Genomic DNA, 69,050 nt, shown 5'->3' on the forward strand with positions numbered 1-69,050 from the left:
CATGGGACAGCACAAGGACAGGGGAATGTGGCTGGAAGGAATGGGATGGAGGCTCCATTCTGCCCTGAGCTATCTGCTCATCGCCACTGTGCCCTGCCAGGATGGTGGGCTGCCTCCCCCCTGAGGGGAGAGAGTGTTAGTGTGCTCAGGAGGATGGAGGGGACAGCTGCACAGAGTTCCTGGGGGGACACAGAGCACTAGGGCCCAGGATTTCTGGTGACATATGTTTTGGACACAACTGCTTTCTGATAACTCTGGGCACCTTTTCTCCAGCCTTGCTGTCTCCCTTCACTTCCCTTTTCAAGGAGATGTGCCTGACGACCCTGTAGTTTGCAATGTCCCTAAGCTGGTGGCTGGCTAATCTGCCTGGGTTAGCACCAAGCCCGCCTCGGGAATTCCCTTCACAGATGCTGTGGGGTTTATTAGCCCATGTGCTTTTGTGCCAGAGTATGACTGCAAAAGCTGCTTGCAGAAACAGGCTGGAGCTGTTTGCAAACCTTCCAGGCTGGGTCTTTGCCTTAATCTCTGTGATTAGCTCAAATGGAAAGGAACAGCTGGGCAGCTGGCAAGCTAGGGAAATGGGACAAACATATGAGAGATCCAAAGCTTCCCAGAAATTGTGGTGTTGAGTTTAGAGCCGAGGGACTGTAAGGACAGCTCTTTATGGGGCATCCTCAGAGTGGGAGATGGGAGCAGGTAGTATGTTTGCCCAGCAGATGCTCTGGCAGACATGGATGTGCAGGAGAGCCCTGGCTGAGCGGTGAGGTGTGAAGAAGGTGTGGGTGATACATTTTGCCCTTGTTTCTTGTTTGTCTGGGCTTCTACTTAAATGGATTGGTGTTTAAGGCTGGAGGAGACCACTGGACTGCCCAGTCTTAGCCCTGTAGAGTGCAGACCTCAGACAACTGTGCGATTGCTCTGGGGCAGGAGGAGTTGCTGCCCGCACGGAGACCTACAAGGGATGCTGCTGATTCCCCAGTGGACTTAGTGTGGGCCCGGGCTGCAGGTCTGCCAGCTGCATCTTTCTTCACCCACCTCTTTTTGGGCAGCTTGGGGCCAGCAGACTGGGGTGTCTCGTAGTCCAGGGACGGAGGTGAGGGTGGATGAACTCGGCACAGTGTTTTAGGGAGGTCATTAAAGGGAGATTTGGGGGTACAGTGTCAGATAGGCTGCACCCACCCCAGGAAAGCTCTTCTAATGTCCTGCGTCACAACATTTAGTATATATAAAATGCCTATTCCAGCAAACCACGATGAGCACAGGCACTGGCCAAATCTCAGGACAGCGGGGATTTCCAGAAGATTTAGAAGAAAATGTTATGCCAGTGTTTGACAGGGGTACAGGGGTGATTAGAAAGATGGTGTGTGTGTCTGTGGAGACTCTTAATCCCTAGCACTTCCCCATGCTGGAGGACGTCTCTGGAAATTAGAAGTTTTTAAATAAGAGGGAGTTTTTTCTGGAAGTCTGTATGCGACCCAGGAGATCCCAAGGCAGATAACATCAAGTGGGAAGGGAGAACGACTTGACCTCCAATAGCTTCTTGGATGTTTGGAGCGCTACCCTTATCTTTGAAGTGCTCTAGCCAAAGTGGCTGTGTGTGATGTCAGCTGGACACTCACTACACTCAGGCTCATTAGCCCAGAGAGATGTTTAATCTTTTAATTCCCTGAGCAATTGCAAATTTCAACAGGTTCCAGGAAGATATATTATCCCAGGCAGAGAGGCCAACATCTTGAGAACAGGAGGTGAAAAGACACTTGAGAAGCTGTGAGGAGACGGGCTCAGTGTGATGGGGATGACGGCAGGACACGGCGTCCCCTGAACAGAGTTTACTTGGATGAGAAGCTAGAGACACCCAGAGGTTCAAGGTTGGCCATCCCTCTGTTCCAGCCTCCCCTTTTTGAGAGCAAAGTGTTTTGTGTGCTTTCAGCTGTAACCGTGTGACCTTGCCTTTGCATTTGGGCTCCAAACCCTCTCCTCAAAACTGTTTAGACCAATCTTTGTGTGTGCTGGTGCTGCCCCGGTGCAGCATGAGCCAGCTGATGGGGTCTCACAACCTCCCTGCATCAGCAGGGCCATCACAAATAGGGGGTCTTGCACCCCATGTGGTTTCAGGGTATCCTGCCAGACTCTGGTGGGGCTCTGCTGAGGCTTGTACCTTCATTCCCTGCTCCTGAGTGCTGTCACCCCTCTGGCAGGGGCAGACGAGGGGCTGGCAGGGCCTTACTATTTTGAAGAGAAAATACAGATACTGCTCCAGAGGAAATCCCTCTTTATCAAAAAAGCATGTGATGCCCCTTCCAGGGTGCTGGAGGCATGAGACAAATAGAGTGGGCATCTGTGTGTGCTTTGAAGCCCCTCATCTGCAGCTCTGAACAGCACTGCCAGCATCATGAATAACTATGCCCTATGTCCATGTCCACCCAGAAAGCAGCAGCAAACACTCTGAACTCTTCTCCTTGCCTCTCCTGCTCTGGATTTTAGCTCCAACACTGAGTTTCCACCTCTGCCTCCAAAGTTTTGGCTGCCGGATCACAAAGGGATGCTACACTGTGTGGCGAGGAGGGAAGACACTTTGGTTTTCCAAGATATTAGTGCAAAGGTCCTTTCCCTGGGCATCTGGTGTGTAGCTCAGAGGGCAGCTGGGCTGTGGCCTTGCAGACCCACAGTGGTCCTGCTCCCAGAGGTGGGAGCACAAGGTGAATTCAGAGAGAGCAGAAAGGAACACCTACGTAGCTTTTGGGACTGAAATGGCACACAATCCTCTGCTGATAGTTTGTACATCTTCCCACTCTCCCTCCAGCAAGGCTGTTGTTTTGCAATGCTGGCAACTCTCACAGAGACCTTCGGCACTGGAGCAGAGCCCTGCACAGATGGGAATTAAGGCCATGGCCCTTGTGATCTTTCTTGGGAGTGCAAAATTCCCTGATTACAACCGCAGTCAGTTACCGCTGGGATACACGGGGCACGATCTAGTCTGAATCTCATCTGGACAGCCTCGAGCTCCTCCAGACTTCTGCAATATGTAGGGTCTTCTCTGTGTCCAAGGCATTGGGACAGAACCCATTGGAGGAGTCAGGAAAAGGACCCCTGTTCCTAAGATGAGGAGTTGGGCCTCCGAAGTGCACTCAGTGTGGGACACAATGGCTGTGTACAGAGACATCCATCAGCTGGCTACCAGAGATAGATCTGCTTGGAATGCACAGGGATGCACAGGGATGTCCCTCTGTCCAGGGACATGCCACAACAGCTCTGGCTGTGTTAAGACCACCTCACTGTCTCCCTCTCCCTCTGCAAAGTGGAAAGGGCCCCGTGTGTCACATAGAACTGGTCTCTGACAGGAGTCAGAAGAGAGGGGCACCCACCAGTGTACAGGGAAAACAGTGTCTGAAGCCAGGACTCTGCTTGAGATTCCACAGCTGGCTGGCCAACATCTGAGCTCTGGGGTTTGCTGGGTGGCTGCAGGCGGTGTGTGATGGGCCTGGAGCAGTGTGAGGGGCTGAAAATTCCCTTTGGGGATATGGATCAGGCAAGCAGGTGTTTACAACAAGAGAAGAACTGCAGAGACAGAAGCTGAGAAACCTCCTGACAGTGTCTGCCCGCCAAGGCTCTGGAGACACATCACAAGAATGGAGACAGGACTCACCAGTCCATCAGAACAGAGCAACTCTGGGCTGTAGGAATAGGCCAAGGCAGATTTCTCTTTGACCTTTCCAGTTTAGAGAGGAAAGATTTGGACTCCTCACTGTTTTTCGGTTAAGATCCTTTTTCCAGGGCAATTTGATTTTTTGGAGTGAGAAGTAGCTCATGATTTGGGAGCACAGGGGGACTATGGACATTTGTGTCACGTTTATCCTGTTCTCTGACCTAATGGCACCCCCTGAGGAGCTGGGGCTGTCTAGGTCTTTGGAAATGCTCTGCAGTCTCCACAAATGCCTTCAGTTCTCCACCCTTGGGAAGGCCTGGGGTCCCTCCTGCCCACTGTAGGATTTCCTTGTGATATATTGGGTGAAGGTTCTACCTGAGACTTCTTCTGTGGTGAGTTCCTCATGGTAACTGGATGTTGTACCTGTGGGAGAGCTCATCATCACAGTTCCTTTGGGGAGCAAACTGTTGGCCATGGCCAACCAGAGTGATAGTGAACTGCTTACTGCTCTCTGACCTGGCCCTGCAGCTTTGAGTTGGTGAATGTGCCTGATGACTATTGTCAGGGGACAAATCCGGTGGGACACTATGTGTTTGGGTGCCTGTGAAGGCTGCACACCAGTCTCCTACCCCATTAGAGACATCTATTAAAGCTTTCCCAGTGCCATAAAGAGAAGTTCTAGCTTGGATATGAGTTATGTCATAGAATCACAGCATGGTTGGGTTTGGAAGGGGACCTTAAAGATCACCTCGTTCCAACCCCCTTACCATGGGCAGGGACACCATCCACTAGACCAGATTGGTCAGAGCTCCATCCAACTTGGCCTTGAACACTTCCAGGGATGGGGCATCCACAATTTCTCTGGATAGTTCTATTCCAGTGCCTCACCACCCTCTTCCTAATATCTAATTTAAACCTACTCTCTATCAGTTTGAAGCCATTCCCCCTTGTCCTGTCACTACATGCTCTTGTAAATTGTCTCTCTCCATCTTCCTTGTAGGCTCCCTTAAGGTACTGAAAGGCTGCAATTCTTTGGAGTCTTCTCTTTTTCAGGTTGAACAATTCAAATTCACTCAACTTTTTCTCATAAGAGAGGTGCTCCTTCCCTCTGATCATTTTGGTGGCCTGGACTTGCTCCAACAGGTCAGTGTCCTTCCTGTGCTGAGGACCCCAGAGCTGGATGCAGTGCTCTGGGGGTCTCACCAGAGCAGAGCACAGGGGCAGAATCCCCTCCCTCACCTGCTGCCCACCCTGCTTTGGATGCAGCCCAGGACAGGACTGACTTTCTGGGCTGTGAGTGCTCATGGCCAGGTCATGTCCAGCCTCTCAACCACCAGCACCCCAAGTCCTTCTCAGCAGGGCTGCTCTTGATCTGTTCATTCCCCAGCCTGAACTGATGCCAGGGGTTGCACCGACAAGGTACAACACCTTGTACTTGCTCTTGCTAAACCTCATGAGATTCCCATGGACCCACGCCTTCAGCTTGTCCAGGTCCCTCTGGATGGCATCCCATCCTTCAGGTGTGTCCCTCCTCATCCTTTTTTCAAAGCCTTAGCCCTTTCTTTTCCTGGAAGGCTGCCTCCAAAACCGGAGGATGTCAGCGGTGGCCCACTGAGGTTTGTGTGCACAAGGGTACATCAGCTCAATGTCCTGTTTGTGATTCCCTGGCTCTTGTGGCAGACGTATTTTGTAAGTACAGGTTATTTTGGATGATGAAATTATTGATACTGAACATACTGATGGACAGCAGGGCTCTCTGGGTTGTGCTTACAGAAGAGGAATGGACCCGATCGATCATGTTGATTACAGATCCTGGCCTGCAGTTGGACGAGTTGAATACAACCTTTGTTCCCATCCTTCATGTCTATCAAATCTCCCAGCCTATTGTATCTTGGCCTCAGTGGCAGAAGGAGGTTGGCTCTTGCAGTTGGTGCTTTCTCTGATCCCACCTGAGGCTTCTATAGCATTATAGGCAGAGTTAGAGGGAGCTGGCTCTAACCAGGGAATAGAAAGGTGTTCATGTGCGATACAGCAGATGTACTGGCTTTGGCTGGGATAGAGTCCTTTTTGGCACCCAGTGTGGTGCTCAAAGGGTTTGAGATAATGACAGATTTGACTGGAGTGTGCTGGACTGAATTTATATCTGTTATTGCTGTTCAGCTGCCAAGGGACAGGCTCCTGTGCTTGCCATGGGGGTTGATTCCCTACCTGTATATTAGAGTCTACGGCTTATTAGTGGCTGCTTTTTGCTTTCTTTACTTGCTGCAGCGCTGTGCTGCTTATCACCTTCCTCTGCTGTGCCTGGGAACATTCTGATAAGATCCATGGTGATAGGCCTGGGCTGGCAGCTGCTGTTCCTGCGTAGCTGTACTGGGCAGGCTGGAACTCCAATGTGAACTCCAGTCAAGGGGACTGTGACTTGTGGATGAGTCCCTGGAGGGGGGACGTGCTGCCCCCCAAGGTGTCTGTAGCTGTGGGTATGTCCATGTCACAGCAGGTGCTCAGTGAAGCACCTGTGGCCGTGGAAAAGGCCATGATTGAACAACTCAAAGTGTCTGGGGCCATGAATAAGTCCACACCACAATACGCTTTCCCTGAAGGGGTTGTGGCTCATGGGTAAGCCTGCAGCAGACCATGGTCAAGGGGAGGAGTTCACAGCAGTGTTAAACCCTAAGAGACCAGGGTTGGAAATTGCTGTGCATAAACCTTTACACTGTGATAAGCTGGGATCTGAGTTGCATGTTATAGAAATTACTGTAGCAGGAAACACCTGACCCGGTGGAGGATGAGCCTCACAAGAAGCAGTGCAAGTGCAGCAGTGACCCAACCCGAGCTGGCTTTGGTGCCCAGTAACTCCACCCAACACACCACCTATCTTGTCCCAGTGACCACCATAACAGATGGAGCTAAAGTCATGGACTAAATGAACTCAATGGACATTTTTGTGGACATCTTACCATCCTCTGTAAAGGGACTAACACCTCTTCATAAATCACAGAATGGGAATGGGAGGAAGGCAATAGTTAATGAGGAGATATTGGGTGGTATGGGATTGGAGCATGACAAAGATGGTATTAAATAAGGGGTAGAGATAGTATTGTTTTTCACTGGGAAAGAGTGAATTTTCTTCGTAGTAGCTCGTATGGTGCTGCGTTGTATGTTTGTGACCAAACCAGTGTTGAATAAAATAGGGATGTTTTTGTTATTGCTGAACAGTGTTTGCACAGTTTCAGTGCCTTTCTTGTAAGCTGGGGGTGCATGAGAAGCTGGGAGAGGACACAGCTGTTGGGGACAGCTGACTCCAACAGACCAAAGGAATATCCCGTACCAATGGTGAGCTCAGCAATAAAAGATGAGAGAAAGAAGGAGGAAGGGGGTACATTTGGAGTTAAAGTGTTTATCTTTCCAAGTAGCCACTAGAAAAGCTTTCCTGGAATAGTAAACACATGTTTCGACCCGCCCCAGGAAAAGGGGAGAGGGGGGGTAACTCAGGTTTTTATCAGTAATTCCCTTGGGGTGGATTAGAGTGAAACAACACTGAATAATCGGTGTCTGAAAACATATACTGGCAAGGTTTATTTTAACAATTCTGTATCAACAGGCATGCTAGGATTTCTGTGCTGTTATATAACAATGTGGCATAGAGATAGAAAATGCATAGGGGACAATTTTGCATCAACAGGTATGCTAGAATTTTAGGTGCTGTCATATAACAATGTGACATAGAGATAACCTGGGGGGGGGGTGGGGAGAAAATGCATAGGGGAGAGAAAGGCAGGATAAGAGTAAGGGAGAGAAAAGCTGAGAGGGGACAGATGTCTATAGTCACTGCCCACGGGGTCCAGCGATGAAACTTGGTGGTTGCAGCTTCCATGTCTGTCAGTTGAAGTGCTGGCCTTGATCTGCCGGGGGTGAAGGAGGGAAGCCCCCACACTCCAAGAAGTTATGAGTTATTATATCCATGGTCAGTGTCACGGGCCATGCCTCGAGCCTCCAGCCTCTCCCTGGGCCCTGCGCAAGAGTTGCTGTGTCTGGCCCGGTTCCCACCCTTTTCCCGGCTGCCAGAGGGGGGGATGGGCTCCTATGGGCCATCAGAGGTACAATGCAACAGTCAAAAGCCTGCAAGCTCAGCTCTTGCCTTTTCAGGGCTTCACACCTTCAGCACTGGAGGGAGGGAGGGGCCAGATTGCTCATCAGAGGTATAATGCAAGTCAAAAGCCTGCAAAAGTCTCCTAGAATGCATAAATCATCAAACACTTCAGTCTCTGACAACACCTACCTCCTGATGGGAAGTAGTGATTTAATTCCTTATGTTGCTTTTCTTCTGCATGCAGCTTTTGCTTTACCTATTAAATTGTCTTTTGTCTCAAGCCATCAGTTTTCTGACTTTTATCTTTCTGATTCTCTCCCCCATTCCACCTGGTGGGGATTGAGTGACCTGCAGGTTTAGCTGCTTACTGGGGTTAACCCAGACCAACATATCAGCCTATTTTTAAGTTAAGACTGTGCTACCCCAGGGTGATGGGTGGGTGAGGCCACTTCTGTGAGTTCATAAAATCATAGAATGGTTTGGGTTGGAAGAGGACCTTGAAGACCATCTTATTCCAAGAGATGGCAGCTGCCAAGGGCAGGGATACCTTCCACTAGATGGGGCTCAGAGTCCCATCCAACCTGGCCTTGAACACTTCCAGGTGTGGGGCACCCACAGCTTCTCTGGGCAACCTGTTCCAGTGCCTCACTACCCTCATAGTAAAGATTTTTTTCCTAATGTCTAATCTAAACCTGATCTCTTTCCATTTTGAACCATTCCCCCTTGTCCCCAGTTGTTGCTTAGATGTGTCCTGCCCAACTCAGCACTGAGCCTGAGTCTAACAGTGGGAAGGGATGGGAGTAGGCAGAAGAGTATTTATGTCTGGAAACCTGTGTGAAGATTTGGAACTGACCTCATCTCCCTACTGAGTGGAGAGAGAAAGCCAAAGGGCACGGGATAGACCTCATCTTCCGGAGCTGTGCCCTGAGGGGCTCCGGTGGCTGTGGTGTTTGCCTAAGGGATCTGCTGCCCAGAGGGAGGTAGCTATAGACAATCAAGACAGCAGCATAGAATTATCCAATCACAGAAGGATTTGGGTTGGAAGGGACCTTAAGGATAATCTCATTCCAACCCCGATTCCAGGGGCAGGGACATCTTTCATTAGAGCAGGTTGCTCAAAGCCCCATCCATCCTGGCTGGATGAACACTTCCAGAGATGGGGCATCCGCAGCCTCTCTGGTCAACCTATTCAGAGGAAGCTCTCTCTGCCTATTGAGTAATGCCAACAATACCAGCTGGTCTCACAAACCTCTCTCTTGCCTCTGTAACCTTGCCTTGGGGCACCATGTGGGATTTGCAGCTGTCACAGAGACCTTCAGACTTGGGGCAGAGTCCTGCACAAATGGAAGTTTGGGCTTCAGCCCTCATATTATTCTTGGTAGAGAATTTCCCCTTTGTGATGGTGACCACAGCCAGTCACTTCTGGAGGACAGGGAACTGGGCTTGTGCTCAGTCTCATTTTGGCAGCCCTGAGCTCTTCCAGATCTCTGCAGAGTGCATGATCTGCTCTGCTGCCAAGGCACTGGGATGCAGCACATCAGTGGGTGCAATGGTATGCCTTCCCTTCCTCTCGACACCAGAGCCAGGCACCCTCAAAGACAGTCTTTCAAACTGTCTGGGTGACTTCTCCAAAGCTGCCATTGCAGGGTCTGCGAGGCCTTGACAGGTTGATGCTGCCAGGAGGTGTCCCAGCTTCTGGCCCTGTAGGTGTTCCGTTGCTGTAAATAGCCTGTTCCCCATTCCCCAAGGGAATTTCCAGCCCCTTGCACTGCTCCCAGCCCATCATCCATCGCCTGCAGCCACCCACTGAACCACAGAGCTCATACACTGGCCGGCCAGCTATGGCATCTTGAGTATTGTCTGATCTCCAGACAGTGTTTTTTCTCATGTTTAGGCATGTGCCCCTTGCATCTTCTTGGACACACCCATTTGATAATGGCCAGGTCAAGTGTCTAGTCTTGACTCCTCAGGACCTTGGTGTGTCTGGGTCAATCCCTGCTCTGTGTGTGCCTGGGAGGAGGTTTCCCTGCGCTGTGCAGGTCTCCTTGGTGGTGCAGGGTGTCCCTTCCGCACTAATCCTGTTTGCCTGGTGCCAAAATGAGCCCCAGGTCACTCCTCATGTCTTCAAGCTCTGGGCTCATGGTGGAGCCAGCTGTTGTGGGATTTTGACAGCTCTGTTGCTCTGCCCTGCTGCTGTTCATAGACAGCTACAATTAAGTTTGGAGTATGTAACTTTTTCTTATCTTTTAACTATATCTGGGCAGGATGAGAACTGTCCACTGCATAGCTGAGCTCCCAGAGCCCCTCACATTTTTTTCCTCTCTCTTCCAGCAGCTGTTTCCTTTCCATGCAGGCTGCTGGGAACAGCTTGGCCAACTTCTATTCAGGTGCCCTGCTGGCACCAGTGCTCCCTGATGCCAAGTCCAGATGCTTATGGCCCATGAAGCTGGCAAGGCAACACAGTGGCCCTCTGCTTTGCATTGATGCCCAGCACCTCCTACCCCTGTGGGACTTCATCTCCTTTCTCTTTGCTTTCTCTCTGCCTTTTCTACTGCTGCCTGGGCATTTGGCAGCTGCTTCCCTGCCTGGGGTGGCTGGCTGAGCTACCACGAGGAGCAGAGCCCTTCTCTGGTGTTTTCCAGTCTTGTCTGAAGCATAACCAGTTTCTAGTTTATGTCTTGCTGTAATGTCTTCTGCAAACCCTCCAGAGTCTTCTGGATGTTTTGCTTCATTTCCCTTTGGCCGTCTTTAATTTCTCAGTCTCCACACACACACACACACACACCCTCCTACCCCCCCGATGAACTCTCTGAATGTGTCAGCTGCTCTTTGCTCTAGAGGCTGGATTGGGCTGTCCAGCCTGTGGAGCTGAGCTCATGTCAGAAGCGTGAGGCAGGGAGGGCTGCGGGGTGCCTGCAGTGGGGCTCTGCCTGGTGTCAAGCACAAAGCCCGACATCCCAAGATAGAGAAGGAGCAGTTTCCTCTCCAACGACACTCAGCCAGCGTTTTCCCCCAGCAGCTTCTCAAGTCTCTCTGAATCCACACACCAGAACGGTGCCTTCGCATGAAGCGCAGGCATGTGTGCATCCCATCCTGGACAATGCCTGCCAGCCCACCCATCTCCCACCGCCCAGAGCTCCACCTCGGCTGGCACACATATCGTGCTGTGCCTTTGGGGCTGCCTTGCTTTGCTGTGAGAGGATTTATCACGTGTTGCATCTCCACTTTCAGTGAAGGCTGGGTCGGCAACAACAGCTTCCACTGAGTTTTATGTTGCCATATGAGGACACAGGAGATTTCTGGATGGAGTATTGATGTGCTTCTCATTGGAAGATGGAGGATGGAACCTGTGGTTGGTGGAAGGGCTGAGGACTACTGAGAGGGGCACAGTATTTGGAGGGTTGCACAAACAAAGCTGAACTGCACTTCCTTGCAGGGTTTTCCGCTGTCTGCCAAGAGCAGGAGCATCTTGCCATAACTCCCTTCCCACCATGATCCTTGGCCACCTCAAGGAGGTCTCCATGGAGCGAGAGGCTCTGAGCCATCACCCCTATATTTTCTGGTGACACCGTGACAAATCTGCACACTCACAACAGCCCGAGTCCAAAGGATCGCGTGTGTTGGGTAATGCCTGGACCAGGGTGGCTGAGAGCTGAGTGATGCTGACCAAGTACTTTCCATGGGGGGACTACACACCTTGATTTTGGGTCTGAGCAAGCACTGTGGGCAGCACTGTGCATCATGCAGAGGCTGCTGTAGGAACAGGGTATCATTCCATGGTGCAGGATCTGCTCAGGTCCCTCTCAGCCCGGTCACTAAGCCCCTGAATATTTCTGGCAGCATCCTGCCCCAAACCTGAGCCACTCTGCAAGCATGCTAGCAACCAAAAGGTTAACTCCTTGCACCCACACCCAGCTGGGAAACCAAATTTCCGTTTGGGGCAATGAAGTGGGTGTGGGACAAACTTCTTCCGCCTGAAGACCCTCTCCATGCTCAGCTAGATTCAGCACCCATGCACTCCCGCGGAGCTGCTTCCTTGTCCTTCCCAGCATGTTGTGCTCATCCTGCTCTTCCTCTCTGCCTCGCCGGACGTTGGGGACAGTGCAGCAGCCAGCAGGCAGCCTGCCCGGCTCGTGTGCCGCCAGCTTCCAGCAATTCTTTCCCGCGTCCCAAGGACTGTGTCGCTATACAACATTTCTATACAGTGTGCCTGGCAGGCAGCCTGCTCCCCTTCCCAGCCTGCTCCCCTTCCCAACCACGGGGATTTTCCATGTAAGTACCTCTGGGTCCTGGGAATCGGGGCCTCTGGAGGAAGGAATTTGCTGGTCAGCGGGTTGAGCTGAGCTGTGTGACCCTATTCCTGTTAGCACTGACTTTAACTTGGAGGCGGCATCCAGAAGAATTCGGAAATTCCCAGTCCCCCTGGTTGGCTCCCCTTGCTGCCTTCAGTTCAAGGAACCTCTGCTCTCAGCCCCCTGAGAGCAGATCCTGCTGTCTGGTTAAGCGGAACAGAGTTGGGGGCTTCTGCAGGTCTGATGGGCAGCCCAGATCTGGATGAGCAGAGGACTGAGTGCTCAGGGGAGAAGATCTCCTGGCATTATGGGATGGGATGCTAGGACAGGGTGAAAACCTAGAAACCAGGGAAGTAATCCATGGATGAATTCAGGGCTGTGGAGCTCTGGTGCTCAGGTGCAGAGTGCAAACATGGGAAGCATTTGGGATGGCAGCTTGAGCAAGTGGCTACAAGCTGCCACAGTGTTTTCACTGCCTGAGAAAGGACCACAAGCAAGGCAGTTCAGTGACCTTTACCATAGTCCCAATATTTATGTGCACTCTATGTTAGGGGACACCATAGCTTCTAGGATACCCTCCTCTGTACCTGCGGTGTGGAGGTGCCTCCACCACAGGAATGCAAAGGGCTGGAGCTGGACTGTCTGATTATGGGGGGAACTGGAGGCATCATTGTACAAAGCCCTGTTGCGATGGCTCTGTACAGTGCCAGACACAGACCTTGTGGTCAGAAAGGGGTTCTCTGTAGCTGAGACAATTCAGAGAGGCAAGCTACCTCATTATATGTCGTTATATGCACCTCCCTGTTTACACCTCTCCCTGTTTCCATCTCCATCCTGCACCTCTGAGCTACGGGAAAAGGCTGGTGGCTGCAGGAGCCCAAGCTGGTGAGAAATGGGCTTGTGTGGGTGTGTGCAAGAAGTTGTGCCTGGCCAGAGCAGCTGCTGGAAGTTGCTGGTGTTTGAGAACCCTAAAAAGCCTTGCCTCTACCCCTACCCTGGCACCTCCTCCTTATCCCAAAAGTTCGGTCTGTTTTGTAACCCCTCTGCAAACAGGGATGCTCACTCCTCTCTCATTGCCAGAAGATCCTTGCTTTCTCCCTGGGCCAGGGGAACAGGTGACAGAGAAAGGCACGAGGAAAAGAAAGAGTGAAGTGGGATGCTCTGAGGGAAGGGAGGCAGGAGGGGAGACGGGGCATTGACCCCCAGGATGATTTCCATGGGGCCCTGCTGCTCAGACATGCATCTGCAGTGGCCAAATACCCCTTTCCCTCTTGGGACCTCTCCAACCACCTTCCTTGGAAGGACTGGAGCGAGAGTCCTCTCATCCAGACGCTTTCTTTGAGGTATGAGTCACAGCAAGGGGGCCCCTGGTGGTCTAGTGGTTAGGATGCGGCGCTCTCACCGCCGCGGCCGGGGTTCGATTCCCAGTCAGGGAATCCCTCCGGGCAGATGGAGCTCGTCAGCCCTGTGAGGCCATCCATCTAAGAGAAGGTCACTCTAAACAAACCTACGTCCTGAGGACCTCGCTGCCACCGTCTGAGCTCGCTCGGCCCCGGCAGTTGAACCTCAGGATTAAAGGGTGGGCTCAGTTCAGCGCACACTGTGTCTCACCTAAAAAATCCACTGCGCAGGCCCGAAGGGTAAAGACCTTTCCCAAATCTTCGTTCGCGAAGACTGGCCATGAAAGTCACAGCAACCAGGGACTTGCCAAAGACTGATGCCTGTGAAGGGAAACGCGTGCCCTGACCCTGCTTAGCAGCTCAGACTGTGTTTGGGGCTGGCCTCTGCCCGGAGGATGCTGCTGCTGTGGTATCTTGAAAACACTCAGAGAGCCAGGGGCTTTCCAGGAGCCTGCTGCTGTGGCAAGGACATGGATTGGGCAAGGAGGGGATCTGAGTTCTATGCTGGGACCACATAGCTCTCCTGGGCTCCACTGGGAGCGGAGGGAGTCCTGGGGTGGACTGGTCTGAGTTGGGGACAACCTGTGACATGTCATCCCTCCTTCCATCCACATCATCTGTCTTGCTGGTCTGAGTTGGGGACAACCTGTGACTTGTCATCCCTCCTTCCATCCACATCATCTGTCTTGATACCACATAGGCTCTGGGAAAGACTTGGCCAGGGTGGATGGCTATGGGATTAGAACTCCCCCAGCTCTCCAGCAAAAAGACAGTGCTCCAGCTGTGCTGAGAGTGGGGGTCATCCAGGTGCTCAGCACCTGGGCACTGCTCTCTGGAGAATTTGCACAAGAGCTGGAAAGGCACTAAGTACCAGCAAGGCTCTCCTTTTCCTGCCCTGTCCTGATGTCCCCAATGCTTTGGTGTTGGGGCAATGGGTGACAACATGCAGAATGCTTCTAGGGACCCATTCCTTGTGCTTCCAGATGCCCTGGAGAGATGCACCAACAGGTAACCTGCTGCTCCTCATGTCCCACACCTGCTGCATGCTCTGGGGTCTGCTGCCTGAGTCCACACCAACCCTTGTGTTGCACAAGTGTGTGGGGAGCTGCCTTCCCCTATCTGGGTGCTGTGCAGATGGGTAGCCCCAGGATGGGAGCTCCCTTTCTTTTCTGCATGAGCGATGGGGGAAGTCCCAGGAGTGCAGCTCTGGATCCCACACTGCCCCAGGCTCCCAGCTGGTTCTGAAGGAAGGCAGCCTGCTGGTCTCCTTGCCCAAGAGAGGGTTGCAGGACATTTGTTGGTGAGCCCCCCTGCCACAACTCCATTACTGCCCCCTCCCTGATGAAGGGAGCAGAAGTGTGGGCACCTTGTCACATCTCTGCTTCCTACAGCATCCAGCACTTCGGTCTCCTCCTGGGTTACTTATTGCCCTTGATGACTGTTTCTGAGGGTCATTTTCAGGAACTGGTGGAAAGTCCTGGGGCTGCAACTCAGCTCACAGGCAGTGGTGCCTGGGAAGGGGCATGGCTCCCACCATTATTGGGTAGACCCCATTAGGGCTGCACATCCCACTGAGGCTCCCAGGACACACCTGACATGAGTGATGGGATCTGAGTTGCTGAGGACCTGATGGCCAAGGTGGGCAAAGAGGGACTGCTAGCAGTGGGTGGTGAAGCTGGGGAGGGGATGGCAAAGGGGACTTCTTCCTGGCAGCAGTTGCCCAGTGGGGTATTATGTTGGGTCCTAGCTCTTCTCAGAGGGGCTCTGGAGCAGGATGAGAGGCAGTGGCACCTGATGCACCAAAGGAAAATCCAATTGAATAGCAGGGAAGATGGTTTCAACTTGAGAACATTTCAAGAAGTGGAATAGGTTTCCCAAAGCAGTTGTGAAACCTCCATTGTGAAAATGTGGAGGTGTCTGTCCATCCTCCATCCATTCCCCAGAGCAGGATTGCTGTCCCACTGGGTTGCTCAGGACTTGCTCCAGTCACATGGCTGTCTCCTTGGGTGGCCTTTGCCACCACAGGTGTTCCCTGCAAGGTCCTGTTCAGCTCTCTGGGTCCACTTCTGCATAGCCTCCATCTATCCAGCTATACCCAACCTGTTCAGCTGCACAGGGTCATGCCATTCTGTCCATGGTACTTCATATTCTGTCTGCATTACACCTCAGAAAGTTCTTGCCAGCTCATTCCTCAAGCTGGTTGTGGTCCCCACAATTTGATATCAGCACCAAAGTAAGGTAGGCTGTGCTGTTTTCCACAGTTTCCTTGCAGTCTGATCCTTGCACATCTCAGCACTGCAGCTGTGTTCAGGTGTTTGGAGAAGTCCCTGAGGCATCTGGACAAGGATGGGGGCTCAGGGGTCTGTGATGTGTGGTTACCCTGAGCCACTTCTCACCTGTTCATGTCAGTGGTTTGGCTTGGGTGCAAAATACTAAGTGGGGGAGGAAAACAGGTTGATTCCTTGGTTTCTTTAATGGCTTGGCCACCTGCCAGGGTCCCTGTCCTGGAACAAACAGGCAAGCAGCAACATGCGACCCTCTGAGAGCAGGTAGTGCCAGGTTGCAAGACTGTGTAGGAAACTGGAGCCCACAAACTCATCTGACTGTGATGGAAGCTGTATCTCCAGTGTGTCCCCCACCTGGCACCCCCATGCTGTGATGGGCAGCTGGGAACAAGACAGGACGTGTCTGTAAAGGGGGGCTTGCAGCTTACAGGAATCCCCCACCCCCTACTTCTCCATCACCCAGCCCTCGGCTGCCTGGTGGGCTGCCTGCCAGGCTGGCCGAAATTGAAAGCAAAGCTCCAGAGATAAATAGGAGCAGCCTCTGCACGAGGCAGCAGTGTGTGTCCTGCTCCCCAGCCTTGCCCTGCTCAGCACCCGTGGCACCACCATGGCTCTCCGCCTCCTCCTGCCACTGCTGATGCTGGCTGCCACCCTCCTCTTTGCCCAGGCTCAAGGTGAGGGGCACAGAGACCTCCTGCCTGCTCCTATGGGATGGGGCAGGGAGTGTGGGTGCTCAGTGGGGTCTGCACAGGGTGCTGGGTGGTGCAGGGGGGTATTTGCAGTGTGTTTGGGTGTGGGGCTTGCAGTTGTGTGTAGGGATGTGTGTGTGTGTGTGCGTGTGTGCACGTGCATGTGGCTGATGGGGCAGCAGCACCTCGAGCTGAAAAGTGCAGGTGGGAGAACGAGGTTCAGTTTCTTTTCAAGGAGATCATCTCTGCCTCAGTTTCCCCTCCACCACCCTCTGATATGGTGTCTCATACTCCTGGGGCAGGGTTTAACCTGCAACTAAACACTGGGGTGGAGACATCCCAGGGTAGCCTCGGCCCAGGTGAGACCTCTCTACCTGCTGCCCAGCATCTCTCCCACCAAGCAAGCCCTTTATTGTAAGCCATCTCTGCTGTGCTGAAGGTACCTTGTCTTGTTCATAGTCAAAAAACCTACATCCCCTCCCTTGCTCACAGGACTTGAAAGCTCAGCTTCAGACTGCTGCCTGAAGAACAGCCAGAGAGCCGTTCCCATTCACGTGGCGACATCCTACAGAGTCCAGGGACCCGAGTCAGGATGTTTGCTGCGTGCTGTCGTGTAAGTACCCTGTGGCACTCAGGACCACCCAAAGCAGTTTGGCTCCAGACAAACCCTCCCTCTCCATGTCCTCCCACTGCTCACCCCCAAGCAAACCTTTCTACTGCACTGCAGGTTCACCACCAAGAGAGGCAAGAAAATCTGCTCCTCTCCCGACGACCCTGCTGTCCAGAAGGTGATGAAGTACGTGGACAAGAAGAATGACAAGGACAAGAAGAATGACAAGGACAAGAAGAAGGAACAGTCCCAGCGTTCTGGGGGCAGACCCAAGCGGCGGAGGCGGCAGCAGGTCTAAGTCAGGCCTGAAGAGGTAGGTGAGGGGAGAACAGAAGGGTGATGGGTTGAGGGCACTGCATGCCATCCCAGATCCTTCTGCATGACAGGGTGGGTGTTCAGCTCCTTATGCCAAGCCTGAGAGCTGCCAGAACCATAGCTGGAGTGTGGAGGCAGTTAAGGCACGGCTCTCTCCTGGTCTGTGCTTGCCTTGAAATCAACTTTGTTTCTGGAGCAGCTGGGACAAGGCAGTACTTGGGGACGGGCAAGGCATGCCACACAAGGGAATGGCCCCCAGCTGGGATGGGTGCTGTCTTTGAGACCCCCACCATCTCACTACCTCTTGCTTGCCTTCCTTAGGACAGATGCCTTCCCACTGATGACTGACCCACAGCCCGGCAATGGACATCCACAGACCACCCACCCACCTGCTGGCCCCGGGGCGAGAACGGGGCTGGCTGAGGGGGCTGCCCTCTGCCCCACAGCCTCCTTTGTGCTGCTGTGCCTGACACAGATATTCCCCAGTGGGACCCTCTGCACCGTCTGGGTGCTCTCAGCAAAGGGGGCACCCAGGTCCTTGCTTGCCCCATGGCCACACAGGTGGGGACTGGGACTCCGGTGGGAGCTGAGCCATGGCCTCGAGGGGAAAGTGGACAGCATTCCCACTGGAGGGCATTTCTTTAGCCTGGCAGGATGGCAGCTTTTCCTATGACTTTTTTGGGGGATTTTAGACACTTTTATTTATATTTGAAAACTGTGCTTTCATTCAGTCTTCCTGGAAGGCTTTCCTTCTGGCTCCTTGTGCTTCACAGAGTATCCTTTACGCTTCAGGCTGGCTTTTCTGGAAGACTGCTCTTACTTTTCTACCAAAAAAATGATAGGTGATTTTTATTTCCCTCTCACTTGTTTGCTTCTTTTCGGCTTACAGGGCTGTGGGGTGCCAGGCAGGTCCCAAGTCCCATGGTCCTTCTTGAGCTGCTTGCTGGGAACTTCCTTACAGGGCAATTAACAGGGGCTGAGATGGAAAGTTTGGGGGTGACAGTGTGACTCTCTGTCTGGGCTGTTCTAGTTTTTCCCTTCAGCTTTTATGATGCTCAGTTGCAGTGTAGTTCGGATAACGATAGCTACATTTTGTCCCTTTGGTCTTTTATTTTCTTTTTTTATGTGCAAAATTTCCATGAAATCAGAACAAATTGTTCATTTTAGTGGAATTATACCCTTTTAGCTCCCCTGGTTACAAAATTGCAACGGAATCGGAACAAATTGTTCATTTTAGTGGAACTTTACCCTTTTATCTCCCCTGCCATTGTGTGTGTCAGGGATTCAGTCACTATTAAGCCGAATGCTTAGTTTTCTGGGGGGGGGAAAAAGCCAGAAACTCTCAAATACTTTCTTACTAAATCTGAAAAACCCACATGGTGAAAGTGCACGCGAGGCTGTGAAAGTGGGGGAATAGGCGACTTCATAAAATTTATTGTAGACACCCTGCAGCTGTTTGAGAGAGGCTCTAACCCAAACCTTTAGTGAGAGAAGTCACTACCCAGAGGACAGTATTAGGTGAGACTGAAAGTAGAGGGGGGAAATGGCATCTCCCCGTGCTTAAGAAATCTGCCCCCAGCATGCCAAGAAGGAGCAAGTTGAACAGCTGTACCATAGCGGTGCTATTTGCTTGCAGAGACTTCAGACGTGGACTTTGGTCAGTAAAGGTCTATTAAGTCATATAAATGCAATAATAGGATTTGCAGAGCTTAACAGTATCAGCAAGGGCTGTGTGTTCGCTGGAGTAAAGCTTGTAGCTGAGTGTTTCTATCAAGCACGTTTATCTGGCTTGATTGCTTTATTAAGCAGGCATTTAGGTCTATTGTTTTAAGGCTGTATAAAGTAACTGTGAAGTCCAAGACACCAGCCCTGAGTACAGGACGGGTGCCGAGCTGTCTCCGTGCTGCCCTCTCCTCCACGTGGGAGCACGCAGCCGTCTGCCAGACCGGATTTTGGACAGGATGTGTGGCAATAAAATATATTCTTTATAACCAAACTCACTCGTTCCAGCTGTCATGATGGGCTTTGGTGGGTGGGCAGGGCTGCATGGTGGGGTGCTCTCCTCATCCCACACACCCTCATCGCTCAGATCTGGGCTTTTGCAGCCCACCTGTGCAATGCATCTCTGGGGTGCACGGGCTGGGAGCTGCTGGCACAGTGGAGAGGAGCTATGCAACTCCCTTCCCTTGCAGCTGTGTTGCCCAGCAAGCTGAAGACATCCTGGTTGCTCATCTGTCCTCGTAGAGGAGTTCTGAGGTGCCAGAAAACATGGGGCAAAACACAATTTCTTACACAACATCTTTGCTCATGGCCTGTCCCTCCAACTCCAACCCATCCCCGACTTGCACAACTTGTTCAAAGTAGGAGCTTTGTGCTGCCTTATGCTGTGGGAAAACAGCAATAAACCAAGTAATTAATGAGGCTGTGCTCTGGCCTGGGCTTTGCGCACTGGAGGCAGCCCTGTGTGTGTGCCGGGGACACGCTGTATCCAGCCCTGTGAGGCTGGCCCTGCCTCCTGACAGACTCCTTGCGCTGGTTCTGATGTCAGGGGATTGTGAAATGCTTGCGAAAACCCCCTAGAAAAGAGGTCCAGCTGAATACGTCTGCAATCACAAACAGATAAGCATGAGCAGACAGCAGGAGTGAGCCAGTGTGTGTGAAATGTGTCCTGGTGTTTGGTGGTTGTGCATATGTACAGAGCATGTGCGGTTTTTTGCCCTTTAAATACTAGGTCGGCACTAGGCTAAAACAGGTTAAAAAGACATGCCTGTGGTGATGCTTAAATTTACCCTAAAATTTACCCTAAGAGCAGGGTTTGTGGAAGAGTGCCAGAGTTTGTCCCATGCTCAAGAACAAAAAGCTGCTCAGGAAGGCACGTGTGAGCATGGACACAGATGCACAAATGCAAACAAACCCCTGCGTGCCTCTTCCTGTACACTCACAAGTGTTTGCACATTCCTTCCAGCTTTACTGCCAAATGCTGCTTTCAAGGAAAATAAGTGGCAGGGTTATTGGGAGCCTCTTGCTCGTGAGGTGGATAGTCGCAGTGCTGCCACGGGGAGATGGCATCAGGGAAACATCTATGAGGAGATTCCCTGTGAGAGGCAATCAGATCGGATTTGGAGCATTCAACAGGGACCAAAATTCCTTCTCCCCGAAGGAGCTGAATTCACGGACCCTAGCTGGGACAAATGATGTGAAGAAGGTGGTCTAAGACGATGCTGCAGTGAAGCAGCAGAAAAGGATTCACACAGTCATATCCCTGGGCAGGGCAAACCTGCTGCTTTGCCTCAGGTGCAAAGACAAGGGAGAGTGGACGCAATGTGTCCTGGGGCAGTGGGTGGGCAAGGGCTGTAAAAGCCCACCTAGAAATAAACCAGCCAGCAGGGAAGGAAAGAAAGTTGCAATGATGTCAAGTATTGTAAAAAGCTGGGAAAGTTTGGCCACCCTGGAGCAGAAAGGTTTCAGTGACAGCAGACAGAAAACAGGGTGTAGCCTAGAAAGTCTTGACCCCAGGCCAAATGATTAAGTCAAGTCATTAGCTGGCACAGACGATGCTCCGGGGGAGTTGTGCCGGCAGCGACGCGCGCTGGGCTGGGACGCCAGGCTGAGCTCCAGCAAGGCTCATCTGAAGACAGGCACACCAGCTCTGTCCCTCTGTCCCATGCCCTTTCCCAGAAGCAGGAGCAGACTATGCTGCAGCCCCCCGTGGGGGTCAAGGGCTGGTTTTGGGACCACATGGTGCTAGAGGGGCTCTAGTTTCCAAGAGAAGCTTCAATATGTTTTTTTGGTGCCCTCTCCACCAGCATTTACCTCCTAGGGCCTGCCATGGTCTTGAGAGAAGAGAGGAGGTGGGAAAGTGGGATTCTCACTCTTCCTGCCCCAAGGTATTTCCTAGTCCTGGCCATCCCTTGGCACACATCCTGTCTTAGAGGGAACAGCCCAGAGCTTCCTCTTAACCCTTTCATCACTGACATGTAGCTCCCAAGTGCCCTCCTTCCCCCATCCTCTGTGTTGCTGTCTGAGGAACCTTGGCTTCGGGGTGTGTCATACTGCCAGTCTTCCTTCCACCTCCCCAGATCCCAAAGTCCCTCTGCCTTCCTCCCATCCTGCTGGGCATTGCAGACCTGCTCCTTGGCTGCAGCTCTCCAAGGTGCTGTGTAAGAGCATCTGAGGATGTGCTGTGCTGGGGCCAATGTGAGCTGTGACTCAGGGCTGCAACAAAACAAGAACCCCACAGCCTCCCCTGCCCAAAGGAGCAGTGAGAGCAAGTTTTGTTCTATCCCGTGCACTTGTAGATCTTTCCCCAAGTGAATTTGGTGTGCAGCCCCACTGGGCATCCTTCCTGCCAAGCCACACAGGAGATGGCAAGGAAATTGCTGGTGGGCTGCTTTCTCTACAGGTCTTCAAGCTGTTCCCCAGCTATCCCCTCCTGAAATCTCTGGAGAGGTTGGAAATCAGGCAGCATAATGGCAGGGAGTCAGGGCTGGGGGCATACCACATGGTCACTGCCATCTTGGTGTGTTCACAGCATCCCTGGGGACATTTGCAGGAAGCACCAGGCTGAGACACTGTGCAGCTGAGGTGATGCTGAGGGACGCGTGTGTTGCAGGGGTCCTGGGGGAAGGTTGTTTGCCTGGGAGTGTCGAGGAAGACACAGCTGAAGGGTCTTGGTTCTGCTGCTCATCACTCCTGGTGACCTCAGCATCAATGACACTGAAAACAATGAGTGTCAGGGACAGAGCAGGAATTGGCACCATCTGATTCCTTCAGAGCCAGATCCTCAGGTTCATCTTTGCTCCCTCTGGGCAAAGGTATGACATGCTCTTTTTTCCCCCTTAACTCTATTTAAATCGGATTGACTGGGTTCGCTCAGCTAGAGGAGATCTACTGGGTCCTGGAGCCCCACAGGCTGGCTGAGGCCCTAATCCCAGTGGTCCACTGGGACGGGGAATGCGATGGGAGCCATGTGTGAGACTGCCTTGAGCCAGGCGTTGCAAGGGAAGTGGAAGCAGCTGCAATGTCTGCCCAGTATTTCCCAATCAGGTGAATGTAGCCAGGCCAGATCCTACCCCAGGGACTGGCTGTGCCTGGAATTTGCTGAAATTCCCCCTTTCCTCTTTCCAGCTCTGTAGCTTGGAGGTGGAAAGCAGACCACCAGCAGACATGCTGGGGAGCAGCTGTCCTGGGGGCTTCAGCAGCTCTCACATCTCCAGGAAGGTAGCAGCACGGCAGGCACTCCCTGAGAAAAGCCCAGGGATGAAGGTGATAACTCACCTGGTCTGTTTACATTTTGATGGGTTGGATTTCCAACAGGCATCATTAATTCCCTTTGATTTCCACTTTAATTAACAACTGTATTTTTGAGGTTTCTGCAGGGTAAGCGCTCATGGATGCTTCATGCTGCCTGTGGTGTCCTCGGGGCTGGAGCTTCAACGCTCCCTAATTGCTGTGGAAGAGGCTTAAATGGGTCAGTGCACACAATGCTCTTCCCTCATCCCAAATCCCCTGCCTGTGTGTGTCTGGGGACCATGGACCCTGAAACATCCCCTCTTCCCCATCTACACCATCTCTTCTGGTCCCTGAGGCTCAGCACTACAAGGGGGAGGGAATGACCTCCCTGCATGCCATGAGCATGCACTTCAGAGATGACCACTCTTTTCTTAGAAATCTCACTGACCCCAGTAAAGGGGGGGGGGAACATGTCACATTCCCCTTTCACAGTGAGAGTGGAAAGCCCCTTTCCTCACTCTCTGGTGCTCCTCCTGAGGAGCAGAGGCGTGGGAAGCAGATGTGCTTTCACCCACTTGGTTCCCAGACAGCTGCCAGGAGAAGGTAGAGGCTCCCTTTCCTGCTGTGTGTTGGCAGGGGCTGTGGGCAGCTCGAGGGGCAGGGGGACCCCTGCAGCCAAAGGGGTCTATTTCCAGGAGGATATATTCCCAACACAGCATGGTCCTTTTGGTGTTCAGCCGGTTGTGAGCCAGCAGCAGGCAGCAGCCCCTTTGTGCCAGGCAAGTGGCTGCAGACCCCCCTGCTTGCTCTGGGGACCAGGACCCAGCAGTGCCTGGAGGGGAGTCCAACAGCACAGGATCCCCAGCACTCCTTGCCAGCCCTTGGTCGTGCTCCAGGATTTGCCAAACCCACCCAATACGCAAGGAAGTGAGGGTTTGCTGTTGGGCAGCACCCCCAGCACCCCTTGCCAGTGGGTCAGGAATTCCGCTTTAGGACCTGCTTACATTGTCTTGCACCTTGCTCCATCTTACTGATAATTTACAAATTAGCTAAACTTGATTGAGCCAGATCAGACTGCAGCCCTCATGCATCAAAGCAAAGAGAAATTTGTCACTGCTCTTCCTCCTCTGTAAACTCATGCTTTTAAGAGCACGGCTCTGTGCATCTGAATTGAGTAGATCTCCCTTGATGCTTCTATCAGAATTTAACAAGGCAAAAAAGTTCACACAGCTGAAGGGCTGAGAGCAGTTCAGATGCATTTATTGTGTTGAGCCTTCCCTGCCTTGACCCTGGTCTAGGCATCACCTTAAAAATGCAGATTGACTGGCAAGGGAGGGGGTCACGGTATTCTGTTGCCAAAGGAAAACCAAACAAAAGCATTAGTGTGGGCTGTGCCCGTGGGTCAAGGCTCAGCTCTCAAGACCTCCTCTTCACAGGGTGCTCTTCATCAGACCAACCCCCAGTGAAGAACCAGTTCTGGGTTACGAGCAGTTGCTCCTGAAGGTCTGGCCACTAGCAGCTAGGAGCTGTCATCCTCCCTGCTGTGGCATATCTTTGGCAGCCCGCAGGAGACCAAGTGGAGACCAGGTCCCAGAGTCAGCTTGCATCCCCAAACCTGCAGGGAGCCTGGGGCTGATGACTGACACTAATCAGCCCCTGCCTAGTCCCTTCACCACAGCACTGGCTTGCCAGACCACAGTATCAGTCAGAGCCAATGCTCTCCTGGGGGAGGAGATGACCCCATATGTGATGCTGGTGCCAGTGCAGGGATGCAGCACCTTGTCTGGAGGCGTGGCTGGAGTCTCCTCTTGCTTCTTACCATGGAGGGAGGAAGAAGCAGAAGCAGATATCTCCTACTGTTGAGAGGAGCAAAGGGACCCACTGAGGTCGCTGGGTCACAGCTTTTTTTCTTGTACCCAGGAAGAAATTTCTCCACATGGAAAGGAGCTGTACAGCACTCTCCACCAAGGTGCAAGGACAAGCCAGAGCTTGAGTAAGGGAGAAGGTGGTGGCATGGAGGCTCTGCTCCAGGATTTGTTCACCCCTGTTGGGAAATATTTTTCCTACTGTCAGTGGGGATTTTTCTGAGTGCAACTGCTGCCTTTACATTTTGTCATGTCCCTGGGCCCCTCAAAGATGACCCTGGCTCTGGCATCTCTCCAAACCCCTACAAGGCAGCTACTGGCAACAGTGAGACCCCTTCATCCTTCCTTCCCTGGGCTGCACAACCCCAATGCTCTCAGCTTCCCACATAGCAGGGGCCAGGGCTGAAGCAGCCTGGTTTAAGGGGCATCACTTCAGGTGGCATTGGCACTGGCCCAGTGGTGAGTCACCATCCCAAGGAGGAACAGCTCCCATCCTTGCTCTCCTGTGAAGATCTGAAGCAGGAGTGCTGCTCTTCGCTCTCGGCAGTGCCCACGCAGAGGGTGAGCTGCTGGCACCCTGTGCCATGCACACAGCCTCCCTGGGGGATTTCTGCTCCTCCACGAGGAAAACCTGTTAACAGGAAGCTTTGTAGCTGCCTTTGGCCCTGAGCCCATTTGCTGGGACACCTGGTTGTGTTTTGGCATGTGAGGTCCCAGCCCTGGAGTGGAGCAGACTGACTGTCCTTTCCTCTATCTACCAGCTTTGGATGTGCCCCCCCACAGGCACTGGGGAGGGCAGGGGGAGACAGCCAGACTTCTGCAACCAGATGGGAAGGGGCTAAGGGGGAGGCAGACATCACTCCAGTACCCACATATACCCCAAAAATGGGGTCGAGAAAAGTTCCACCCACATAGCATCAAAGTGTTGAGCCTGTGCGATATCTAATGTGAATATCCCATAGATATCTTGGAAAAGGGACAGGGAAATATATGGTGTGGGACCACCCGTGTGACATCCCAGGGCCCTGAGATGCTTTCATAAGGTAAAGGGACCCTGGAGCTGCCTGGTCCTGATCAGAAACCCCTGTGGCCTGAGTGCAAGCAGATGAGAGGAAAAGAGAGGATTTGGCTCTGGGACCACAGAGCAGCTGGCTGCAGGGAATGCAGTGGTATATCTGGGAACTGTTCAAAGATTAAAATCCAGCCTGTGGCAAGACTTGTTGCAACTTCCCAACCCTCTTCTCCAAAAGAAAGTGAAAGCCACGGGCTGGAAGGGTATATAGGCAGCAGGGAGCAGCTGCAGCAGAGTGCAGGGAAGCTGTTCAGAGCTCACCTCTCCTGCCTGGAGCTCCTTCGCCTCCAGCCCATCCTCTGCAAAATGCAGCAGCTACATCTTCTCTGCCTCAGTCTCCTGGTGCTGGGATGTATCCTGGATGGTAAGAGGGAATCTCTCACGCTGCCTTTCCTGCAGAAGGGAGAGAATTCAGTTTCTGCCTCTCTTTTGCATTTGAGTTTTAGAGGGACTCATGGCTGAGGCTCTGTCACAGCCTTCCTGCATCCTCTGCTTGCAGCCTGTCCTAGGGGTACTTTGTCTTGCCCAAACTCCAGGTAGGGGCCTGCAGGGCTTTGGGGCTGGGAAGGTGTGTTTGGGCAAGGCTGTGGAGGAATCCTGCCTCCTGGTGCCTTAGCCCAGCTTGCATAAATTGGGCTGGGATAACTTTGGTCCAGTTCTCCCTAGTACACCTCAGGAGCACCCCTGTCACACTCTGGCTTGAGGCAGCCTCAGGGTAAGTGGCAGGACTGGGAGTGGGAGGGAAGGCATGTGTTAGGGCAGGGCCTATGTTTGAGAGGCTGCTGGTGTTGGACATGGGGTTTGCACTGGTCACAGCTGTCTGGATGGGTGACACCAGAACCTCTGTTCTGCAGTGCACAGGTGGGAAGTCCGGGCACCTTGTAGTGTTGTGCTACATCTTGCTGTAGGGGGTTACAGACATCCCTGGGCACTGCCAGCCTTGTTGGGCATTAGCAGTGAGTATAGCATTTGCTGTTAGTGTGACTGAGATCCCCTTCCCTGCAGAGAAGTGCAGGCAGTTGTATCCCTCAGCTGTCACAGGAATGATCAGTGCGGGGTGGGCTGGTGATGGGGTGACTGCCAAACCTATGACTGCCTCAGTAAACAAAGCTGAAGTCATCCCCAGTCCCTCGGGAATGGGTGCCTGTACTGCAGCATCCTGATGCGGACTAAACCCCCCCCCCCGTCCTGCTTTGCTTGCTGGGGTGCAGCAAAGGGGTGCAGGAGGGACCCAGTCATGCAGAAGGGTTGCCTTCTGCCTGTCTGCTGTCCCTCATCTCCTTTGCTTTCTGTTGGAAGGAGGCAAAGGGCTCCTGGCACGGGGGTGTGACAGCAATAAAGCTGGTGCCCCTGTGCCCAGCCTGGGCGCCCGGCTCCCCTCCAGGGAGGCTGGGAGCGGTGCCGCTGACCTCAGCCTGCGTGGTGTGTTCCTCCTCCTCCAGTGCACGGCGGGAACAACGTCCTCGACTGCTGCCTGCGGACAAAGGAGACGCCCATTCCATGGCGGATAGTGCAGGATTACCGGCTCCAGCTGGTGCAGGATGGCTGTGACATCCCCGCTACAGTGTAAGAGCCTGAGTGCTGACGGCTGAGGGACAAGAGCTTGTGATGGCCGAGGGACGGACCTTGCAGGGACCAGGGATGGAGGAAAGCAGGGTGGAGGAGGGATGCTGAGCTGGGTTTGAGAGAGAAACGAATGGGGAGGGTTGTGAAAGAGATCTTGGGGATCAAGAGTCTCAGTTAGAGGAGGACCAGCTGAGACGGGAAGCTATGGGACAAAAGTCAGTGAAGAAAGTCATCTAAAGGTAGAGATGGAGAAGGGCAGTGAGGGAGGCAGGGGGTGAGACTTTGAGCTGTTCTTGAGCACCCCAGGGTGTCCTGCTCACTACATTTTGTTTTTCCCTCATGGGCTTGGCAGATTCATCACCACAAGGGGCAAACGCCTCTGTGCCCCGCTCCAGTCCCCGTGGGTGATTCGTCTCCAAGAGAAGCTGGATGCGAGCTTTGCCAGGAAGGTAAGAACCATCCCTGTTCTCAGACAGGCATGAGGGCAGCCTGGGGGTTGATTTATCCACTGCCAAACAGGGATTTCCCAGTGTGATTGAGCTGCTGGGAAGAGCAGCCCAGGGACATGCTCTGCTGAGACATGGATACTTTGTCTTGGTCCCCATCTGTCCTCCCTCCAACTGGGGCCTCTCTGTCTCCTCTGTAGGCCCTCTTCCACCTCAAACAAATGAAGCCCTGGGGCTGTTGTCCACCCAGTGACACTCTTGGCTGAACCTGATGGGTGCCATGGCAAACAGCACTGGGAGCAAACCCTTCCCTGCTTCCACCCTGGAAGCTTGGAGTCTACTGTTTGTGCACCTTCATGAGGAGGGCTTGGGATGAGTTTAGTGGGCACTTGGCAAGCCCTGCCAGGTCCAAAGTGGAGGAAGGGACTCTGGAGAGGCTCCTGCCCCGAGTTGCACGCTAATAACAGTTGGGTTTTTCACTTCCCCAGGCCAAACCCCAGGGCAAATAGTCTCCAAAGAAGCCCATGGCTGGTACCAACACCTCGAGTGGGACCAGCTCCCAGTTGTGAATCTGATGCTAATGGAGCCAACCTGCTTCCACTTCCAGCCTCAGGGCTGACCCCCCTCAGGACTTGTGCCAGTGTGTGGGGCTGGGCAGCGCCCTGTCTGCTCTCTCCCTTTCCTTCTGTCTCTGATGTGACCCAAATACCTGTGTCAGGCTGAGCCAAGGGCTGTGGGACTCCTTTGGCTTTGTAGCCTGGAAGCTGATTGATGGACTGATCTGCAAGGCGAGTTTGGGCAGTCTCAGACTTCCCTTCAGCACAGCAGCTGTGACCTCCAGCTCTAGTTTGATCTGTTTGGTTTCCATTGTCAGCCCCAAGCATGACTCCTTCTGCATCCGTGGAAAAGGCTACTGGGATGGGACAGTGTTGGGGTGGAGGGAATGCTGGAGATGTTCCTCAATGGCCATGCACAACTTAGATGAACTTGGACAATGTATGGCCAATGTGGTTCCTCTCTCACTCCTGACTTCCTGGCACCATTTGCTGCCCTTCCTTGAAAGGGTAGAAATAGAGCCAGTAACATGGCAGCTGCAGAGCAGGCAGTGATGTTGCTCTTAGCCCCTTCTCTCCTCAGGGACATTGATCCCCCTCTCAAGTCCCCCAGCCTGGCACCACCTTCAAACCCTGTCCCGTGCCCATGCCTGGAGCACTCAGGTTATTTGCTGCTAGATCTGTTCATTGCAACTATTCTGTGTGTATGCTTCTTCTTTTCTCTCTTTTTTATTGTGCTGAGATTTTGTTAAATAAAAAGAAAAGACAGCAGGGAGTTGATGTGCCCCCGTGTTTGAGTCCGAAAGCCAGCGTGGAGCGTGGGGTGTGCAGCCAGCACTGCCTGCCATGCTGCAGTGGCAAGGGGGCTGTGCTGGGGGTGTGGGGGATGGGAAAGGCATTTTACAGGGGTGAAGGATGTTCTACAGCAGCTGGGCTGCAGGTCTCCCTTGAGAGTCTCTCAGCACCATGGTTGAAGCAGGTGCTCTGCTCTGCACTGCTCAGCCAGGCTGCTGGAGCACATCCTGGGGAGTATGTGTGCAGAGATGGGGTGGGAGGGAGCATGCCAGTATTGCACCATCCAGCCCAAACCTCTTCAGTCCTGCCAGTGCAGCTGCTGGGCTGGAGCTTCCCAGCTCTCAGCTCCCACAGAAGCACAGGACATGGAAGAACAGCTGCAGGAACAGGAGTTTTGTCCTTGCAGTAAATGGAAAGTGAGGCACAGTGTAGCAGGTTGGTGCCTGCTAGCAGCTGGAGTGCAGATGAGAAGAAAGGGCTTTTGGGGAAATGGAGGCTACTGAAGACATCCTGGGAGCATCAATGGATAAGGCACAGATGGCAGCCCACCAGCTCCTGCCTGTCATCAACAGTGGGATGAGAGTCCATAGCCATGTTCCTCCTGAGCCTTGGGTCTTCTGTGACTAGTGTCTTGCTGTCTTAAAGTGTCCTTATACCCCCTTTTGCCTAGGCCATGTGATTTTTGAACAAAGCTGTTCCATCCAGCTGAAATATGGGCTGAACACACAAGTAGAATTTGCATGGCCATCAGCCAGGCACCATTGTCTCCTCCCAAGCACCACAGTGTCAAATGTGACTGTCCTCACCATTAAATTAGTCAGGTTTGGTGTCAGCCAGCATGCCTGGGCACAGATTGCGACTGAGATGGCCCAGGGACTGGTTTTGAAGGCAGAGGGGACATGGCCACCAGGCCTCCTTGGTATGGCATCCATGGTGGTGCAGTGACTGGGGCTGTTCAAGCCAGGGAGCGTCCAGGCACCTGATCGCTTTTGCTGAGATCTCCTGAATGCAAGCTTAGCTCCATTCCTTCTCCTCCCCTGGTCGTCTGGCCCACTTGCTGGGGGCTTGTCTCTTTTTCAATTGTTCTCCCCTCTGGGGCACTCCTGGTGTGTGTGCACACGCAATGCCCCGGGCTAGGATGACTCTGAGCCTGAGTTTCCCATAGCATCAGCTCTGTCCCAGCTCATTAACTACACTGACAGCCCCAGCAATTCAATCCCAGGAAGAAGAAGAGAGGGAAGGTTGGTGTGGGAAAAGAGGCCAAGACAAACAGCATGAGTGGGAAATGAGGATAACTGGAGCTTGCTCGGACAGAAGCCCTCCCGCTGCTCGTTCACTGACCTGTGAGGGGACCGTGGCTGGGGAGAGGAAGCATGCTTGGCATGGATCTGCACTGAGGCTGAGCTGCTGCAGCTCTCAGGGAGAGGGTCCCTGTGAATGGCAGGGACTGCCAGAGGGGCTTAGATTGGGACAGATCAGATTCATCCTTGGCTGCAGGCTACCCTGACAAGAATGGTGTCCTGGACCAGAGAAGCTGAGGGAGAAGGGGCTTGCACTGACTTCTTAGATGTTGGAAGCAGATTTATCTACTTCCATCGGAGTTTGAGGGATGGCTTGGCCTACCTGCCTGCTATGGTTGCAAAGCCCATAGCTCCCATCTTTCCTGGGAGCTGTAAACCTGCCCTCCTCAGAGCAATGCAGCTGTTCACCACAGATCCCTGCCAGGTCCTTTTATGCTTTTTCTACCTTTTCTACCTTCTCAAGTGGGTGTTGATCCCTGTCCCAGCTCTGGCAGCAAGCTGCTCTTACTCCCAGGGAAGGATGAGAGTAGATGCTCTCCTGGACTAGGTATATTGTCTTGGCTCCTGTCCTCCGTACATTGTCTTGACTCCTGTCCTCCAGCCCTGCAGCTGTCCCCACTTCAGAGCCTGACTCTTGGAAATCTGTCTAAAACAAGCCAGGCTCAGTGCTTAGTAAACTAGGGAGTGAGTTTTTCTGATACAAAATGTCAACGATCTCTTCAGAGGAAAGCAACCACTTTCCTTAGGGAAAGCAGCTAGTTACTGTCATGTCAAAGACCTCGATTCCCAGCCAAAAGCTAGTTTCAGTTAAAAAGTCCTTCTGTTTCTCTCTTCCCGGACATGCTTTTCCTGCTCTTTTCCTACCCTTACTGTATCCTCAGGAGTTAGTGGAGCAGGAGTAGAATCCATTGCAGTACAATGCAGACATACCCTCAGTAGCTCTGGGGCTATGTGCAGGGATCACTTTGGTGTGAGGTGTTCTGGATCATTGGCTGAAACACCTGTAGTCCTTTATCCAAACCTGGGACCTGCATATCACATGTTGTGATAATACAAGGTATGATAATTGAAAAGCCTTCATATGGAGCTGACAGAACAGCCACTCTCTTGGTGACTGGACACAAGGTGAGGAGAGAAAGACAAGGCTGCATCTATGCAAGCAAATTGAGCAGGCTTTGGGTTGTTCCCTGGCAGCCAGGACTCACAGCTGGGATCATGAGAGCACTCTTGTCTCTCACTGGCATGGTGAAAGTGGTCTCGGATGCTTCCCAGGCTGCGTTCAAGGGGCACCAGACACAGCAGGCACAGTCTGCTGCTATCTCAAGGCCTGACCTGGTACAGGGTAGGATTGAAGGTCCATAGCAAAACCACCCATCTGCTTCTCTGCAACAAGAGCAAGGCACCAGTGGCACTGCTATGCTGGTCTCACTTGGTGCCATAATACTCTTTCCGGGGGCTTTACTGAACTGGTTTTGTCCCTTGCCTCCAAAGAGGCAGTGTACAGGGGCTTTTTCTCTCACCAGCATCCCTCATGTGTTGCATATGCCGCTTCTGAAGTGACAGGGGAGGAACCAGCTGCATCCTCCTCACAAGCACTGGCAGGAAAGGTGAGCAGCACTGTGGGGGCTAAAAGCTGTTCCCCCTCTCACAGCCTTCAATCACCTTCACATCACTCCTTGGTGCCGAACAGTCAACAGGAGCTGTGAATGTGTCCTGGGCACATTTATTAGTGTAATGGCCAGTTGTTCCCCATGCTGGTGGTCTCTTCTCCTTGCTGCCAAGGCAAGGGTCTGCTCTGCATGGACACAGAGTCCTTGGCACCAGTGCAGATCCAGCTGGCGTGGGCTCAGGGACCTGCCTGGGTTCTTGTGAGGAGATGGGACATGTGGATGGTTGGGAAGGGTGGGAAGCCAGGTGAGGAAAATACCCTTTAGTTTTGTTTCCTTTTGCTGTTTACTCTTGCCTAAACAACAGGAGTGGATGATGGAGAGGATCCAGACCTAGTATTTCTCATCCTCAGGCCCCTGCTCGCTCCCACCTCATTCCCAGCATATCATCACCAGTGCTGCTTGTCCGGACACTTTCTGCTGAGATTTGTCCTGTGGGAAGATGCCAGAACTCTTAGCCGGGTGGTGGGGTCCTGAGAAGCAGCTGGTGCCATCCTTCCTGCAGCTGAACTGTCCCTGGTGGTATTGTCCAGCCTGCACCTCCATGGTCTGATTCCCAGGACTGGAGCATGGGACCAGTGTGCTTTTCCTGGCCCTAGCCCCTGGAGTCAAATCGAGCCCAGAATTTGTCTGATATGGAGACCTTTGTGCCTAGGCAGGGCTCAGCTTTGTGTTTTTAGAAGCGGCAGGTACTGCAGCTCATTGCAGTGTGAGCTCAGCCACGAGCCAGGTGCACCTTTGCCCGGGTCCAGGGCTCAGCCCACCCTTTGGAAAGGGAGAGGAGACCCATCCTCTCTGCCTTCGGATGCACTCATCTTCTCTTTATGCACAGTAGCAGTAAAAACTGGAGATAAAGGCAAAACCAGAAGGACAAGCAAATAGAACACTTATCTGCTGACAGAAGACTCTGGAAAGTACCTGCTGCAGGCTATCTGTCCCTCTTGTTGAAACAGTAGGTAGTGGTTGGAGGCCTAGTGCTGTTTCTGTGGCCCTACTCACTTCTCCCTCCTGTTTCCCTGCTTAGCTGTGCCTCCAGGTAAGTTTTTCTCCTGCTCCCCATAGTATGTCCCCTGGACAGAAGGCTGGAGGACACCTATCATCCCTTCTTTTCTCAATTACTCTGCAACCACAGCAAAATTGTCTGGGTGCACAGAAAAAAAAGAGCTGGTTCTGTAAGAGAATGAGGTGAGGGGTCACTGCCAGCTCAGACTGCAGGGATGGGGCTTTGAGGGGGCTAGTGAAGATCTGGTTAGCTCTGCTAGGAAGTGGATGGGAGGGACAGCCATGGGGCAAGAACTGGGCAAGCAAAGAAGAGAAGATTTTTGAGCTTCTCATGAATTCAGAAAATTGGTGTGCAGTGCGAGGCATTATACCCACATGAGAAACCTTTCTTTGTCCATGGTAGAAAGGGAGAGCCAGAAGACTGCTGGTAGTAAGGCAGACTCAGAAGATTTTCTAAATCTTTGTTTAGATCTAACAAATGCAAACATCTAATCCTGGTGTCTCCCTCTCTCTGTTTGACCCTGTGCTGACAGTTTCTGCCCAGTTTTCTTTGGTCCTTCAGCCCTAGATTTTGCTGGCATGGTGACTATTGTGTGCCTGTCCAGACAGTTTGGCAGCTGTGTTTTATCACTGCAGATTTGCCAGGTATGGCTTCTTGGCTTGGGATGTTCATCCGCTGCAGCCTTTAGTCAGTCCCTTCTCCAAACACATCTCATTCTTCTCTACTTTCCCACAGAAAGCAATGTTTTCTTTCTTGCAGGTGTTTTGCCTGGGAAAGCCCCTCCTCTGCTGAGATGTGCACTGACTGTCCCCTCACTGCAAGCACACAACTGTGTTTACATGCGCACTCTTTAATCCTGTTTAAATTATCAAGCCGTGACTTTCTGCTGCCCGTGGGAGGGAGGATGCTCCAGAAATGTGAGATGCGGAGGTGGTCTTTGGTGAATAAATCAACTGCTTTCCTTGAAAGTACCTGCAGCTTGTGTTTTCCCACCTTTTATTTAGCTGACGCAGCTTTTGGAAACGCACCAGTCAGCATTAATGGTGATGGATGGCAGCTACTGTACTTGAAAGAACAAAAGCAGAAGTGTCCCGGATTTGTTACAGCTACAGATTCAGCCTCTTCTCACAGCTCTTGGTTTCATTTCCCAGCTACTGCACAATGCTCCAGCGTTGTCCTCTGACCCAGCCAAGGCCAGCTACTCCAGGGAATTCCCAGTGTCAGAGCTGACAGGGCTGTGTGTTTCATTGCCTGCCTGGGGTGCAGGCAGGCTTGAAGCCCACTGTGTTGATCCGTGCTGTTTCTGAAGGCTGTGTCCGTGCTCTTTGCCGAGCCTGTGGGATTCAGCTGGCTTCAGGAGGGCAGCAGGTCCTGGAGATGCTGCCAGTCAACTCGGCACTTCTCACTGTGGGTAGGGAGGGAGGCTCTGCCCTGTTTGTACTACTTTGCTCCACATCCCTGTACAGACACTTGGAGCAGCAGATATTTTGCAGGCTTGACAGGGGATGGTAGGAGGGATGCTCTCTCTACCTTGGCCTGGTTTCAAACTAAACTGCTCACGAGCCCTGCTGCTAGCAAATCTAACACAGGTGGCTTGTTGCAAAAAATAGCATCTCCTGGCATGCCTGTGTGCTGTGGAACTGGTGTTAAAAACTGTGTTACTGCAGACTGAAGCAAAAAGTCACCATAAAGAGCCATTTGTGAATCAGCCTTCTACCAAGCGGTGCTCAGGTCTCCAGCCCAAGCCTCCAGGCCTCCAGCCCAGGTTGGCATGTGGTGCAGTGGTAATGAAAGAAATGGGAGTTCTGTTGCAGCTGTTGGTATGAGGACAAGGGAGTACATATTCTGCAACTCGCTGTCACTGCATCACGGTGCTGTTCCCTTCCCTCCCAGCAGGGACAGATGCTTAATTTATCTCTGAGATTCCTTTAGTGAGGATTTTGGACCTCACCCATGAGTGTGGTCCTGTAATACACAAGTTATATAAGTCAATCTCACTGGGAGAGGTGGACCTAGATGGGACAGCTGGACTCTGGAAGGGTGTGCACCCACTTGGGAGGACTGGGGGGAACAGCACTAAGTTTGGTCAGAGGTCTAGATGACCTTCTCTCCAAGAACAGGATGAAGAAACTTGGGTTAACCTTGCTTCCAGGAATGGATTACATGATCGATCTCCAAGTGCACAGAGGAGCATAGCAAAGAGAAAGTGAAAAGAAGTACTCTCTGAGTTTACTTCTGGTAGGTCAAGAAACCACAGGAGTCCCTGGGGTCACATTTTAGGGGGAAATTCCATTTAGCAGGAAGAGGCAGCTGAAGAAATGCTGCATCTCCACTGCCGGAAACTTTTACTGTTAGAACAGGGCTTGTCAGAAAGCTGGAAGTAGTGCTGGCTCTGGCTCAGCACAGGATGGTTTAGATGACCCCTTTTTTCCTGTTATACTAGCCTACCAGGTTCCTGATGGGTGAGGTGGACTTTGTCTGCCTTATGCTGTCCTTCTGAGGGCTACATGAAGTCTTTCACTTCCCATGACTTTGGGAACCTCTCTAAAAGGTGGAAATGGGTGGATGGAGTTACACTGAAACCCCCACTTATCTGTTGGGTGCTTGATGTGAGGCTGTCTGTGGCCACAAGAAGCCCTTGTTCCTTAATGCAAACCCAGGGTCTGACTGAGTGCCCATGTGATGAAGGTGCCTTGGGAGCATGGGGAGAGCTTGCCAAGCCAGACTGAAAGAAGCAGATCTTGTGGGCCATCCATGGGCTCCCTTTGAAGTGGAGCAGGCAGTGTCAACAGTAGAATGTGAACCATCAGCGGCGAAAATCAATGTTCTTCACTGTCACCATCTCAGCCACATGCTAGGGTGCTCCTGGCAAGGGCCTTGGCAGCCTTGGCTCTGTTTCACCAGCATAACTTGATTTTGGGCTTGAGGAAAAAAAGAAAGCAACCCAAGGAGATAAAAGAAAAGAGCTCTTCAGGGCAAACATGAAACCGAGGAGTTTAGCATCAAAAGCCTTTTGAAAGCAGCTGTGGAGCCTTGCTCCGAGATAAATAAAAGCTGGTTTGAAGCTGGAGAGCTGGCTGGCAGGACACGCTGTTCCTGTCTTGTCAAACGTCCTTGCAGTGCTGGGCTCCCCCCAGAGCTGTCATGGTGCTGCAAGCTCCAGTGGAGAGGATGGGTGTATCTCATCCTGATGCTCAAGACGAGGCTTGGAGCAAGGGCAAGGGTCAGGGTGTGATGGGGAGGGGGAAACACTTGAGGGGTCTTTTCTGCCTCTGGAAATCTCAGAGACATGGACACCGTTCCACTTGGTGGTTTATCCTCACCCCTTGTGAGATTTTGAGGTCTTTTGAGTGGTAGGCAGCTGTGAGAGTTTGGCAGGCAGGAGATGTGCACTGCCTGGTCCCCTGGGCAGTGCCAAATGGAGGCTATGGTTTTGGGTTGGTGCAAAGTCTGAAGCATTGGAGTCAAGGGAGTTCTAACCAAAGCAGGCCCTCAAGCGTCTGTGCTCAGTGCTCTAACAGAACGAGGAAGGGCTTGAGCAGATAATGTCTGGAACGAGACCAGAAGACAGACACTCTCCTAAACAAGGGAGATACATGGCCTGGGAGAAGAAAACAGACATGTAAATGGAGACGGAGGGGGCCAACAAAAGGTTGGGTTTCTCTGGATCTCATTTGTCTTCCTTATGCTGCAACTGTCTAAATGCTGGGGATCTGTGGTGTGCCATAACATGCTGGGGCCATTCATCATGGGCTGTGCTGGCAGCTGGGACAAGTCTATGATGAGCAGAAGCTTCCAGCTATCCAGAGGGGCTCTGCCTCATTTGCACCACTAGTTTTGAGGCTGCAGCCTTTCCTTTGCTGCGTGCAGGCAAAGGTAGGGAGAGAACAAATTCTTTCAGCAGGGCATTAACCTCTGCAAATATGACCCTGAGGTACTTTTCTACGAGGGCTCTGGCTGGGCTTCAGGAGGGTCATTGCTCTCTCTTTTTACAGAACTTCTTAAGTGCACTCTGGTCTGGATCTTGCTCCTCATTGACGGTGTCTGGTTGCGTTCACACAAAAGCCTTCTGGGTCAGTACTTTCCAGTCTGAACAACCCTAATCTGCTCAACATTTCTTCTTCACTCCTCAAAGCTGCTCTCCTGTTCTGGGCAGCATGTGTGAGTGTGGAGGGCAAGTAGTTCTGCAGGGACTTGTTATGAATCTGCTACAAAGGGCTTTTTTTCAGAGCCAGGAGACTGAGTCTTGGAACAGCCCCGGTGAGAAGAGTCTGCAGCTCCTTGCCACATTTCCATGGGACATTGGGGACAGCACGGGCGAAGAGTTGACCATCAAAATTCCAAAGTGAGCCTTTTTCTCAGCTGCTTACAAAAGGAGCTGGAGGAAAACACAGTGGCTGTGTTTTTGAGGGCTTTCCCTCTGGAGCACAGGGGTTGCACTGCCCCAGAGCAGCATCATACTTCCCAATTTTCCTGTGGGATACCCCTGTCCAAAGATTTCCAGGCAGAGAATGACCAGGGACAGGAAAAAGATATCAAAGAGGGTCAAGCTGAAGTCTACTGGGGCAAATCTGCCAAAATTGCACAGGAGAAGCTTGGAAATTGTCTGAAACATGTAAGGATGTACCAGGCTGGTATTCCTAACAGGGCACAACAGCAAGGAGTGGAAAGTCCCTGCCTGGCTCTTCTGTGATAAGGCAGGCTGGCTCCATGCCCTGCCAAGGAAGGACTTGCTTGTGCATCCTTTCTTACTGGAAACAGAGGGCAGAGTCATCAGGATAGCAGTCAGCAGGAGGGGAACAGAAAAGACATCCAACTCCAAGCACAGTCCTAGTGTTAGCCAGACCCCTAAACTGTTGCAAAGGAACTGCCAGAAACTGGCAGCATTGAAGCCTAATAAGGCTCTGAGCTCCCCTCCATTCTCACAGTGCTACCACAGTCTCCTCAGAAGTGTAGTGACCCCATGGAATCCCTGAAGGTCTTTTAAAGCCTCCTTCTCCGTCAGGGAGGCTGACCCAGGAGCCCTGTCAAATTTGACTAGAAATCTCCTCCTCAAAGCCCACTGCAGCACTGCTGGGGCCAACCCAGAGGCTTTTGTTCCATGTCCATCCCTGAAATGCTCAGGTTGAAGTTTAAAGCCCATAGCAGTGCTCTTTCCACACTCTCTGTAGACAATCCACTGAACTCTCAGCACAGGGTGCTGGTGAGGCACAGCCATGGGCTGGAAAAACTCACCACAGGTGGGTGCACCTGGTTCTGACATAACCCACACCTGGGGAAGCTCCTGCACTGGTGATTCCACTGTGCTGGGAGAAGTGGCAGGGAAGGATGGCTCTGGTTTCCACTGTCTTCTGCTTTCTCTTACGTTCCTAGTGGTGGTCTCAGCTGGAGAGAGAGACAGAGTGATAGAGCCTCTGTCCTGACCCAGCAGTGCTGCTCTTGGACTGTTTCCTCCATGCTTTGCACTGCAAAATTTCACCCAATACCTTTTACATCCATTTATTCTTGTAAAAAATGTATATTGCCACTTTTCTGAATCATCAGAGAGTGTAACTAACCTGCTCTCATCTTTCTTTTTGGTGTCCTATGACCTGCCTCACAGGTCCTGGGTTGGATGCCTCTTAGTTGCTGCCTTTTCCAAACACCCTGCTTGATGAGTCGCCCCCCAGGAGGCTAGGATGAGGAGTACCAGCAGAGGCTCCTCCCTGCCCCTCACCCCCAGGAGGACTTCACCTACCCAGCATTTCTTACATCCTGAGGAAGTGGCTTTAGATGGAGGAGTCGTGAGCGCTGTCCGGGAGGGAGTGTGCTGGTCCTTTGACCTCCTGTCCTACAGGAACAAGAGCTCTCCTGGCATCTTGCCCTGCCCTAGCAATGCTTAACCCAATGTCCCCGACTCCCTGAAAAATCCTGGCCAGCAGAAAAAGACAGCCACCCACTGGGAAGAAGGAAGGCACCGCCAAGCCTCTTCTTGTTTTTGTTCAGGCAGGCAAAGTCCAAGGCTAGCTGTCACACGGAGACATTCCGGGCTGTGGGTGTGTGCCAGTACATCCTGGATACCCACAGAAACAGGCAGCAGAGATTAAAGAGCTGGAGAGGACTTTGCCTGAAGGTATCCAGGGCAGGCAGAAGTCAGGTCACAATGCATGAGGTAGGGCTGTCTTTAGTCCTGGACCACATCTGCTGCTGACTGTGGACTGAAAAATGCTAGTGGGTCACTCCAACACATCTTAAGTATTTTGTGGTTTGGTTGTTGTTAGTGGGTTTTGGTTGGGGTTTTTTTGTTTGTTTTGGGTTTGGGGTTTTTTTATATTTAAAAAGAGAATGATTTCTGTGGACAGGGGTGCTTGGGGTGAACATGATAAGCCTCAGAGGTTGGCGCAAAATAAGAGGCTGCTCTGAGAGATGCCTGTCCTCCATCTAAATTTCTTGTAGCTGCTGCTGCTGCAACCCAAACACCATTTCTGAAGGGGCAAGGGAGTTTGTGGGAAGATACCCCTAGTCACCAGCGTGTCCCAGGGCAGAGGAGCCGAGCCAGCAGAGGAGATTGCTACCGCCTATATTAGAGGGTTTATCAGGCAGACGTGGTTGCTGCTCTGAGCACAGGAGCACCTTGGTTATGGGGGAATGACACTGTAGAGCTCTGCTCTGCAGTGACAACAGGCTCATCCTTCTACTGGGGCCCTGCCATGGTCTTCTGTGTGTGTCACTCACTGTCCCTCTCCACCTTCCCCATGTAATGGAGCAACAGATCAGCTCTTCCACTCATTGCCTACCTGGTGTGTTTAGATGAGATTGTAAGGGCTGCAGGATCTAGTGTAGGTCTGAGTCTCTGAACAGCACCTGCAGGAGTAACAGTTCCTGTGTGGCTTGGACAGGCACACATGGCTGGCATGTCCCTGCGGTCTGGGAGCTGATGCTCCTTTTGCTGTGCAGAAACTGAAGCCATGGTGCCTACACTGGCCATGACAAATGCTTCAGTGCTCTCTTTCCTTCTCTACTGTCCTAAAATCCCACGAAGACACTGCTACAATCCTCCAGGACATGAGAGCCATGCTTTGGTCTTGTGATATTTGTCTTTGCTGGAAACGCCGTCTCAAGGAACTGCGATGTGCTGGGATGGGTCCATAAGCCTTGCTCTCCTTAACTCCCTTCTCTCACAAACACAGAACAAAGAGAACTACCTCCCAAACTTCCCTCAACACCAGCAGTTGTTGCAGGGAGGCAGTGGGAGCTAAGCACAGGCGACATCCACATGCGCCCCGCTGCTTATGGTAGAAGAGCTTGCACAGAACACAGCAAGCACGGGAGGAAGCCAAAATCTCCATCCTGGTGGGTCTCTGCTACTCTCTTTTAAGGTCGCATGCTGGTACATGTAAGGCAGTGTCAGTTCAGAGCTGATATCACATCAGTGCTCTAGACACATTCACTGGGTTCACCCCTCCTGGCACAACAAAAATACACCCCACCCTCCTGGCACACTTGGAGGTTGTCACAAGGCTGTGCACGGCCCATTGTACCTGTCTGAGGACACTGAAAGCCACCTGGTCTGCAGCCAGAGATGGGGCAAGGCTGGCCTGCACAGCCTGCCCCAACTGCACGCCAGTGAATATTTCCCAGCTATTTAAGGATGTTTTCCAGTGAGCTCCAAGCCATGCACAGCTAATATCTCACTCCAGTGTCATTTACCTCTGTAGTAAAATAAGTTTCTGATTATGCAGCAGTAGATTAAAGGGCTTTCAGTATCTTTATTGGGTACAAGATACAGAAACTTAGCCTGGTAACTGTCTTCAAGGAAAAAGAAATGAAGATAAATCTAAATGATCAAGGAAGAACTTGTTGCCTTGTTCCTGTTTTTACAGCCTGCTCAGATTTAGAGGTTACACAGGCCTGGGTACATTTGTGTAAATGCTCAGAGTGGTAGGATGCAGGTTCATATCCTTGCAGGGACACTTGCAACCCCCATGTCTCAGTCTTACCCTTTTTCTTCTTCCATTGGCAACGCTAATTTCTCCTTTTCTGCTGATGGATTATGTGGCTGGAGAGGTACTTTGTCACTCCTGGCACCAGCCTTGAGCAAAGGGGGGCAATGGGGTTACATTGTCTCCTTGCTACTTTTGGCAAAGCTGAGGAACACTGCAGAGATGTGAGACATCCAAAATCCAGATCCTGGAGATAACAAGAAGCTGGGCCTCCCTTGGTGTGTCAGGAGCAAGACTCAATACCCAGGAGGGCAGCACTCCCTTCTTGCAGCTCGTGGGGTTTCTGCTGCCCATCACACCAACAACCAGCCCCTTGTCTTTTTTCTTTTGCTTTGCTTACTTTCTGGATCCTAGCTGTGCTTTGTGAAAGGGTATAGGGATTATTATAACAGGGGAATCACAGTAGTGGTCACCATGGGCTGTGCTGGAGCCTGTGGAAAGGGAACTTGCACTTCCCTTTGCAGCTGATGTCCCAGCAAAGGTGTCAGATCCTTTCTGCTTTTTTTCTTCGAAGAAAGATAAAAACAAAAGAACTTACCTTCTGGAAGAAATGAAAGCATGACTTTTCAGGCATTAGTACACTTCCTCTGGGCTCTAGATCCCAGTTCTGACTCTTTTATAGGTTTCCAGCCCTTCAGAGCAGGCAGCACTACAGGGGTGAAGAAGGTCTGTAGATCACCTGTCAAGCCTTCACTGTGGATCCTCAGGCCACAGCTTTAGGAGCTGCTGCTTCTAAAGGATTGTGGTGCAAAAAGGCAGAGAAAGAGGTTACTGTCTGCAAAACTAGGCCCTGGAGCAGAGCCAAGTTCCTATGCTCATGCAGCAAGAATAAGCAAACACCCAAAATCCCGCAGGAAGTGGAGGCCGCTAACCCACTGCAGGATCTGAGCCATCAACACTGACTTCTTCCTCTTTCCCCACCCCTCTCTGAGGCTTTGGTTTCTGCTGGGTTCCCCTCCTGTCAGATCGCAGCAGGCTGCCACCCTGGCAATGGTGCCACAGAAATGCTACCGTGCTTCCTTCAATTTATCCTTCCAGTGGGCCCCTGAGCTCAGTAGTTCTCTTTAGCCAGGTCACAGGCAGGAGTCTGAACTTCTCAACAGTCCCAGTGCCCTGGAGACAATAGCGGTGCCCACTGCAGGGCGTCAGAGCTGCAGAGGTGACAGCAACTGAAGCAAATGCCTCCTTGTGCTGGAACACTCTGAGCGTCATTTCTAACAGGTTTTGGCCCAGATCAGGTAGCCTAATCCCATGGGCAGACATCATACCCAACCAGAAAGCAGTCCTTGGCAGAGCCAGTTTCCAAGGGTGGATGTAGCTGGAGGGTGCCTACTCCTTTCTTTACAGACCTGGGTGTTGGTTTCTGCACAATGCTTCTGCTGGGGATCTCAGTGTGCCATGGTGGGTTGTTGCCTTTACTCGTGTGAAGAGCAAGGCCAGATGGGTCTGGAGAGGCTCATCTCTCAACTCTGCACACAGCAAAAGCATTTCCCCAGCTCCTTCAGCAATCTTGCTTGCTCACGCCTCTCATCTATCACCTGCTGGGGGATCTGAACCAGCACGAAGGGAATGCCCAGCCCCACAGTCCCCACCAGCCCCAGTAAAGCCCCTTTGACTCTGCCACCATGCATGGGCCAAGACCCCGGGAAAGGCCACTGGGAGAGAGGTGCAAGTCCTTACCCAGAGTAGCCCAGTGCATCTCTACCAGAATTTCAGAAGCATTGGCAGCTTCAGGCTTAGAGGACGTTTTCACCTGGCAGCACTAGCTGAGGGAGGGGGATGGTGTCACTCTGCTGCAGGCAGGAGAGGACACAGTTCCTAGTTTGCTCCAGAGTCCCTGGTTTGCTGGTTATCTTGGGAGCGCTCAGCACTGACAGAGTCCAGCCTCCAGGGATCTGAGACAGGGCCTAAAATAAGGCTGGAGGGTGGGAGGGTGGCTGCTGCCCATGGCAGCCTGTCATCGACTGGAGATGCCATGCAGAGGCAGGAAGTGTTTGGTGAAAACCACCCCCAGAACCTTGAACTTACAGAGAAGGGCCAAGACAGCACGCATCAAAGCAAGGATCTGACATCCTCAGGCAAGGGGACTTGTCCATCCCTTGATGTCTTCAGGACAAAACTGGGGGTCAAACCCCCCTGGACTGGTAAATCTCAACTTCAGGAGTGAAGTATCCACGTCTGTGCTTAACTTCTGTTTGGCTGCCTTCAGAGGCTCTGAGTTTGGCAAAGGGATGAGAAGCCTCAAGCCACAGGGGTGCACCAGAGCCCACACCATCCATGTTGTCACTGCTTCTGCCCTACTTCCATGCCCCCAGGCTTCAGCACATACCAACACAGGGAGCCCAGCTGGAAAGGGTCAGAAGGGCTTTCTACCTGCTGGGGTTGTGGATTAGTGGCTGTCACAATAGGTCACTGGCTTGCATCCCTGAGCCACAAGCTGCAAACTGGCTCCTGACAATTCCCTCAGTTTCTGTTCCCCAGACACTGTTTTCCTTTAAACTTCTAGATTTTTCTCTCTGACTATAAACAGCCCTGTGAGGGACTCTCCAGCCCTCATAGAAGAAGAGAGAATAATCCCCACCTGAAGGAAGTGGCCAGGATACCTGAAGAACCGTTCTCACCAAAGTCTAAATGATAGCAAACTATGTGACTGGGCAGGAAACCGAGGCAGTTTCCTGCTGCCAGGAGCAGGGCTCTGGAATGCTTTGTGGATGGAATGCAGCTGCTGCCATTAGTTAATTGGTGTTTGCCTGGGAGCTGCCATTGGGAACACCACCAGTGGGGCTCCCTGGTGCTCCTGTCTGAGCACTGCTGAGCTCTGGGGCCACAAACTTGCCACAAAAGCATGCAGCATGCTGTGAACAGCCAGGAGTCCTGTTGGGGGTCTCCAAGGAGTGCTTCGAGTGGGATGATTTACTTCTTCTCATTCTGCAGCTCTGTGCTGGAGACAGCTGCCATCACCTCTGGCCACCCAGAGGTCTTCATTTCAGAAACAAATCCTCCTCTTAAGAGGTTATGTTCATCCCCCAGGTGAAGGTACCTCCATGGTGGACTGGGGGTCTGCAGGAAGACGTGCATCCAGTGCCTTTACCCTTGGCTGGTGTTAGGAGCTGCTGATCTTGCAGCGGCTGTGGTTCTACCCTCCCAGAAATTCCCTCCTCCACACAGGACAGACATAGCTGAGATGACACACTTTTCTCTTGACATTGTCTAATTGGCTTGATTTGTCCATATTAAACATTTACCATCCACAGTTGACTCCTTCATTAGCTATGACACATGATGTTTAACCGCACAGCAATATTGCAGCACTGCCAGGGCCAGCAGCAAGCGCTCAGGAAACTTCTGCACGAGGTTAGTACAGAGACCATGGGAAAATCTGGGTCTGAATTCAAACAAACATAAACAAGCCTAGAAATACATCTGAGCTGGCAGAAGATCTTAGACAAGTGTACACATCCGTATGCACAGCCTTCATCCCTGCCTCCTTTATTCACACCCAGCATAATGTCTTGCCTGTGGACCTGGGGGGTTGCAAGGAGGAATGAGCATGCATTTGGTTTGCAAACCACAGTATAATTAATTCCCAGCAAAGCTTCTGGGCTTCACTCTGTGGCTGTGGAAGTTCAAGGTGCTACCCTGGGTTAACCAGATGCCTCTCCTGAAAGCTCAGGGTGCTCTGTGCCACCAGCACAGGGAAAAGGAATGGTCTTCCAGGACCAGGGAGAAACTTTGCAGGCAGAAAAGGAAAACAATAAAAAACGACAGAAAAAGCAAGATGAAGAGCATGCCAGGGTCCCTTCCACCACTAGCCCCACTCCGAAGCAGCCTCAGGTCCTTCACTCCCAGGGCTTTGCCCTGAGGGTTTTCTCAGCCTCCTTGCACAGGGATGGACATAATTCCTCCAAAGGCTGTTCCGAAGGCAATGTTTGCCATCTAGTGGGAAAATAGGGTCTGCGTATCTTATTTGCCTGCAGAAGGATGGGGCTCGGGATTGTTTTGGCAGTAGCTGAGGGCCACACTCCCCCTCACCCATAGCTGGGCAGCGGCTCCCAGCCCCAGTGGGGAGTTGCAGGGAGGAAGAAGACTGTGAGAAGTGGTGCTGCCTTAGCTTCCTGCAGGCAGGTCACTAGGCTCTTTGCTGCCAGCCACAGATGCCATCCTGAGAGCGGATCCCTAGCCCAAGCCCTTGGAGTGGTCCTTGGCTGAGCTGGTGCCCAGCATAAGTGGGGAGTGCTCTGGAGTAGGGGGAAAAGCACCATTTTCTGGATAAATGGTGCCATTCAGGTTAGCAAGCCCTGGGGATTGCCCCAGGTTGTCATCTTCCCAGGCATCACTATCTTCCAGGTTAGCATCCTCCCAGGAATCAGTGCCTTCCAGGTTGGCACTGGCAATCAGCGCCTCCCAAGTCAGCATCCTCTCTGGCATCAGTGCCTTCCAGATAAGCATCTCCCTGAGTACTTGTGCCTTCCAGGTCAGCATACTTCTCCTGGGAATCAGTGCCTTCGAGGTCTGCAGATCCTTCTGGAGATGAGTCACCATCCCAGGAAGGGATCCCAGGTGTAGACACGGACCTGGTACTTTTGGCATCTTACCCCCTCCAGACCTATCAGCACAGAGGTGGCTATGCCAGTGCCCAGCATGCATGTGGAGCTCAGCTGCTGCCACGTCTAGTGGATCTTCCAGTGTGGAAAAGAGGCTAGGAGTTGCCTGTATGCTGGGCAGGCTTGTGTGTGTTGTAAACCTGCAAAGCCACGCAAGACTCCCAGAGGCACATTTGACTCTGGCCCATCATTTTCAGGATGCAGAGAAAGGCCCAGCTCTACAATGCTATGTCTGCCCAGTGCCTGCTCCATGCAATGCTGGAAACCTGGGGAGCATCTGAGGGACCCAGCTGATTGAGAAGCTCCTGTGTAGGACTGGGCCATGCAGTCCATAACCTCTATTTGCTTGTTCTGCCCATGCAGACAAAGCAGCTGATGTGGCAGTGGATGAAGGGGACTACAAAGTGAGGCTGGTGGGAAGAAAGCAGGGAGAGAGGTTCCCTGTTCCTCCAAAGGGAAGCTCCCAAAGCATACCCTAATCTGTTTTAGACCCTGAGGCTCTGGAAGTAGCTGGAGGAGAAGGCAGAGTTTCTGCTTTGGGGAAGGGAGGAGATCATCTCCTCAGAGCAAGTGACACAGAAACATCACAGATGTGACTGCATGTGTCCCCTAGTGCCACCACACTTCACGACAGGCACACAAAACACTGAGAACTCTTACTTGGACAACAGGACTGTTTCCCATGCAAAGAAAAAGAGGACAAAAAAAAAAAAAGCTGGCAGGAAAGTCATGGGCTCCATGAGCTCATACAAAGAATTGCTGTTGCTGCTCTGAGAAGGGAGCAGCCACTTCCTGAGAGCATCACAAGCAGCAGTGCTTGGACAGAGTTGAGCTGTTGTCTTTAGCCTCCCAGCATCTCTGTGGGCATGTGCTTGGCATTTGCCGTCTGTGAAAGACCAAAATCATCCTAGAGGCAAGCAAGGGACCAGCCCCAGCAAGCAAAGAAACAACTCACTCCTGCAGGGAGAAACCAAAATTACAGCAGCAAGAGATGTCTCACGCCTCTCACCCCTCCACATGTGTTTGGGTGACAGCACATCCGGCCCAGCAGGTAATGTGTCCCCCTTCTCTCTTTCAGGACACAGTTGATAATGGGCAAGAAATTTTCAGGCCTGTGGCAGCTAGATAGGAAGGCAGATGAAGACGAGGGAGTATGGGGGATCTCAGGGATCTCTAGAGCATTTGGACTCTCTAACAAGTTCCCAGGCAGAGGTATCCCACATGCAGGTGAGATGAAAGCCGTGGTCAGAGTGAATGTTCCTCACTGCATTCTTAAAACATTTGTGTTCAGATTCACTGTATCCCTGGGCAGGGTCCCTGCTGTTCCCACTCTCCCAGTGTCTGGGCAATATAAGATGGAAGTAGCTCCTGAGAGGGATGCAATCCCTCTGAAGGTGCCCTGTGCTCTCCTCAATACTCTCAGGACCTACACTGGTTAGAATTTAGGCTCTGTCTCCTCATGTCAGCTGTGATGCCACTTCCACAGGGACTGGATGCGTGGGTCACACCCAAGGCTTGTTCCCAAACACCATCCTTGCTCTGCCTGTGGGCCTCATCCATCTTCACAAATCAGGTCCTGCATGGGGAGCATCTTTGATGCTTAGGATGGTAACTGAGTGTCCAAACTGCTTATCCATACATCCGTCTATACATCTGCACGTCTCCTTCCCTCTAACATGCATCCTTCCCTCCCTGCTGAACCACTGTGTATGTACCGTGTACTTTCTATGTCACATATACATATGTGTGTATATATATATATATATACATATATATGTTTCATGACCCTATGTCTGCCATGATCTACCGAAGTTGCTTTTACTTCTTTCCGTGGCTCAGCATTTGGCAGAGAAGGAAGCAGAAGCAGCCATGAGAGGTAAGTTGAGACTGTTTTGCTTCACAGTCCTGTGCAACTTGCCTCCTCCCCTCAATGTGGGCTGATGCTGGCAGGAGGGCAGGGAGAGGAGGAGGCTAGTCCTGAGGGCCAGCTCAGAAATTTGGCAGAGTTGGTGGCAGTCAAACAGCCCAGGCACCAGTGCACAACCGCCCACAACCAGTGCCCTGCTGCAAAGGCTCTTGCCAAGGTTATAGCATTCCCAAATGAGCCCCTGCCTGAGACGTGGTCTGGATGGGGCCACCCTGTGCAGGATAGAGACACAGAGACAGACCTGTCTGCATCTCAGTGCTGGGGACATTCCCATGTGGCATTGCCTGATGGAATTTTTTTACACCCAATAGTTTCCAGGCCATGTTCTCCTGCACTCTTCTCCTGCTGGTCTTGGGCTGGTCCCAGTCCCCATGCCAGGGAGTTGGATCCACCCCTGCTCCCTCTGGATGCAGATCATAGGCTGCTTTGACCTGGCAAAGCCTCAGCATCCCCAGGCCTGGCTTGTACCAGCTCCCCCAGTGATCTTGGCACAGCATTCGGCCTGGGGAGGATGGGATACAGCAGCAAGGCAAGTTTGGATGCGCTCTGCCTACTTCGGGCAGAGTCCATCCAGGCAGGGCTCCAGCCTGCAGCAGGAAGCCTCCTGTTCACTCAGTGGCTGCATGAACCACCAGAGCCCAAGCCTTGGAGGAAGTGTCCTGGCCCACAGTGGGACAGGGAGGTGCCGGCACTGGGGCTGCTCTCATGGTCCCTTCCTGTTTTTCTTCCACTGCTTGAAGGCAAAGTTGATTTTGGCATCTGGATCCCTCTCCTTTATTCCAGATTGCTGTTCGCCCCTTGCCTGCTCCCTGGTTCAGTGGAAAGCCCTGTCTGCCCATGTCCAGAGCCAGTGCATCCTTCCCTTGGGCAACTGGGAGTTGCATCTTTATTCCCTAAAGCACAGAATATGCTGCTTCCTTCAGGTCCCCAAGGCCTGTCTGTCACATTCACAGGCTGCTGGGGCAGGGACCTGAGCCATGAGACATCCCAAAGACAGTCGCAGTGCAGGCAGGCAGGAGTCTGCAGTGGCATGCAGACCTCATGCCTGCTCTTGGCATCTCCAGCTGCCAAATGGGTGGCAGGTCCTGACTCTAAAGCTTCTATCAGAGAGGAAAGTGGTCACCCTCCAGGATCATGGGCAGCAGGATGCAGTGTTAAGGACCAGATGTGCATCTCCTGCCCTCAAGCTGCCACGGTCACCAGAAGTGGGTGTCACCACCACCTGGCCAGGCAAGCCCCAGCTAAGGAAGGGGACAGAGGGCTTGGCACATGGGGAGAGCAGATCTTTGAATCCCCTCTGCCTGTCATTTCTCATTTACCCACCTGAGCTTGTCTGCACAATGCAGGTACATGTTTCCTTGCAGACATATGTGAGGTTCTGGTGGTCCCTGCTTCCCCTTGCCAGCAGCAACTTCCTGGAGCTAATAAGCAGGCAGGATACAGAGGCCAGAGCTGCTGTCTCACACCCTCTCCCATTTTCTGGCTGCTGTGCTGCTACATCTAGAGCAGGCGTCAGTCTCTAAACCAGCACCAGATGCTGGGAAACTACTGAACTGTTTGCAAACACTGGAGCCACAGCTATGGGATGCACATCACCTGTGTTCCACAGCATCTCTGGACAACCACAGCCCTCCACAGTGGCAGAGGAGTGGGATCTGGTGGTGATAGGATTTCAGGTGGTAAAGGCCTCCCATGCCACGCTGGCAACTGAGAACAGACAAGGGTGACGGTGACACATCAGAATGTGTGGTGCCTGGGTTGGATGACGAGGAGCTGAATCCAGCAGATGACGGCAGTGTGACACAGCTCACCTGGGAGAGGGGATGTGGCTGCTGAGCCCAGAAGTCCAGGCAGGATCTGGCTCCTTATACCTCCCCAGTTTGGTGACCTACCATACTTACTCTGTGGAGAGCCCTGCTCTGGTCCAAGGATAGTGCCACCCCAGCTAGCACATGGTAGATAGAGGGCTGACCCCCATCTCTTCCAGCTTAAGTAACTGTGCTCACAAAGGACAGTGAGGGCCTGGGACCCCACAAAGCCAAGCATGGATAGCCCTCATGACCCCACACCCCGGGCACCCAGTGCGGGCACACAAGACATGCAAAGGCACATCCTGCCCCAGTGCCCTCCAACCCAGTCCTCAAAAGTACCCTTCTGGGGGGTGCCCCCATTCCAGGCTCTCTCTGCATCCCTGGTTCACAGGCAGGACCCCAGGATCCAACTGGGAGGGACCCACCCTGCACTGGCTTGGCTCCCTGTGCTCCATGTGTCGCTGCTGTCTGAATTTCCATCCAGCTCCATCTGGATCTCGTTGGGCTGCTGGCACTGAGCACAGGGGTCGGGTGGTGCCAACACATGGAAGCCATTAGAGGGGCTGTGTCGATGTGCAGCAAGGGGGCCACATGCAGAGCGAGGAGGGCTGTGCAGAGGGTCCTGTCCCTGCTGCTGGGCTGGCGAGGGCAGGGGAGACATCCCACACAGCTGCCTGCATTGTCTTCTGGCACTTAGCAAGGGCTGGCCTGGGCAAGGGTCTCCCTCAGCCCCTCCAGGCACCTTGGGAGGGTGCTGACTGGCTTGGGGACTGGCCCTGCTGGATGTGCACCTCCTGCAAGGACCGTCCCGAGCTGGCATCTCACCTAGTGCTACTCACCTCTCCCCTGGCCCAGCATCATCTGCAAGGTCTTGTCTGGGTAGTGCCAATGGCATATCCCCTTTACTGGGGACATTGGCGTAACTCCTTTATTGGCATCACTGCTCCATCCAGCCACAGCATGGGGGAGAGGGGCAGAGGGAAGGGGTGGGGGCAGTTCTCTTCCGCCTGCTGGCGGCTGGCGGGCGGTGGCGGGCAAGGCTCAGCACCCCCTGCTCACTGATGCCCGGCACCCCCGGGAGCCTATACCCATGGTCCCCCTCAACACTAGGCAGTGAAGTGGGGCTGGCTCAGTGTCTTATCCCCATTTGTTTAGCAGCGCTCAGAGGTGGAGCTGGCCTGTCACCCTGAGCCTGAAGTGACTCCAGCCGGCTCCTGGTGGGCTTGGGCAGTCCAATGCTCCTGGGAGCCAGAACCTCTCTCCTTAGGATCCATCCTGCAGCCCAAGGGTGTTGGGGCTCTGGCAGTGTCCACAGCTGTGGGTGACCCAGGAGGTGTGGGATCCTTGGGGGCCAGCAGTGGCATCAAGTCCCACGTGTGGGCAAGCAGGTGCAGGGAGCAGGGATCGGCCAGGGCTCACTACAGGATCTGGGCTTCTGCCAAGAGAGAGGACAGGGTGTCAAGGGGGCACTGACCTGCTCCCCGCTTCCCACTCCCTGCCTCTCATTGGCCCCATTACCCACCCTGCACCATGACTCACTTGGTAGTGCCTTCAAGTGGGTGGCAGCAACCAAGAAGTTGGGTTTGGTCTTGTCCTTGCCATGTTTCCTCATCCGGAGCCTGGGGAAAAGAGCAGTAATGGCTGAGGACCCCAAGCAGCTCCCTGGAGCATTGGGATTGCCCACAACCCCAGTGATCCTGCTCTATGTTCCCATCCAGCTGTGCCCAGCTGTGCCCAGCTCAGCTTAACCTCTCTGTCGGGTCATCTCCAGGGCTACAGCAGAAGCTGGTCATGAGATAGAGGAGGACTGAGTTGGGAACAGGGACTGACAGCAGAGTGACAGCATGGCAAGGAGAGTGGGCAATGCCCAGTGTAGAACTCTTAAGAAGCAAAGACATATGAAGGGGTGTCTGCGCTGACTCTGGAGCATGAGAGCCCCCAGCAAGGCAGGAGCCTTTGGTGGGGTGTTAGTAGTAGCAGCATCTTTGGGGAATACAGAGAAAGGTCCCATGGATCTTGGCTCATTGGAAAGACCCCAGGCAGACTGTGCAGCACTGGGGACTGGGAATAAGCTTGGACAGTGTGCTGGGAATAGGCTTGGATGTGACAGGGGGTTGCAAGGGGAGCATAAACCACCCTATGGAGCATCAAGTCTGTCTTGGCAGGGACCCCAGAGTAGGGCTCAGGGGACACAGGACACTCCATGCTGAGGGTTCAGGTGCAAGAATGGGATGGGGACAGCAATCATGCAGACCCCTCAGTCTCAAAACCCAACCTACCAGATGAGGATGGTGATGATGAGAACAGCAGCCAGGACGAAGAAGGCAAAGATCCCAAGGGACACCAGGACAGCCATCTTCTCCAAGGGGTCACTGCGGTCTGGAACAGAGAGACTGTCACAGCCAAGGGATGCCACAGTCCCCAGCATCTGGGGGACCCTATTGCAAGCTCCTGGACACCCCACCAGCCCAGCCACACAAGGGCATGGAGCAAGAGACCCTTCCCAGTGCACTAAGCCACACATGTGCTCACCCTGGCACTCCTGACTGCCACCCCATCTCTACTCACTGATGGGCTCAGGGTTGGGAGCCTGGGAGGGCTCCTCAGCCAGGCTCTCCAGTCTGGCCTCTGTAGTGGTTTCTTCACTCGCTGTGGTGGCCAGGTCTGCAAGGACAGAGGAGACAGAAACGTTCACCCAAAAGTATGCACAGAACTGCAGGGACCCACAGAGAGGAGCAAAGAAGGTACCCTTACGCCCCAGAGATCCCACGAGCCCTAGGGTGCCCTCAAGGTGCTAGTGGTGCTCTGGGAACCCCACTCTGCCCCAAGTCTGCAGGGGACAATCCCCAAACGGCAGCAGTACATCTGCTATGCACAGCAGCACATCTGCTATGGGCTGGGAGATTTTTGGCCTCCTGCAGCTCTGCCTCCCAACTTTAAGTGGCCCAGGAGCTGAGACTTGCTCTGGTTGGTATTTGGGGGAATGGGTGCCATGGAGAAGTGACTGGAAAGAGGCAGCTCAGGGTGCTGGAGCGACTTCAGGGAGGGATGGTGCAACATGGTAGGGCTGCTGGGGGATGCAGCCTGTCCCCCTCTCACCTCTGACTGGTGTTGCCCGGGCCTCTGCACTCCACTCGCTCCAATTCCCTGCATCCAGGAAATCCTTGGCACTGACTTGGACCACGTGTTCCAGCCCGGCGAAGGCATCTGTGATAACCTCTGACAGGTTCACTGTCTCTACCTGTGCCAGCAGAGGGGAGGTGTGGGGCAGGCAGGGGCATCCCCCACCGCCCTCTCCAGCCCCATGCACTCCCTGCTCCCATGCTGCCTTTGCCTTTCCTTGCACAGCGCTTACCACAGACCAGGAACGGTGGATGACGGGTCGGTACTGGAGCCGAAACCTTAGCTGGAAGTGGGGTTCTTTGGGCCAGGAGGAGGGGTACTTCCAGCTCACGTGGAGCCGCCGTGGGGCCAGGGGAATGGGCTCCACCACCAAGCCCTCTGGAGGATCTGGCTTAACTGTGAGAGAGAGGACAGAAGGCCCCTGTCACACTGCACTACCATGCAGGGAGAGGTTGGGTTCCCCTCTGTCACCCAAATGTAACAGCCTGGGGGATGGATGAACACTGGGACAGAGACGGATGGATGGGGACTCACTGATGGCCTGCATGGTGACATCAAGGAGGCGGTAGGTGAAGCCCAGGGGGTTCACCTCAGTGATGTTCATCCGGTAGGAGCTCCAGAACTCTGACCTGTGGACGGTGCAGGTGCCAGGGCGGGATGGATCCTGCAGGCAGAGCCCCACGTGCCCATTCTTGTTCCTGTAGGTGGGGAGGCAGGGTGGTGACATGTCCTACCTGCCCACCACGCACAGTTTCCCAACACTGCCAAGGAGGTGCCATGGGAGACCTCCACGCCAAGACTCTAGTGGAGGAGGCAGCCCCTCCGGCTCAGTTGCACTCACCCTTCCAGAGTCCACCATGTCCCTCTGAGCACAACAGAAGGGACCCCCATCCCAGCTCCAGTCCCCCTGGGAAGGTCCCTTCATGGGGCAAGCCCTTCTCCCAAACCCCCAGCCTTAGGTAGATGGCTCCCCAACGGGGACCCCCAGCCCTCACTCTGGGGTCTCTGCTGAAGGCTGCAGCAGAGCCTTTGGGATGGGGCCCAGTCCCAAGGGAGCAGGAGCAGGGTGGGAGTCAATCCTACCTCCGCTTCTCTTCACCTGTCAGCGATTTCTTCCTGCCATGGAGACAGATGAAAAAGCAGGTGATGAGGATGAGGGGGCAGCATGAAGCCAACCCCATTGTGACCCAGAGGAGAGACAGGGGTCTCCACACTGCAGAATAGCCCCTTACTCCCACATCTATACAGATGTGACAGCAAGGGAGACAGAACTAAAACCATATCCACCTCTGTTAGTGAGCAGCCTGGCAGCAGGAGGTGGGGGTCCCAGGGAAAAGAGATTGTGGGGTCCAAGAGGGTCTTCCCCAGAGGACCCCCTTCCCTGCCTGGAGTTTCATCACACAGCAGCAAAGATACAGAGATGCTGCTAAAAGCAGCTTCACACTTCCCCTAGAGCCCCCCAAATCCCTTGCTTCTCACTACCCCCTCCCTGCAGAGCCCCTTATGCTCCACGCAGCCCCCTCCACACCAAGCCCCTGGCTCTTGCAGCTTTCAGCAGGGCTGTACTTTATGAGCTCTGCTGGACTTCAAAGCCACTCACTAATTTGGCTCACAGGGATAATTAGAAGCAGCGATGCTGTCAGGGCTCCTTTCATTCCAAAGCATGCCGGAGCATAGCGGCTTGCAGATGACCTGCTTCTCTTTTATAGTCCCTCTGGTGCTGGCAGAGCTGTCAGTAGGGCTGTGGCACAGTAGCCTGCCTGTGCCAGCCCCGCAGTGATGCTGAGGTCCCCCCCGGTAGCAATTAAATGCTTGGAGCTTCCCTCACTCCAAAACATGACCTGCTCAGGGGTGCAGCATGGTCCTTGAGGCAGGAGGTGAACCCAGGGTGTGGGTGGGATGGTCAGCTGGATTTGGTGTTCAACCTTGGCTGGGACCCAGAGCTCACCCCATAACCCCCCCCCAGTCCACGCCCTGTGGGGATACATCACCTGTATGTGGTGATGTATCTGGTGGGGAGGAAGGTCTCCACACTGGAGGTCCAGGAGCAAGAGAAATTCTCGTAGTCAGATGCTCTGCAGGACACAAATGGGACTCCTGGCAGGTCTGAGGTCCAGGGGAAAGTGACAGTCAGTGAGGGCGCCCCATCCCACAGCACATCCAGCACACAGAGATGCCAAAGACCCCTTTTGGCAATCCCTTGGCAGGGGTGCAGGCATCACTGACCCATCCCAGTGGGGTGACACCCACGCAATAGCCCAGACAGCAGACATGCTACTCACGCCCCAGACGCAGGGAAACAGCGTGCAGGAGGCCACCGTCCTCGCCATGGCAGCTGTATGTTCCCATGGAGGCCAAGCTGGCACTCGGCAGCACCAGGGCTCCCTGCTGGATGGCTGAGCCCTCTGGCAGTGCCGCAGCACCTGCCCGTCTCCATTGCACTGGTGAGCTGGAGAGGAGAGACCGGGCAGGCTGCATTAGAGGACAGGAATGGCAGGTCATCTCAGGCCCACCCTGTAAATCATTCCATTGGATAAATCCTCCAGTGTACGTGGAAAAGACCTACCCAGCAGGGGCACCAGCGCACGACAGGGTCACATCTGAGCCCAGCTGTCCATACTGCACACCTGGAGGGACACATATCCCCACATGAGTGTTAGCACTCCATGACACCCCATGCCAGGGCTGGGAGTGGAGGTGGACAGGTTGTGGCTGTATCCCGCAGTGGGTACTGGCTGTGGGGTCTTGCTTCACACAGGTACCACAGTGGAGGACTAGTAGGGACTGGTCCCAGCTGGGGTTGGGTAACAAGCGGATGCAGGGGGGCACTGGCCAGAGGATGCCCATCACTACAGGGCTGCGTTCCATGAGTGCCCTAGTTCTGGTAGGTCTGTTCTTGTCTGGGGGGAAAGGGGTGCCCTCAGGGTCCTCATGCCTGGGATGGGGGGGGGGCTATGTGGGGGGCTTAGTGGGGGCTCACCTTCCTCTCCCCAACTCCCAGGGACGGCGAGCGAGGCTGATGCCAGGGCTGCTGCAAGGAACACCATCACCCTGCCCAGGCCTGGGATGGAACTGTGCATCTGGGGAGGCAGAGCAGAAAGAAAAAGGGTGTTATCCCCTGCAGTAGAACAGCTGGCAGGGTCCACATCACAGAGCATTCCTGCAGGACCATGGACCCTGCATCTCCTTCTTGTCTCATTCCATCCTGCTGGGGATAGCACAAGGACCAAATCCCAGGACACCAGCTGTGACATCTGGCAGGGTCTGTGCCACAGTCACAGCTGGTTCCTGGCTGCTGGCAGTCCCTGTGCCTGGAGGGGGGATGCAAAGGGCAAACATTGACCAGAAGGCTGGGGATGTGTGGTTTGGCGGGATTAAGGGTTCTTTGCCATTGCAATCCTGTGTTGGAAGCCTTGGCTGGCTCCCAGTCCCAGGGTGGTCCAGAGACCCGTGAAAGTGCAGCTGGAGTGGGAAGGGACCAAAGAGAAATTCTGGCCTGTATTTACATGGAAGGAGACAGCAGTTAGATCTAAACAGGCTCACACAGCCATGGAGAGCAGGACTGTGAAAACTCAGGCTGTACCAAGTCCCACATCACTGCCCATGCCTGCACCCACTGTGAGGCTGGTCCATGTAGATCTATGTAGATCTGGTCCATGAGGCTCGTTCCGTGTAGATCTATGACCCCTTTGGGCCATTTGTGGCTGAATGGCCCTGAAATCCCTTCCTCACACTCAGAGATCACCAGTGGCTCTGGGGTGAGAAGTGCAGGATGTGGAGTCAGGGATGTGCACCCAGCTCTTCATGGGTCAACCCCTGCCACAGATTGGAGTCTCCCTACCAGCATCACCTTTTCCATCCCAACCTACACATATCAACATACGCATCCCAACCTGCACATATCAGTCAGCATCATCCTGGCCAATACAGTCAGCATTGCCCTGTCCTACCCTACCAGCATCACCCTGCCCACCGCAGCCAGCATTGCTTTAAGTCATCCACCCCAGCCAGCATCACCCTGCATCTGGTCTTGCCTACATAGTACTGCACATCTCAGCCAGTGTCACCTGTCCATCCCAGACAGCATCACCCCATCCATCCAACACAAGCCACATCACCCTGTCTGTGCCAGCCAGCATTATGCCAGGGCATCCATCCTGGTCAGCATCACACTGACCCTATCAGCACCATCACACTGTCTGTATCAGTCAGAAATTGAACATTTCTCCCTAGAAGACCCTTCTGCCCACCCCTCATGAATGGACAGGTCTATTATTTACACTCACACTGTTGGGCTCTGCTCTCAAGTGCAAGCAGGCACAGGAGGCAGTGAGCTCCCTGTCAGCCCCAAGTGCAGGCATAAATCTGTGTCCCCCAGGGTTCAACAGCTGAGAGACTGGAGGGATGGATGCTCCAGCCCAGCAAAGGCACCCCAGAGCAGCTGCTGGTTCCCCTCCTGCGGTCGGGTGCCCGTGGCCACAGACCAAACCGCCTGGCGAAGGAAACGAGAGCTACAAGGCAGTCTGCTGCAGGGGGGAAGGCGTGTGGCACCCCACATCAACCCTGTCCTGAACATGCCAGGCAGCCTCAAACACAAGCCCAAAATGTAAATAATTTCATGAGACTGTCATAAGCTTTTCCTACCAAACCACCAGAAGAAATGTTCCCAAGAAACATCAGTTAAAAGGTCTCTGCCAAAACTATGCTGGTAAGTAACTGGGAACATTTGGCCTGAAAGTAAAATATTTTGGCGATGGAAAAAAAAAGAAAAAAAAGAAGACAGAAATGAGTGTATTTTGTCTTAAAAGCAGTGACCAAAAATAACTCCATACACCACGTGGGCCAGAGTGAAGAGATGGTTCTGTGGGGGGGCGAAAAGGAGGATGTCAGAGAAAAGGGAGAATGGGTTAGTATAGAGAGAGAAGAATAGTTTTAAAATAAAATAATTTCTTCTCCCAACCACCCTGTTTTTTCAAACGCTGCAGAGGGTGAAGACAGAGCTGCTGCACCCTTCACTCACCCTCACCATGTTGCTCTGTGGCAGGAGAACATGCTCTGGGCACTGGCTCACTGCTGACATGAGGTTGCCTGGTCTTAGGGACGCTGATTGGTTCAAGGCCAGTCTGGAAAAATGACCCTGCAGCTGCAACACTGAAAGGCCTCTTTCCCTGTATGGACAAGGGAAGAGCTTGGGGGCATGTCACAATTTGCAGCCAGACACTGCTAATGTCCCCAGGGAACAGTGTAAGAAGCCCTGCCTGGCCTGGCCTGTCTGGGGCTGGTAACACCAGAGGACCCAGAGGTACCTCACAGCCTCATCTGGTGGCAAAGGACATCCCTGCAGACCTTGCCCCCAGCTGCATTCCAACACATCCCCATAATGACCCCAGTGGTTAAGTCTAGTTAGGGACCACTAACCTAGACCCTAAACTCAATGATCTAACTCTAATCCTAACCCTAACTCTAACACCACTCATCCTGAGGCCCACTCTGCATCCTCCACCCTTCAACACTCTTTGTCCCAGGGCCTCCGCCAAGCAGTCCCCATCCTCACCCCACCACCCCATGCCTTGCCTCACAGGGGCACCCCTCCCAGCACAGTGTGGGGGAGGACAGCTCCAAGCCCCTCCAGTCACACATTGTCTTAGTAAATGACCTCCACGAGCATTGCCAAAAACCTATCTCCAACTGAGCACCACTGCAGAGAGAAGAAGCAGGGCAAGCCCTTCCTCCCCTGCCCAAAGGCCACAAAAAAAGTAGAAGGAGCCAGAGAGCCAGGGAAGACCTGGAGCCCTCATCCCTGGCTGCAGTGGCATGGCAGGGGGCCTGGTGCTGCAAGACAGCCCGCCCAGGAAGGATTCCTGTATTTTCTGCCACCGAACACCCTGGTCAAGGGAAAAACAAGCGTGCAGATGAACACATGGGTGTGCATGGCCAGGCCACCTTCCTTGGTGGCTCTGCACCCCCACAAATGGGCACACAGGCAGAGAAAACATCCCTTCATGCTTGAACCAGTGGTGACACATTCTGGGGACTCAGAGTCCCAGTGCAGTGGTCCTGGAGCCAAGCCGGGACGGAGGGAACAATCAGAGCTTTTCTTCCTGCCTGCATGCTAATCCTGGCCGAAGAGACGTCTGCCGCCTGCCCAGGGCTGTGTGATTTCCCAGTGCCATGGCCAGGGCAGAGGGACCCAGCTCAGCCTGGGGGAGTGGTTTGGTCCTGGCAGGAAGGGCAGTGGTGCCAGACCCTGCTCCATTAGCATGGAATGCTCTTGTCACTGGCATGGCCAGGGTGGCCAGGCTGCCTGTGGTACCCATGAATGTAAGCCAGACACACAAGGTGCCATGCTCCACCCTGCACCAACCCTGCTCTTCCACTGGGCACCATTTGAGCTCATCCAAAATTTTTGGGGAGTAGTGGGGAGAAATCCTGCCATAGGCCCCTTCCTGCATCCAAAATTAAATGCTGTGAGCCAAAACTTCCCCCAAAATCATGGCTACGTGCACCAGCACTGATGTCCATGTGGGGTGGGGCAGTCCCCTCAGCACAGCTGCTCTGTGCTGTGCCCTGCCGTGGCCTGGCAAAGCCCAGCACAGATTCCTGGGGGAAGCCAACTTTCCATTGCGCTCAGTGCTTTAAAAGACAGTGGGTTTTGTTTTTTTAGGGTTTTTTGTTTTGCTTCATTTGAAGTCACTCTTCAAAGAGAATGGGCCGCACACAGAGCCGGGATGGTGGGAATGGGGACAGAAACAGATGACACTGTGCCTCAGGGCCGCAGATGGCAATGGGGACATGTGAGATGCTCCCCACTGAGTACAGAAAGCTGAGATGCCTCCTAACCTCTCCTCAGGGTGGTCAGAGGCAGCATTGCTGTAACAGAGACCAAGAGCACTTGGCAGCAAATGACCCAAGAGCACTTGGCAGCTCTGCCTGGCGTGTGCCAGGCCCTGACAGAGTCACCCACCTGCAAAAAGCCACTCTGCAATGGGCAAAGACCCAAAGCTGGCTCTAATGCCCCAGAGATGGCATCACTCTCTACTCCTGATCCTGAGCTGGGGGTGCTTCCCCAGCCCTGCACTCCAAACCCTCTTTTCTGCCAGTGCCTGCTGTAGTAAACATGTCCTATGTTGGAATGCCATCCTACAGGCGACATTTCAAAGCAGCAGGAATTCCCCTCTCCTAGTTTTCCTGTGGGGCTGGGAGCAGTGCCCCACTAATCCCTCTCCTCTTGGAAGCCCTGCAGAAGCACCATGTCCCACTGTGAGGACCCATGGCATGGTCCGAGTACCTCCCTGTGCCCACTGATCCACCCAGAGACCTGCAAGCACTCCGCCCCTGCATCCTTGGTGATTTTCATCATCATTGCAGGAACATGCACCTTTGGGGTGTGAGGAGCAACAACCCCCTGCAACAACCACTGGCACCCTCCCAGCCACTGGCTGCATGGAGAAAGCCCAGCAGGGTGCTGGGAGGGAAGGAAGCGTGTTCCCCAACACCTCTAGGGCCACTGGGGCCACGCACAGTCACACTTGAGGCAATACCTTGCCCACCTTGGGTGATACTCAGTGCACTGTCCCCAGCCCCTCCAGTGCCCTGGGGAGCTCAAAAAGGGCTGTTTTCCTCTGTGCCACTTTGGTGGGGTGCATGGATCCCCATACATGCTGTGGGTACCATGCCATGCTGGGCTGGGTCAGCACACACACATGCACAGCTGCAGCCAGTGCAACCCCAGCACATTGGAATTACCCCAGTTAAACCAGTAAAACCAGTTGGAGTCTTTCCTTGTGAGGACACTGCAGTCCAATAAGCCCTGTACACAGGGGCTGAATGTGGGACTAAACCCAGTAAAGTTCCAGTGTGAGATTTAACTCAGGGCAGTCCAAAATTGAGATTATACCCCATGCAATCCAGGAGCAAAATTAAATTCCACTAAGCCACACTCAGGAGAGGAATTAATTCCAGTGAAGTCCAAATACATGGTTAAACCCAGCACAGCCCAGGAGTGGAGTTAAACCCAGCTCAGCCAAAATGTGAGGTTAGACCCAGCACAGCTGAAATGTGGGGTTATGCCATCCAAATGTGGAGTTAAACTCAGTGGAGTTCAGGAGTGGGGTTAACCCCAGCTCAGCTCAAACACAGGGTTAACCTCAGCATAGCCAAATCATGGGGTTACACAGTTCAAATGTGGGGCTAAACCAAACGCAACCCAAGAGTGGGGTTAACTCCAGCTCAGCCCAAACTCAGGGATAACCCCAGCACTGCCCATAGAACCAGTTATGTCCACAGCCAGGTACAATGCAAGTCTCCATCCAGACCAACCCCCTCCAATACCCTCTGATGATGCCCAGTTGACCACAGCCCCACTGGTGTCCAAAGCCAAGCCCAGACCCCCCAGTAACCCAAGGGTCACCTCTCTCCTCTGTGGAGCCAGCAGCTGCTATCGGTTCCTGGGGCCGGGGGGCCACCACACACCTCAGCATGCCAGCAGCATCGTGGAGGTCAGGCTCTGCTTCTACCCCAGCCGGGAAACTCCCACCCCAACGCCCTGATTTCCGCCCTCCTCTGCTCCATCCTGCGGGAAAAAGTCTCTGGCTCCCGGTTGTAACCGGAGGCATTGGCAAGGGCCAAAACAGCGAGGGCTCTGTTAGCAGCCAGCAGCCCCAACACCGTGCCAGCTGGCAGCGCTGCATTCCGAGGGGGGAGAGAAGGGGCGCCCCCCTCTCCATCCCCATCCCCCCATTCTCCTCTCCAAAGCCACGTGCCAGAGAAATTCCTAAAAATAATTTCTCAGCTGTAAAGAAACCTACCAGTGCTGTAGCTGTAGTGTTGGTGAGTTTCTTTACAGCTTGGAGATTATTTTTAGGGTGGAAGTTGGGGGGGGGAGTGTGCTGCATCCCCACTGTCCTTGGCACATGGTTGCAGGACAGGGCTGGGCACAGTGCCGGATCTTGGGACACGGGTGGGACCTGCCAGCAGAGAGCCGGGCCACCCTGTGATTAGAACAGGGTGGGAAAGGCTTTTCCTGTCCCAGGAACATTTTAGGATTTGGGATATTTTTCTGCTCCTGGGCTCGGCCCAGGCTGGCAGCGAATTCAGTGAACTCGCAGCTTCCAGCAGGACAGAGCAGCCGGGTACCACCCTGCAACCCAGCATGTTGCCCCCCCAGTATCATTTGCATCTCCCAGAACAAAGTTCCTCCATAAGCTGGTCCTAGAGCTGATACAAGAGCATACACATGCATAAATGCAGGAGACAGATATGTCTGTACATACATGTGAACGCCCAGGCAAATCCAGCTTCTTCCGATGCTCCTGATGAACTGCAGCCTGGAGCTGGGAACCCTGATCTGGAGAGGGGCCCCACAGCATCCCCATGCCTGGTGCTCCCCCATCCCTCCCCCTGCTCCAAAGCTGGCCAGAGCCCAGAAGCCATCGGGCTCAGCTCCATCCCTGAGGCATGAAGGCGCACGGGTCAGCCAAAACACTGCAGGGCCAAAATAAACAGCTCACCTTACACAAACGCTCCCCCAGCTAGCAATTTGCTGTCACTCCTTTTGCAAAACAAAATCCCTTTGGGGCTGGAGATGGATTTCAGGAGTCATTAAGGACCACCTGGGCAGCCAAATAAAGCCACCACCAAAGGGTGGCCTGTTAACCTGTTGTACACCACTATGAGTGGGGGGAAGGGATGGAAGTTGCAGACCCCTGACAGTGTGTGATGTGGGGATGCCGGTGCCAGTTTCTGGCACCTAGTGGGACAGCCATGGTCTGTCTTCTCCAACCTTGGAGTCAACCCTACCTGCTTTGATAGAATCACTGAATAATTAAGGTTGTAAAAGACACCTCAGATCACCAAGTTTGAGCAGAGGCAGCTCAGGAGAGGCACATGGCAGGGACAGATGCTGGGGAAGCACCCCACTGAGGAAGCACCCATGCCCCAAACCTCTTGCAAGTTAATCAGATGGCAGCCCCCAAGCCAAAAGGAGAGGTGGAAAAGCAGTAAAAAGTGGGAAAAAGCTGGGGGCTGCAGCACAGAGCCAGGGGATGGGGCTGAGCCCTGCCTGAGTTGAGAAGGTTGGAAAAACACTGTCCAGCTCGTTTTCTGCTAGGGGAAAAAACCCCAGCCAAGTTCTCCTGAAAGATTAAGTGTGATCGTATCCGAGTGGGGGAAAGCAGGGCAATCCAGTGAGTGTGTGCTGACACATCTTCTTCCCCAGTGCTGGAGAGCCGCCTCGGCCCGACTCAGGGCCAGCTCTGTTTACACGATCCTATTGTCTTTTTTTCTCCTTTGGATTCCCCCCCTTCCAATGTTATAGTTCAGAGTAAACAAAAGCAAGCAGCCTCTCACTCCAAACATTTCAGCCATCCCAAACTTTCTCTGGAGGGGGGCTGCCCGTGGAATTTTCCTCATCCAAAAGAATTTCGAAATGTTCCCGTTGCAGCCTGCTTTGACTGGAGGCCAAGATAGCTCCAAAATCCTTCACGAAATGCTCGAGTTGCCCTCTGCACAGCCCCAGCTCCGGTTATGCCCCAAAGCCCAGCCACGCACAGAGAAATCCTCTGGCCTGGCACACTTGCCAGAGGGGGAAAGAAGCATATCCCAGCCTGTACAACCCCCCCAGCCCAGCCCATTGCCTGAAGGGAAACAGCAGGTCCTGGTGAGGCTGGTTCCTTTTGGATTTTAAGCTGCCACTTCAGTTCTTATTGCTCCAAGTCAGCGATGCTGATGCAAAGTGCTTGGGTGCACCGGGATGGCAATGCACTCAAAACCCCATAGCATTTCCCTAGGCAGGCAGCATCTCCATAGCACCAGCCAGAGGGACGAGGGCGAAGAGAGTGCCAGAGTTCCTCCTTGGAGCAGTCAGTGGCACCTTGAGCACCAGGAGGGTAGCTTGCAGTGGTGATGCCTGCTCAGTGCTGCCGGCTCACTGCATGGCCAGGCGGAGAAGGAGGGGATGATGTGCTAAATACATCCCTGAGGATGGAGTGGGGGACAGCACTGTGCCTTGCACATCCCTAGGAGATGGCACATGGAAGGGGGGATAAAATGTACCCCAGGATGAGCCGTGTGCTGGGTGCCACCCAAGGATGCTGATCCTCCCTGGCCCACATCACACTGTCAGGGCAGGCACCCCAGTGCCAGAAGAGGTGGGACCCCAACGTGGTCAAGCAGAGACCCCCAAGAGCTCTCTTGGCTCTGGCTAAGCACTGATGTGGTATGAAACCCATGAGACCCTGGCACGGGGGTGCCAGCACTGCACAGCAGACTGGTAAGGAGAGCACTGGAGGTAGACCCTGAAACAACTTCAAGGAGAAGAGCCCAGCTGAGTAGACCCACAAAAAAAGTCAGCAGTTGCAGGAAGAAGCACCCAAAGCTCAGTCCAGCATGGATTTGGCTGTCAGTGCAAGCCATTGTAGTGGCCTGGCATGCTGATGTCCCTTGCTTGCTTTCCCAAACAGTCCCTGGATGGGTTTCACTGGGTAGGTGGTCCTGCAGCCCAAAACACACCCCGACATGCTGAGGAGCCCCCACATCCTCCCTCCACAGGCACATGCACATTTGGGGGACTGCAACCCCTTGATATACGTGCGGTCACCCCAGGAAGGCAAAACATTGCTGGTACCCGCTGCATCTCCCACCCACAGCATCACACCCCGGTGGGCACAGAGCCCTGTGCCACCACAGCAGCACTGGCAGGGGGGAGATACCTCAGCTCCACGCCGGGCTGGAATCTTGCTGTGGGATGGGGCTCTGCTGGGTGCCTCCAATGCCTCTGCACCATCTCCCTGCGCCGCCTCGCTGGGCTCTCCTCCTCCACGGAGGTTGCTCAGTGGTTTGGCGTGGGAGTGGTCCTACCCCCCCGACCCCCAGCAGCCCCCTCCCCTATAAAGGGGCCAGGCAGCGGCTGTGCAGGGAGCAGAGCCCCCGACACAGCAGATGGGGTCTGTAAAGTGAGGCTCCCCCAGGTGTGTTTGCCTTGGCTGGGGCTCAAGCCCGTCCAATTAGAGCTATAGAAAACATATCTTACAAAAAAACGAGGGGGGAAAAATAATCCTCTCCCCTGAGCTGGGGCCCAGGGTTTGGCCAGGGTTTCTCGGCAGGCCAAGCACAGGCAATGCAGGCTCTGCTGGCAGCAGCCCTGGGAGGGAGGGATGTTTGTGGATATTAAAATGCAGTCGTAAAGTAGAATAAAAGGGCAGCCTTGTTTCGGAACGAGTCTCCGAGGCTTTCCCCTCTCCCGTCATGCTCGGCACCTGGCCGGCAGCAGGAGCAGCTCCCCCTTCCCGCAGCCTCTCAGCCACCTTAGCTCGTCCAAGGACTGAGCTGCTGTCAGAGAGACCCCAGTCCTCAGGAGTGAAACTCATCATCTTCAGGAGGGAGCAGATTTGGGAGGCCACCCCTCTACAGCTACCCACAGTGGGTCAAAATTACAGCTACAGTTTTGTAAAACCCACCCCTGCACATCCCTTCCTCAACAGCTCTCTGCATTCCCCTATTCACTGCCCTGCCTGCATGGAGCAGCCACATGGCAGTGCCACCAGTATTTCACTGTTTGGCCTCTCCCTGCATCTCTGATGGAAGTAGGACAAGCTGGATGGTGTTTTGGTTAAGGCTCAAAATTAGCCCTGGGCACCTAACACCTCTGTTTCCCCACTGAATAAGGGGACATGGCAGGATTCCATGGGGCTCCCCCCATCTCTAGGGACCCAAAAACCTCTGCAGAAGCCCTCTTCTTGGGACATCTCCCCAAATCCATCCTTGAAGCAGGATGGTGCCTCTCCACAGCATTGCCTCTGCCTCCATGCTGCCATGTCCAGCTGTGAAAAGTCAAACCAGGAGGGTGGAAAACAGCCACAGGCATCAGCCCAGCAAAGATGGCCCCACCCCGGCCCACCTGCTTGGTTGCAGATGCCCACTGCACATCTGGCTTCACCACTGCCTTCTGTCCCCCTCCCCAGCTCAGCAAGGAGGGGACAGTGGGCTGGGAGCCCAGAAATCCCCCTCATCAATCCCTGCCCCCATCCCTCCCCCTTTCCCCTGACAGCATTCCAAAAGTGCAGGCTCTCCAATCCCCCGACCCTTGTCTCACGGGGACCACAGCCACATCCCACCCCCAGCCACGGTCCAAATGACTAACGCCCCGGCAGGAGAACCGGGTGCCGTCGGGGCGAGCAGGGCCTGTCCCTTGGCCGTGCTCCCTCCCCGCAGTGGTGAAATCACGTCTGGAGAAAGCCCGGGGAGTGAGACGCCGGGCCCCCCCGCTGCTTCCAAGCGAGGATGCTCATCACTCCATGCCTGCTGGCCGGCCGTCCCCGCTCTGTAAACCCCACGTCCTAATGGAAGGGGCTGCTCCAGGCACGCAGACTGCAACAGAACCCCCTATCTCATCTCCTCCTCCTCGCGCCAGATCCCATAGCAGCATCCCAGCCGTGGAAATGGCTGCGGGATGCGGAAACGCAGCAGCAAGCCCCAGGTGCTCATGAAAGTGCTCCCGGGGAGCGGGCAGGAACCTTTAATCTCACTTTAGCCCCTGTAAACCCGCCAAAAGGCTGGGGGGAGACTGGGGGTGGAAGGGGTACCCCCTCTGCTGGCATTCCCCATGTCACAGCAGACTGACTCATGGAAGGAGCTGGTGGCTTGGGCTGGCTGGAAAGAGCCCTGGGCAGCACCAGAGGGGATGGTGACTGACCGGCCACCAGCGCTCGCCTTCGAGCTGGCACGCGGCACGCGCCGGCTACGACGGGGTGACTAATGTGGCTCTTTAAACGCCTCCGCCGGCACGGGAACGTGGCTCCGGGTTAGGGTTTAATTATCTGCCTTCCTCCGCAGCCCGTGCTCTCCTCTCGCTGAACCGCCACGGGGACCCCGGGAATGTTGTCCATCCCCCCCTCGGCCGGGGCTGCTGGCACAGAGCGAGCAGGGCTGCGGCGGGGAGCTGGCTGGGAGCACGCCGAGGCTGCAGCTGGGGGCTATAAAAAGCACGGCTGTGGTATGCAGCGAGGCACTGAGAGGGGAATAAAATAAAATCAGGTGGTGGATGAGTCGGACGCTTGCTTCTGCACCGGGTCTAGCCCCAGTGCTGCTTCCCATCATCCCTTCCCTGTTCCCTGCTCGGCTGACAGCCCGGTGAGGCTGGGGCAAAGAGGAGAGCTGGGATTTGGCAAAGGATGAAGGATGCAGGTATGGCAGTTGAGGGTGGGTCGGCAGGCGATGGAGGGGATCAAGGCTGGGGGAACAATCGCTGGCTCTGGTACACTGGCTCCTGCCCCGGATGGAAGCATTGCAGCCACCCCTTGCCCAGCCCAGAGACGCCAGATCCGGGCACAGAGTCTTCTGGCAGCTTATACCGGAGGATTAACCGCGTGCTGACTTATGGCCAGAGGTGCCTTTGCCAGGAGGAAGCTGACACACCGACTGACAGTGGGCACCCCACCATTCCCCAGCACCTCCCGCACCCAGATCCTGGTGGGGACCTCACCCAGAGGGGACAGTGATGCCACAAGTTATGGACAGACAAGGTTCCCATCAGGCTGGTGGGAGCTCCCCACTCAGGGATGTGCCATGCTTGCACAAGTCTGAGCGGGGGAAGGTCAGATTAATTTTAAACCTGAATAAACAAGGAGAGAAGGCAGTGCCAGAGCTCGCCCTTCCCAGTGGGGATGCCCAACAGCAGAGCACAGCACTCGCAGCACAGCTCTGCCCTGCCCAGGGGTTCACATCCCCCTAGGAGAGCCAGAACAGACCCACACCCAGAGGCCTCTCTTTTCCACAGGGAGCTCCCAGCTGAGTCAGTGCTGGCAATGAGGAGAACGGCTTCTGCTTGCCTTTGCAAGATTCCTCTGGTCTCCATGGGGAAGCACCTATCCTGGGACCCCCGTCCCACTGGGAACAGCACCAGGGCTTGCCTGTCCCCTGGCCTCAGTGCACAATGTGGTCTTGGGAATGAACCAGGAGGAGAAAAAAAAACACAGCAAAATTGTTTGTAGGTCAAGAGGAAAATGGAAAAAAAAAAGTTTGTGTTTTTCATGCCAAAAGGAAAATGAAAACCAAAACATTTTGTTCTAAATGATAGGCCTTGTTTAGTTTTCAGTGGTTTTACTTTTATAAACTGGTTTGAGTTAAATCGAGCTAAATTTGTCTTCCAAACATTACCTTGGGGTGGGGAATAAAATAAATTAAAAAAAAAAAAAGAATAAATCAAAACATCTCGTTTGGAAAATGTCAAGAGTGAAACACCACGGCTTTTCCAGCCTGGGAGAGCCGCAGCCGGGCACTGAACCCAGCCTCAGCTCACAACTTGGACTCCCTGAAGCAACTTTTTTTCCCGGAAAATAAGGCAACTGCTGTGCCTATTGACGGCTGGGATGGCTCATGCCCTGGTGTCCGGCTCCCATCAGGGATATCCCCTCCGCCCATGCCAGTCCCCAGGACCTGCGGGAGCATGGAAAGACCCTGATACAATCAGAAGCCATGTGCGTGAGCCGAATCTGAGCTGAGCTGCTCTCCAAAACTCCTCTTTAAATGTCTGTTCTATTAGGTCAGCATTCCTGCGTTGCCCAGGGAAGGTGGTTACGGCCGGCAGCCCGGCACACAGGCTCCTCGGTGCTGGCTGCTGGCTCCCCGTCAGCAAGCAGCCTGCCCACGCTATTAAATTACTGAGAAAAATGGATCGTTTCACCAAAAATTAGGTGCAGGAACCTCTCACGCGGTGGCAAGGCGAGCTGGTAATTGGAAAGTCATAGAGCTGGCCGCAAATGCTGCCTCTGGCTCTGCTCCACCCTCCTCTGGTTGTGGTGAGGGATGGCGGGGAGGCGTTTGCTGCTGTCCCTGAAATGCCACTGCTGATGGAGATGCAGCGGCCACGTTGTCAGCAGCACTGTGAGGTCCCCTGCATACCCCAGGAGGGTTAAATGCTACTGCAGGATGCCTCTGCTCTTGGTAGATGGAGAAAATAAGTGAAAAAAAGCTCTCACGGACCTTTCCAGGCACTGGAGGAAGAAAATTCTCCATGCACGGCTGGACCTGCTCACCATTACGCACCCTCACCCTTTTGGGAATATGTCTCATGGGGACATTGCCTGGGGATGCAGCAGGACACTCCGCCCCAGCCCCAACTAATTCCTCCAGCTGTGCCCCAGGGGTGAAAACCAAGATGACCTTCCCCACAGACCATGCCTATCTTAAGCTTTTCATCCATCCAAGGGCCCTCATCCTTCTCGCTGTGTGCAGCCCCTGCCCTAGTGCTGCAAGGAGAGGGAACACAGTAGCGAGGGAACTGGAGGCACTCAGCTGTTTTTTTGGATGCTGGGGTGCCAGGGCCTCAGGCACAGTCGCAGCTGGAGAAGGAACGTGGAGCCAGGCACAGGACCACGGAGGCCAGGGAAAAGGCATGCTTCCCCTGGCACAACCATGCTCCAGCCACAAAGCTACAAAACTCTAAGCCAGGATGGGGTGGAGCAGCCTCGAGGGAGCTACAAAACAGCCCCCAGGAGCCTTGCAGGAGCTAAAAAAATCAAAAGCAGCCAAGGCTCTGAAGAACCCGCCGGGGTTGCGTGTTGGCCCTTGCAAGACGAGGATGGAGCAATAGCTGGTCGGGTCCACCAGCTCCTCCTGAGCCTTGAGGCCTCAGGCAAAACTCATGGAAAGCAAAGACTCCTGCAGATCTCCCCAGCAGCTGGGGGCTGGCCCTGTCCCTGCAAGGAAATCTGGGGAGATGCCAGCTGGCCTGGGCACCCTGCGTGACAGCGGCTTTCGCAAAACCAAGCTGGGCCACT

General features: G+C 53.7%; 3 protein-coding genes across 3 annotated transcripts in view; 2 read left to right on the forward strand and 1 right to left on the reverse strand.

Moving 5' to 3' along the window:
• The first annotated feature begins 16,279 nt into the window (after nucleotides 1-16,279).
• On the forward strand, nucleotides 16,280-19,323 carry LOC103761158 (C-C motif chemokine 21-like). Its single transcript, XM_008927733.3, has 4 exons — nucleotides 16,280-16,387; nucleotides 16,895-17,015; nucleotides 17,130-17,325; nucleotides 17,649-19,323. Exons 1-3 carry the CDS (start codon nucleotides 16,321-16,323, stop codon nucleotides 17,308-17,310), a joined length of 369 nt encoding a protein of 122 aa, XP_008925981.1. The 5' UTR covers nucleotides 16,280-16,320; the 3' UTR covers nucleotides 17,311-17,325; nucleotides 17,649-19,323.
• Nucleotides 19,324-25,752: 6,429 nt separating this feature from the next.
• LOC103761157 (C-C motif chemokine 19) lies at nucleotides 25,753-28,713 on the forward strand. Its single transcript, XM_018077215.1, has 4 exons — nucleotides 25,753-25,860; nucleotides 26,939-27,062; nucleotides 27,415-27,511; nucleotides 27,997-28,713. Exons 1-4 carry the CDS (start codon nucleotides 25,803-25,805, stop codon nucleotides 28,015-28,017), a joined length of 300 nt encoding a protein of 99 aa, XP_017932704.1. The 5' UTR covers nucleotides 25,753-25,802; the 3' UTR covers nucleotides 28,018-28,713.
• Nucleotides 28,714-50,026: 21,313 nt separating this feature from the next.
• IL11RA (interleukin 11 receptor subunit alpha) overlaps nucleotides 50,027-69,050 on the reverse strand; it is a 23,337-nt gene continuing 4,313 nt past the window's right edge. The window contains exons 2-13 of the mRNA XM_018077197.1: nucleotides 55,256-55,357; nucleotides 54,842-54,902; nucleotides 54,558-54,724; nucleotides 54,267-54,381; nucleotides 53,359-53,391; nucleotides 52,810-52,973; nucleotides 52,508-52,671; nucleotides 52,252-52,393; nucleotides 51,721-51,816; nucleotides 51,432-51,531; nucleotides 50,692-50,771; nucleotides 50,027-50,587 (exon numbers count right to left, since the gene is read on the reverse strand). Coding sequence (XP_017932686.1) covers nucleotides 50,571-50,587; nucleotides 50,692-50,771; nucleotides 51,432-51,531; nucleotides 51,721-51,816; nucleotides 52,252-52,393; nucleotides 52,508-52,671; nucleotides 52,810-52,973; nucleotides 53,359-53,391; nucleotides 54,267-54,381; nucleotides 54,558-54,724; nucleotides 54,842-54,902; nucleotides 55,256-55,357 — 1,241 coding nt within the window. The 3' untranslated portion in view covers nucleotides 50,027-50,570. The remainder of the gene's footprint in view (nucleotides 50,588-50,691; nucleotides 50,772-51,431; nucleotides 51,532-51,720; nucleotides 51,817-52,251; nucleotides 52,394-52,507; nucleotides 52,672-52,809; nucleotides 52,974-53,358; nucleotides 53,392-54,266; nucleotides 54,382-54,557; nucleotides 54,725-54,841; nucleotides 54,903-55,255; nucleotides 55,358-69,050) is intronic.

This window comes from Manacus vitellinus, unplaced genomic scaffold (assembly GCF_001715985.3).
Source record: "Manacus vitellinus isolate BGI_N305 unplaced genomic scaffold, ASM171598v3 scaffold_36_pilon, whole genome shotgun sequence".
NCBI classification, from domain to species: Eukaryota; Metazoa; Chordata; class Aves; order Passeriformes; family Pipridae; genus Manacus; species Manacus vitellinus.

Coding starts and splice junctions, on each gene's coding strand:
- LOC103761158 (XM_008927733.3), top strand. CDS start 16,321: ATGGCTCTCCGCCTCCTCCTGCCACTGCTGATGCTGGCTGCCACCCTC. Junction 16,388..16,894: donor CCTCTTTGCCCAGGCTCAAG/GTGAGGGGCACA, acceptor CCTTGCTCACAG/GACTTGAAAGCTCAGCTTCA. Junction 17,016..17,129: donor TGTTTGCTGCGTGCTGTCGT/GTAAGTACCCTG, acceptor ACTGCACTGCAG/GTTCACCACCAAGAGAGGCA.
- LOC103761157 (XM_018077215.1), top strand. CDS start 25,803: ATGCAGCAGCTACATCTTCTCTGCCTCAGTCTCCTGGTGCTGGGATGT. Junction 27,063..27,414: donor TGTGACATCCCCGCTACAGT/GTAAGAGCCTGA, acceptor TGGGCTTGGCAG/ATTCATCACCACAAGGGGCA. Junction 27,512..27,996: donor ATGCGAGCTTTGCCAGGAAG/GTAAGAACCATC, acceptor TCACTTCCCCAG/GCCAAACCCCAGGGCAAATA.